The sequence below is a fragment of the Nilaparvata lugens genome, chromosome 11 (assembly GCF_014356525.2).
Source record: "Nilaparvata lugens isolate BPH chromosome 11, ASM1435652v1, whole genome shotgun sequence".
Taxonomy (NCBI): Eukaryota; Metazoa; Arthropoda; class Insecta; order Hemiptera; family Delphacidae; genus Nilaparvata; species Nilaparvata lugens.
In genome coordinates this window covers 21,864,653-21,936,741 of record NC_052514.1, presented here as the reverse complement: position 1 = coordinate 21,936,741, position 72,089 = coordinate 21,864,653, and the positions used below count along the sequence as shown (strand labels likewise).

The 72,089-nt window shown below is 35.2% G+C and overlaps 1 protein-coding gene across 4 annotated transcripts; it reads right to left on the bottom strand.

Moving 5' to 3' along the window:
- Positions 1–31,159: 31,159 nt before the first annotated feature.
- On the bottom strand, positions 31,160–55,802 carry LOC111057428 (luciferin sulfotransferase). Of its 4 annotated transcripts, XM_039437847.1 has the most exons (8): positions 55,526–55,791; positions 51,333–51,492; positions 44,518–44,715; positions 41,831–41,930; positions 40,985–41,123; positions 40,117–40,237; positions 39,393–39,487; positions 31,160–32,043 (listed from the first exon to the last, which is right to left on the bottom strand). In XM_039437847.1, the coding sequence occupies exons 3-8, from the start codon at positions 44,708–44,710 to the stop codon at positions 31,741–31,743; spliced, it is 951 nt and encodes a 316-aa protein (XP_039293781.1). In that variant the 5' UTR covers positions 44,711–44,715; positions 51,333–51,492; positions 55,526–55,791; the 3' UTR covers positions 31,160–31,740. The 4 variants fall into 4 exon arrangements, with proteins under 4 accessions (XP_039293781.1, XP_039293779.1, XP_039293778.1 ...); XM_039437845.1 differs by lacking the exon at positions 51,333–51,492 and having other exon boundaries at positions 55,526–55,802; XM_039437844.1 differs by lacking the exon at positions 51,333–51,492 and having other exon boundaries at positions 55,522–55,774.
- Positions 55,803–72,089: the final 16,287 nt, after the last annotated feature.

Genomic DNA, 72,089 nt, shown 5'->3' with positions numbered 1-72,089 from the left:
TTTGATAATACAGGCCTATCTAATATAGCAATCCATTTTAGACATTGTGATACATTCAACCAGTGAGACATTCCTGAATAATAACTACTCTTGGACAATGTGAGACATTGCCATGTGGGATATTACTCCCGAGACATGTCAGAGCTGATGACAGATTATATTATATGCACTTCAATGAAATAAATCTGATGGACAATTCCAGTCAATAGGGGATAAAAGTCCAAACTATCTGATTACAATAAATTATAGGTAATTTTAAAACGAAGCAATTGATCAATAATGTGGATTCCAACTAAAACCTCGCCAACCTCCCATGACGCACACCCAAAATATCCTAAATATCCCAAATTTAATTTTCAATACCAGCCCTCAAACAAATAAGGAACAGAAAAAGATCGTCAGTCATTTCAAACACTGCTGCTGAATTTGTTTTGGAACCCACTATTTTATCACATACAACTAGTATAGTTTGTTGTATTTGTGTGCTAATTATACCAATAAAACTGGGAGATGCAAGATAGATATTGTTATGGATGAGGCCTTTAGAGGGATGACAGAGGCGAGGGATTCCTGAAATCTTCTGGTGAACAACACAGAGGAGGAAGGGGGCTTCTAGATCATTCTAGTGTGTTCCGGTTCTGATGCAGGGAACCATCGACCAATGGCAAGCACGTTCTCAAACCTTCTGGAGGTTTCCATGCACTGTGATTGGTCGGACGTTTCGCCACACCTCTAGATCCTTCTAGAGAGTTCAGCTATACTCTTCATCTTTCTAGATTGTTCTGCTGAGCATATTATAAATGGCCCGTGTTGCAGTCGCGAGTGAGTTGAGAAACTACAGTAGAGTGTTCCCTGCTTCTTATCGTGATAGAGACGTGATAAGGTGATAAAAGTCTCTTGTAGTTGTTTATAGAGTTTTTATTCTTGGTGACAGTTATTCTTATACAGTTATTTATATTAGTTAACGTACACTTGTGATAATTCTGTGTAATTTATTAGGTAGTTATCAGGTTTTAGTTATTTATAGTTCACCTCCGTGTGTTATTGTGTTATAAGTAATTAATCTAATCAGTATAAATCTGATCGCGGCAAGTGTTTTATTAGTGTGGGAACCCATAACAATTGGTGTCAGAAGTACAGATGATATTCTTCAGGCGATCTTATAAACTGCTATTTTCATATGTAAACGTTTATATTATTAAAATCGCTATTGATCTGTGCATATCTGTGAACTTTGTAATGTGTTTTGGAATTTATTCTAAAATGGTTGGGAAAGGTGTTACACTTACAAGTTTGAAAGTGAGACAATTGAAAGCAGAACTCGAAGAGCGTGATTTGGATAGGTACAAATGGCCCATAATCTGTTCTAAAAAATCGTCTTCTCAAAGCATTATTGACTCATAGTACAGACCCAGATACCTTCTTATTCGACATAGATTCTGGAGCCCTGATGGTGAGTAAATTCGAATCATTAGAGAGTAGAATGGAGGAGAATAATTTGTCATTCAAAAGTAAATTAGAGAGAATATAAGAAGAAAATAAATCATCATTGGAAGGTAAATTGGAAGAAAATAAATAATCATTGTTGTTATTGGGAAGTAAATTAGAAGAAAATAAATCATCATTGGAAAGGGAATTGGAAGAGAATAGATTATCTTTGGAAAATAAATTTCAATCTCTGGAAGGCAAATTTGATGGAAAATTACAAGAAAACAATAAGTCGTCAAGAAGGAAACATTTCTCATTGGCTAGATCAGCGCACAAGGAACACCGTTTTAAATTTCTTTGCGTGAGAGGCTGTAAAATCCTAATAAGGAAGCAGGAAAAAAGCTCAGTGATCGAACTCAAATTAAGTGGACAATTAGATATGCTACTATCTCAAAGCTCATTTACGATTCATGATGTTGACAATTCTAAGGTCAGTGCAAATGTATAGTTCAAAATCTTTCACTATTCACAGGACTATATCCAATACCAAGGAAAATATTAACTTTCAATATATTATTATGAGCTTACTAAAAATAATTGATTTAAAAATCATTAGTCTATTTTATCTCTGATTAGTCTAATGCCGATAAATGATATAAGTGTTCTATCTGTCTGCTTCCTTTATCCATTGCTATTTCGACAATTTTATCCTTATCGTTCGATCACTACATTGCTACTATAATGATTTGAGGGTCACCTCTTCTTTTGCGTCTACATTTCACATTTCACAAGAGAGCATCCATTTTAATTGCATATGTTTTCAAGTTTATCAAGCTATACCCTTAATTATTTTAATCTAAATGGATGATATAATTACTAGTTTTTATTCTGATGCGTTGGCATTCAACAATGCTATGTGTCATAGTGGATCACTCTATATAATGCACCAGAATATTAGGAGTATCAGTAGGAATTTTGATTCGTTCATATCATTTGTAAGCACGTTGTATACTAAGCCCGATCTGATAGTTCTGACTGAAGCTTGGTTAAGGGAGGGCGATGATAGTCTTTATCAGTTGGATGGCTATCAATCGTTATCGGTGGCCGGCCGCACACGGGCTGGTGGCATCGTTGTCTTCTATTCTAAAGATAAGCCTCTCACTTGTAAACAAACAAATGTTCTTATCGAAGGAGCTGACTCTTTAATGTTCGACTTGCTGTTGGGAGAGTCTGTTTACTGTACTATTCTGGCTATCTACAGGTGGCATAGTCAACCTGTTGCTGACTTCCTCAATAGTTTTTCGAGCGTAATAGCTGGAATAGGTACTAATCGTACCGCAATATGCGTAGGTGATTTCAATATTGATTTGAACTTGGATAATGAGATAGTTGATAGATATAAGAGTATTTTTAGTGGCAACGGTTTTGAGAATATGATCAACTTAAATACGAGAGTGACAGACACCACTTCCAGTTGTATTGATCACTTATTATTCAGAAGTAATAAGCCACTTATGAATGAGGCCTTTGTAATTGATCCTCAAATAACTGACCATCGAAGCATTGGTTGTTTATTGGCATGCACTTATGAGCATACTACCCACAATGTCAGTGATGAGAGAGTAATAGTTGATTACAATATATTGTTAAATATCCTTACTGGGGAGTCGTGGTCGTCCGTGTACTCGGCTGATTGCTGTAATAAATCATTTGACTCTTTCATTGAAATACTGAATGATTCGATTGCTGAGAGTAAAGTAACTCTTGCTCGTCCTAGTGATCGCCGCTTGAAGAAACTGAAACCTTGGATGACGGATGGGCTACGTCTGGCAATATTGAATAGAGATAAGCTAAGGAAAAAAGTATCAAGGTCGCCTGACGATGCTCGACTTCGGCTTCAATATAATAATTTCAAGCGCAAAATTGATTTTTGGATTAAGGAAACAAAGAAAAGATACTACAGTAGGCTGTTTGAGAAGGTCAAGGATAATTCCAGAGCTCAGTGGAGGGTCATTAACTCTTTAGCTGGCAATAATAAGGCGAAAAATTGTGTAAAGAGTCTCCAGATTAATGGTAAAACTGTTGACGACCCAAAAGTTATTGCTGAACAATTCAATGAGTATTTTGTTAATGTGCCTAATTCATTGTCGACTTCCCTTATTGCTCCCAGTACAGACCAAAAGGAAGCATATGATAGAGTTTTTAATGCAAATCACGTTTCAAATTCTTTCTTTTGGTCTCCAGTATCTTGTGAAGAAGTAGAATTATTCATCTCAAGACTGAAAGGAGGTACAGCGACAGGTGATGATGGTATTTCTACAGCTCTGGTCAAGACAATTTCACATGTTATTTCTCCTGTGCTGGCTTACATTTTCAACAAATCATTCGCAGAGGGCATTTTTCCACAAAATATGAAAATCGCTAGAGTTATTCCCATCTTCAAGAAGGGACAAGCTGCTTCGATTGGCAATTACCGACCAATATCTTTGTTGTCAGTTTTTTCAAAGGTGTTTGAAGAAATTGTAAAATTTAGATTGATTAATTTCATGGATAAGCTGAATGTGATTTCTGATGTCCAATTTGGTTTTAGGGAAGGTCTGAGCACTGAGATGGCACTTTGGAGGTTCATGATGCGTTTATAATAGTTTGAACTCTAATGATAAAAACCGAGTCACAGGTGTCTTCCTTGATATAAGAAAGGCATTTGACACGGTTAATCATGATATTCTCCTCAGGAAGATGGAAAGGGTTGGAATAAGAGGACTGGTACATAAGTGGTTTGCATCGTATCTGGAAGAAAGGCATCAATATGTTTTCCTCAATGGTCAAAAAAGTTCACTGAGGAAAATTGATAGTGGAGTACCACAAGGTTCGGTCCTTGGGCCAATATTGTTTCTTATCTTCATTAATGATCTGTACTCTTCATCATTCAGAGGAGAGTTTACAGCTTTTGCGGATGATATGGCCCTAACCTACGGTGAAAAAACAACTCAATTGCTGATGGAGAGTGTTACTTATGATGTTAAAATGCTGTCATTGTGGTTCACGTGTAATAGGCTAAGTCTGAATATTGAAAAGTCTGTAATTGCTAATTTTTCACTGTCTCAAGGTTTTCAAATGCTCACTCCCATTAAATATCATTCAATTGATTGTCAGGGCCGGCTAAATGATTGTCCTTGTAGCAGTTTTCCACAAACGGATGTTGTAAGATATTTAGGTTTAATGGTCGATGAAAAGCTCAGTTTTAAGCAGCACATCCTATCTCTCAAAAACTATTTATACATGTTCAATTTTTCAATTCAATTCAATTTATTAATGTCAACAAAAAATTAATATACAATTCATACTTACAAACATAAAATACAAATTCTTTATAAAATAATGAATATAAAATATCATATTCTAAATAATATTGTTGCATCCCTCTTTAAGCAAAGCTTGTGATGAGGGATGGTGTATCTCTAGAATGTTGGATAGCATAACATACTAATATACATCGTAATATTAATAACATAATTAGATTTTATAATTTTACATTACAATATCAAGAAAAAAAGAAAATTCCATTCTCTTATGCTATTTTCATACAAATGTTGCTCTTGTAATCAGTATAGGCCTAATTGAGATTCAACTATATGTTCTACATCAAAGATAAAGATCACCAATATTTAAAAATAAAACAACAAATTCTCTTCTGCTCTGTTATACTAAGTAAGATATGTATTTTAAGAATAATATTGGACCCAGAACTGTTCCCTGTGGCACACCCATCGTAATTTCTAATTCTGAGCTCATTATACCATCAACACTAACCACCTGTGATCTACAACTGAGATAGCTTTTGAAGAAACCCAATGCAACACCTCTAATTCCAATACCTTCTAACTTTCTAAATAAAATATTGTGGTCCACTGTATCAAAAGCCTTCTGGAGATCTAAAAACACAGCTATACATTTTTCTTCCCTGTCCAGTGTTTCAATAATTCTCTTAGTAACATTATATACTGCATCAGAAGTACTTACACCCTTACGAAAACCAAATTGGCAATTAGATAAAATTTCATATTTTTCCAAGAATTCGACCAAACGAGTCTTAACACATTTCTCAATCACCTTTGACAAACATGAAAGCAGAGAAATTGGGCGATAGTTCCCTGGATCACTTTTGTTACCATTCTTATGCAAAGGAATAACAGTGGCCTTTTTCAACTCGTCGGGGAAAACACCATTCAAAAAGCATAAATTTATTACATGAGCCAGAGGAACTGAAATTATGCGAGAATTTGAACTCAGACATTTAGAAAAAATTCCATCAAATCCTGGTGCTACCCCTTTCTTCAAGTTTTTAATACACATATCAATTTCCTCTGCTATGACAGGAAAAAAGAAAAACGAATTACAAAACAATCTATTAGTTTTTTCCCTAAAAATCTTGTCCTTTACCTTAGTAATTTTTTCAGAAATTCTTCTACCAACACTCACAAAATGTTCATTAAGCTCCTCTGCTATTTCATTTACTTGATAAGATCTCAAAATGCGATTATCCTTGGTAACCAACTCTTTAATAGAACAATTAGTTTTACAAGGGGTATCTGTTGCTTCATTCACAACCTTCCATACAGCCCTTAGATTATTTCCACATTCAACTAATTTATTCTTGAAATACTGTTCCTTTAGAGTTCGCAATGCCGACTTCAGTGTTCGATTATATGATTTAAAACAATCCATCAGCTGTACATTAAATGGTTGTTTACGAACCTTAAGAGACATTTTGTCTCTTCGCCTCATACATCGAAGAATACCATTAGTCACCCAAGGTTTGATTTTCTTTGTATTATTACTAATCCTTCTCCTAACAGTTTTTGCAGAGTCAAATAATGAACGAAGTCTATCATAAAACAAAGAGAAAGCTAGTCTGGGATCGTTCTCCTGAAGAACATCGTTCCATGTTTCTGTTTTAATTTTTGATTGAAAAACATCTTCATTAAATAATAAAGCCTGAACATCCTGGGAATCAGATTCAACATCTCTGCCATATGACAACCGGCTCTTACGTTCTACACAACACATCACTGCATTGTGATCTGTGATTGCACAATTATATATAGCTGATTTGAATAGACAATGCTTACTTTTCAAAAAGATCTGATCGATACACGATTCACTTGAAACAGTACATCTAGTACTGCCATAGAGATAATTTATAAAGCCATATTCAAGAAGATTATCCAAAAATCTATTACCCACAAGAGACAAATTTTTATCAAGAATATCAATATTAGAGTCACCAACAATTAACCTATTTTCGAAATGTGCTGTCTCATTCAGAAAAATCTCTAGAGCATCCACAAAACACGCTACATCAGTTTCTGGTGACCTATATAAAGCTGTGCAATAAAACTCCAATTCATCATACACTAATTTGAAATTCAAAACATTGGCATAATCTATATCTACTTCCAAAATATTATAATTAAGTTCATTCTTTATGTATACTACAATGCCATCACATTTATTAAATTTTGTTGGCTTTATGATTTTGTTATAGCCAGAGATATCAAATCCAGTTATATCGTGTGTGAGCCAAGACTCAGTTAATACTATAATATCAAACGCGACATCAAGACCAGACAACAAAATACACAATTCATCAAAATTTTTCCTTATACTCCTAATATTTAAATGAAAAAGTTTTAAATTCGAATCATTGCAAAAAAAAGCTTTCACTTCGTTCAAATCACATAGATTAATTGATTCATTACTATTCATATTTTCTAAGTCATCAAGTAAATCACAAATATCCATTACAAACTTATAGAAATAAAAGGTTGAGTTACCAGTGATTTATGATTACCTTACAGCTTTGAAATATCGCTTTCATTTTTTATCACCACCACACTCTTGCTCGCTTCATCCTTTTTCACTAGAACGTTGCTGTCCCGAATCCATACAAAATCATATTTCTTTTCCATTGCGCATTTTTTAACTTCTCGGAAAAGTTGCATGACCGATGGCGAATGATGTTGGAAAGCGAGCACCCTGCTCTCAGGAAGAGCCTGCGAAATGCATTTCGATGATATTCCCGGGCCTCTATTATCTTTAATAGCAGATGATCTGAAACTGGAATGCCAAGCTTCCTTGTCTTGTCGACGCAGAAAACGAAACACAATAGGCCTAATACTGCCCTTGACTCTCGACGGCAGTCTATGTGCAGTACTCAGGCTTTGGGCCGTTATATCACTATTGATTACCGAAGAAATGCTATTGAAAATCTGGAAGACAGACTCATTAGGCGTCTCGGTGATCCCTGTTACGACCAAATTATCTCTACGAGAATACTCTTGCATATTACAAACTTCAGTTTTCAATGTTTCATTTTCAGCCTTCAATACACTAATTTCACTCTTAAGATTTTGTATTTCCTTTTTATACAAAATGATTTCTTTTTTAAAGTTGTCAAATTCGTTTGATATAAATTCCATAGAGTCTTTTATTGAATTGAAGTCTTCTTTGAAAGAGGGAGAAATCTCTGAGTGTATCATTTGTTTCACAATAAGTGCGATAGCTTGAAGGTCGGCAGGAGAGAGAGCGCCTGACGCTGTAGTAGAATGAGAGGCACTATGAATAGTTGAATGACCGGCCTTATCTTCTGACCTATTTACGGCAGTTCCCGACTTGCATGAAATGCACTTCCATTTACATTTACTTTCATTAGACATTTTACGAAAGTTTTGTTCCTTTATAAGTTGACACAAGAAATGAAACTCATTTTTACAAGATGAACACAATAACAGGTCCTGTTCAGGAATTTCACTTTCACATTTATCACAATACATTCTGAAAGAATCAATAAAAACAATCAAAGAAACACGGAGCAAACAACGATAGATGCTACTCGTTCAACAGTCAGAGACACACTGAATGTGTCTCTTTATTGTGAACATTTACACATGTTCATGCGCAAATTCTATTTTTTGAGATCTCTGTGTCCATTGAGTGTCATGAGGCAGATTTATTTTGCATTTGTGCACTCCAGACTAAACTATGCTATTACTTGTTGGGGTAGTACTTATCATACTCATGTGAAGCCGCTATCTGGATTACAGAAGTCTTTTGCGAGAATAACGATGAAGAAAACAAGATTACATGAGTCCTTTCCTCTCTTTTTAAATTTAAATATTCTGCCACTTAGATATATGTACGTTTTTAGAGTTTTGCAGATGTTCTTTAATAGGAGTGGCAATGCTGGCGCAGTTGTGGATACTATTCGATCTTCATCGCGACATGGTAATAGAGCTCAATTGCCAAGACCAAGATCCACCATGTTCCAAAAATCTCTCTTGTTCTTAGGTCCAAAATTCTTCAATAATTTGCCTGACAATGTAAGATCTTGCCAATCGTACCCCTTGTACAGTAGATTGATCAGAGAGTGGCTATTCGGTCTTCTTCCGGAGGCGGTCGAAGCTATATTTTTTGTTGTTCAGTGAGAGATCACATTTCTCAAATTCTAAAAGTTATTTTAATTACTATTTTCTCTGTTGTTAGCTTTCATCTTATTCTTTATTTGTTGTATAACTTTTATTTTTGTTTCTCAATGCCTTTTTTTCATTTCCTAGTTATAATTACTGGATACATTATGTAAGGAATTCAATAAACAAAATGATTTTTTTTACTATAAGAGAGTTTCTAGGGTCTGCAGCAACTCCTCCATGCGTACAGGGAAGCTTCCCTTGCATGAGAGTATTTATTGTCAAGAGAATTAAATGTATATAATATTCATAATTGTATTATTTTTATTATTACTAGTTTATGCTCTAGATGATTAAGTATTATTTTGTATGCATTGTTTTTGGCAAGAAAATTTATTATCATTATTATTATTATTATTATTATTATTATTATTATTATTATTATTATTATTATTATTATTATTATTATTATTATTATTATTATTATTATTATTATTATTATTATTATTATTATAAGAAAACAATAACATTTTGGAAGATAAATTTGAAAGTAAATATTGGAAACTTCAGTAAAAGAATCAGATTTTGGAAACTAAACTTAGAAACATGGAAGATAAATTTGATAAGAGGATTAAAGAACTGAAAATTAATGACAATGGTGGGGCAAGAACAACCTTGAAAGTGGATGATACTTCTGCTATCCACCTTAAGAAGGATACCCCAGTCAATAACTACAATGGGCCTATTGTTATGAGTGGCCATGTATGTGTTCGAGCAGTGATGAGTCCATGGAGGAATTAGTTAAGAAGGTCTTGGAGAGGCTCAGGTCTGAGAAGAAGGGGATAAAGTGTGGGGGTTGCAGAGAGAGATGTCATCTTCGAAGAAAGTGCCCAAAGAAGTCAATGTTTGACAAGAAACAGGAGATTGTGGATTGTGATATGGACTGGAAGCACTGCTCACACCATGAGGGAAAGGGAGCAATTGTGAACAGAATAACTGTAGACACAGACTACTGGGGAGGAGATGAAATGCTGAAGGACCAGGAGGGAGATTCTGATCTAAAGCACCTGTGGTCTTTAAAACGTTCTAAAAAGGAAGAACCAGCTGGCAAGAAGTAACTTTATATTGTCACCACATATTAAGACCCTTTGGGCACAATGGAATTCGATTTTGGAAGATGGAGCAATCTTAAAGAGGGTGATGGAAAATGCTGCAGGTGATAAGAGACGACTAAAAATCATCATCCCAAGGAGGAGAATTCCAGAAGTATTGAGACAGTTACCTGGTGGAGTCTACGGTGGGCATTTTGAAGTGCACATGCCCCTGGTGAAGGTTCAAGAGAGGCTCTGCTAGCCAAACTCAAAAGAGGATGTCAAGAGCTGGTGCCAAAATTGTGCAGTATGTGTATCTGCTAATGGCCTTATGCCTAGGAAGAGAGCCCCTATGCAGAAATACAATGTGGACCTGGGAAGGGAAGACTACATCACCAAACTGTGGGAAAATATGGACGAAATCCATGAGACCATCTGTACAAACACCCAGGATGCCAGGACTTGATGAAGCAATGCTATGACATCAAAGCAGACCATGGAGGATACCAGGCTGGTGACAAAGTTTGATTGTACAACAATCAAAGACATCATGGATACTCTTCCAAATTACAGACTTCCTGGGATGGACTTCATGAAGTGGTCACAAGGATCGACGATGCAGTCTACAGGATCAAGAAACCAAGAGGTACTCCTTGAATTGTCCACTTCAACCGACTAGCACCCTATCATGGAGACAATACTGCAAGGGTAGCTCAAGGGGTTCAGGTTCTTCAACCAGCCAGCCCTGATTTTGGAGAGTTCATGGCCTGATTTTGAAGATGTTACAGTAAGAAGAAAATGTCACCGACAGTCACCAGGACCTGTTCACCCTGCCAAAGAGCTATGCATTGGCCCATTGCATAGCTGGGAATGTGGGAGCATTGCGAGGAATTGCTATGGTCTTCAGGAGGAAATTTGAAAGATTGGATGTGCTGAACCTCTAGAATCCAACAGTGGTAAAAGCACATCATCTTCAGGATCAGAACCAACATCTATTCTATTTGGTGACAAAGTATTTACCGCAGGAAGAATCCACTTATCAGGCTTTGTGGCAAAGTCTAATGCACCTGCAGACTTATCTCCAATTCCTGGGTGTAGAGCAGCTTGGGATCCCTAGACTCGGCTGTGGTTATGATGGATTGGACTGGAAGATTGTGAGACCAATGATAGGAAGAATCTTCAAGGACAATGGAATTAGCATTACCTGTTGTGTTAACAATCCATGAACAGCCACACCAGCAGATCAATCGAAACCAGCTTCCACACCTTCAGGATGGATCTTGACTGTTCTTGGACAGAACAGTTCTAAGGGGGGAGCAGTGTTATGGATGAGGCCTTTAGAGGGATGACAGATGTGAGGGATTCCTGAAATCTTCTGGTAAACAAAACAGAGGAGGTTGGGGACCTCTAGATCATTCCAGTGTGTTCCAGTTTTGGTGCAAGGAACCATCAACCAAAGGCAAGTGTGTGTCGAATCTTTTGGAGGTCTCCATGCACAACGATTAGTGGAACGTTTTGCCACACCTCTTCTGGAGAGTTCTGCTGTAGTCTCCACCTCTCTAGATTGTTCTGCTGAGCATATATAAATGGCACGTGTTGCAGTCGGCGAGTGAGTTGAGAAACTACAGTGGAGTATTTGCTGCTTCTTATCGTGACAGAGACGTGATAAGTGATAATAGACTTTTGTTGACTTTTATAGCTGTTTATACAGTTATTATTCTTGGTGATTATTCTCAGTTATTATTCTTTTACAGTTATTTATATTAGTTAACATACGCTTGTGATAATTCTGTGTAATTTATTAGGTAGTTATCAGTTCATAGTTCACCCCTGTGTGTTATCATGTTATAAGTAATAAATCTAATCAGTATAAATCGCGGCAAGTGCTTTATTAGCGTAGAAACCCGTAACAATTTATTGGTGTCAGAAGTGCAGATATCATTCTTCAGGCGATCTTATAAACTGTTATCTTAGTTTTATTAGTGTAGAAATCCGCAAATATATAAATATCACACCTCAACAGTATTTTCTTATATTATTGGTAGTAGAGATAAGATACAAAAAGTTGAAGTTGAGAAAGAAAATGTCAATTTCAATGAATAAGGAGGAAATATTAGTGGATGAAAAACGCGGGTAAGAAGCCGAGTTTAATGGTGGCAAGCAAGGGATGATAAGGCGTATGGCGAATAAGAGCCGAGCGGCAATGTTAAGTGCAAGGGAGTTGAAGCGCGGACCCTCAGGGCCAGTCTTACCCGCTATACCAAGTCTTCAAACTAATTTAGAAAGTTGTTGCGTGGCCATGCATGTGCGAGTGCGTATGGGAGCAATGGAATGCAAATGGGCCGATATTAACGTTATTTTGGAGGGGGCAGACGGCGTGAGCCACTGGACCCAGAACTCAATCAAGAATGACACTACCTCCTGTCATAGAAATACGTTTTTAAGAAAAATTCTGGATTAAGTTAGGTTAGCTTGCACTACAGTCCTGCAGTAAAATTAACGTTGATCAAAAATTTTCCACTTAATCCGATTCACTATTTCTAATTTTACATTTAATGTAGAATCAAGAATGAAGAATTTATTTGTAACAATACTTAAAAATACATGGACATCATCAGGCTTCACAAAAATAATTATTTTCTTTAGTACCTACATAAAATTACATGTAGTAGGCTACATAGTAGGATACGATATAAAACTATGTATAAACTAAATCCAATCTCCTAAGTTTATACATACAGGTTATACAGAGTATGTACATTCTATATAGGTACATAGGCTAGTATGCGATAATATACAAACAGTGTATTAGGGTAATACAGGAACAATAGGGTATATAAAATAAAATAATTATCTATCGAATGAATAAATTAAATGACCTTTACTGAAATACCTAATGTTCACGATCATTACCCACATTGTGAAACAAATTAGTTTCAAATATAAATTCCATGGTTTTTTATCCATGGAAAAGTTCCGTCTGAAGGTTACAGACCAATAACTGGGATGAAATCATTATTTGAACCGGCCGTGTTCAAATAGGAAACATTTAACAGAAGATAAACTTGTACGGTAGTGATTTGAAGCTTTAAATTCAGTTCATCGTTATTATTATCTTCTGTATTGTAGAGATTTTGTAGGCTATAAAACTATTATTACAAAAAGACCGACCAATTTGTTATTGAGTTCTATATTACCATGGACATTTGAATAATTCTAAACTTTTATCACCCACGCAAAATCAGGAAGAAGCATCTCTCATGTCATAAGGGTGTTTCACTCACAGAAAAATCTGGTGTGGCGCACTCACACAACTTTCCTTGCCGTTATGAAAATTGATCACCTGACGCTAGTGTTCCCGCGCATCCCAAGTCTACTATTCAAAGATTTGAGCCAGCTGGTGACAGGACAATAACGCTGGAGACACGAGGTCGGATATCTCTTCATAGTGAATCATTCAATAGAATCAACAGTTGCCAAAAGTTTGCAATTGTATAATCACATTTTCTCGAATTTCGAGCTTATTTTTGATTTTAGGTGAAAATGTTACTGAACATTAATTGTATAGATTCTCATGCTCAATCTATTCCACTCAATTTTTTTTGTTTAAATTGTATCTGAAACCTGATAATTGAGAATCTAAAATCAAACTTTGCATAGATGGTGCAGTGCTCCTAAAATTTTTACAAATATGACACTTCTGTGGCAGTTGATAGAGCTTATCAATGACTTTTCTAGGTATGAATTCGATCAAAATCGTTGGAGCCGTTTTCGAGAAAATCGCGAAAAACCCTGTTTTTGACAACATTTTCGCCATTTTAGCCGCCATCTTGAATTGCATTTGATCGAAAATGTTCGTTTCGGATCCTTATAGTGTAAGGACCTTAAGTTCCAAATTTCAAGTCATTCTGTTAATTGGGAGATGAGATATAGTGTACACAGACGCACATACACTCTCTCACACACACACACACACACACACACACACACACACACACACACACACACACACACACACACACACACACACACACACACACACACACACACACATACACATACAGACCAATACCCAAAAACCACTTTTTTTGGACTCAGGGGACCTTGAAACGTATAGAAATGTAGAAATTGGGGTACCTTAATTTTTTTTGGAAAGCAATACTTTCCTTACCTATGGTAATAGGGCAAGGAAAGTAAAAATATGTTGATAAGAAATACAAGTATTTCTGTGAGATAGAGTTCAGCTGTTTATCCAACTCACAAATCATTTGTTTATTGTGATTGCAAAGTAGGCCTAAGCTCAATATAATATTATTTAGGAGAATAATAATTTATTGTAGAGGTAGTATTACTATAATGATTTCTAGTCTACTCTCAGTGTGAGATTAATATCATTTACATTAATATAATTTGAATATACAATATATTTTAATGTTCAAGTATGACTGGATTTGGATAGAATTTCAAAATATTGAATGATGAAGAATGAATTGATTAAATATAGAAGATAAGGAAATTGTTTTGAGTCCTACGGTATTCGAGTAAGTTAGAGTGATTGATTTAAATCTCCATAATTCCTATCTCTTTGTAGAAAAAAAGTAAATTGTGATTTAAAAGCAAGCATTGTTTGAATATTGTTGATTTAGATGGGAAAGTCGTGGGTAACTTTCTTCAAGTTGACCCTAATAACAACATTTTACGCTTCAATAATTTTGAGAAACGCAGATTCCAAATATTTCCACTTGAGTATCAAACCCTTGAAGCTTTCCGATTCTCTCTTTTGAAATACTTTGTTTCATTACCATCTCTCCACTCCTGTTCAATCTTATTCCGTTTCAGCAACAAATCCACCCCTTGACAGAGCTCTATACAATATCACATCCAACAGAACTCTTGTTAACTTCCTACTTGAAAATGGAAAAATGCAAGTGTTGAAACGTTATTAAAAAGCAAGCGGCTCCGTTGAGAACAACTTCTCTCGGTGAAATCTCTCTGGGAACACATACACTGACAAACATTTCTGAGAAATTGCTTAGTCAAGGTGAAACGTCAAAAATGAAACTGCGAATTAACTTGAGTAGAGTTTTACTGTAATGGAATCTATGTAAGAATGCTGGAAAGAGCCTGTACCCTGCAGCGTTGTCGGAAATAATAAAACGAGTACAAACTCATTTTCCATTTGAATCCTTTTGGAATGAGATGCTTTTTTCAACCGTCTGCTCCAGTTTATACAAAAGACTCAAAAGTTTCTCAATGGTTCATGAACAAGTTGAAACATTTCGAACTCAATATAAGCTGCGCAGAGCTGGGGTTGAGTGAATCTTGGATTATTGTAAAAAATAGAAACAATCAGAACAGAGAACTGAAATAGATTGAGTTGAACGTCAGTGATTCATTTCATATTGACAGAGTTAAATCATTCAATAAAAATAATCTATTCAATTAGTGTTTAGCAATGTTCAAGAGTATTCTAAAATTGAAGAGGCATTGAAATCGAAAAATGTAAATTTCAGTGCCAACATGATGAACAACAACCAGCTAAAATTGAATATTGAAACTGAACAACAATACAGAGATTTAACTAAGATGTTGAATGAAGCTAAATATGAATGTCACACGTACGATAACAAACAAACTCGTCCAATTCGTGTCATGGCTAAAGAGCTCCATCCATCATGCGATCCAGAATATATAAAGAACGATCTTTTAGGCAGAGGCTTTCAAATAATCAGTGCTGTCAACAAAATGAAAAAGTGAAGAAGGATGGAAAAGAACACATTATCAGACTTCCAATGTTCATGTTAACATTCAATAATACTGAAGATACAAAAAATATATGAAATTAAACATATTTTCTATATGAAAGTGAGAATTGAATCAATTTGAAGCAATAAAATGATTCCGCAGTGTAAACGTTGTCAGCGGTTTGGTCATACTCAGGCATACTGTCAACATGAACCTGTGTGTGTGTGAAGTGTGCTGGAAAACACTGGACTATTTCATGTACCGAGGCTAAAGAAACCCCAGTCAAATGTTTCAATTGTGCTGTGGCTCATCGAGCTAACTACAGAGGCTGTCTCATCGCTAAAGAACTTCAGAGAAGAAGAACTGAAAAAGACAACATAGTTAAAAGAAGTAGCGGAGTACCACATACAACCCAACAGAGAAACTTCACTTCAAGAAAGTACACTGGAGAAATATCCTATTCTCAAGTAACAAAACCCACTCCAAGCCTACAACAGGAGAGTCAACCAAAGCAGCAGCAACAACAACAACAAGTTGATGTTAATAAGGTTTTGCAGGGAATTTTGAACAGTTTAAACATTCTTTCTGGACGACTTGACAGCTTGGAAGGGAAGAGTAAGAGTATCGAGAAGAAAACTAAAAAAATGAATATTGCAAGCCAAGAAAATATTAGGATTGCTACCTGGAATGCCAATGGAATAAATAATATCAATAATAATAGAAAACAAGAAATAGAAATATTTCTAAAGACCCGAAATATAGATGTGTGCCTTATCTCTGAAACCCATTAAACTGAGCAGACTCACTTCAAAATCAATGGATATAATGTTATAATGAACTATTCATCCTCAGAATCAAGCAAGAGGTGGAAGTGCTGTAATAGTAAATGAGAGTATTAAACACTATGAAGACTTCAGTATTCAAAGTAATGAAATACAGTTCTGTAGTTGGAATAGAGTCCATCAACCAGAAAATACTTGTTGGAGCTGCATATTTTCCACCACGTTACAATTTAAAGAAAAATGATTATACAAATATTCTTCATCAGCTTGGAGATAGATTCATAGTGGGTGGAGATTTTAATGCCAAGCATAAGGATTGGGGTTCAAGACTTACCACTACCAGAGGAAAAGAACTCAGAGAGGCTATCCAGGAGCTGGGTTGCGAATTCCATTCAACAGGGACACCTACTTATTGGCCAACAGATTTGAATAAAACTCCAGATTTTCTAGATTTCTTCATAACAAGAGAAATATCCAGTAATGTTATTGACATTGGAGAGAGCTTTGACCTGGACTCTGATCATTCAGCTGTAATTCTCACACTCAGTGAACGAATAATAAAGAAAGAAGACAGACCAATGTTAGTCAACAGAACAACAGACTGGGAAGCTTTTAAAGTGGATTTGGGGAATGAAATCAACTTGAATATTCCACTTAGAACAGCTAAGCAGTTAGATGAAGCCGCAGAAAATTTCAGCCTGCAAATCCAGAAAGCAGCCTGGAAAAAAACACTAGACAATACACCAGGAAAACAAAAGGATGCAATTACCCACTGGAGATTCGACAACTTGTTTTAGAAAAATGAAGGGCAAGAAGAAGATGGCAACAAACTCGTGATCCTGCTGACAAAAATATCTTGAATAACAAAACACAACAATTGAGAAGAGAGATAAGGAAACTAACTGAGGAATCCATTAATAACTACCTTCAAAATTTGACAGCTGATGCCAGTACAGATTATTCATTATGGAAAGCAACAAAAAGAATTAAGTGACCAATATTACAACCCCCTCCAATCAGAAAACCAAATGGTACTTGGGCAAGAAATAACAAAGGAAAGGCAGATATATTTGCTAATCATCTAGAAGAAATCTTTCAGCCAAACAACATTCAATCTGAAATTGATCCTGCAGAAGATATAATAGATGATTAAGATACAGAGATTGATCTAGTTTCTATAAATGAGGTTAAAGAAGAAATAAAGAATATTCTGAATACCAAAAAAGCACCTGGGTTTGATCTGATTACTGGTGAAATCTTGAAGAAACTTCCAAGGAAAGGTATTGTCATGCTAACATATTTATTCAATGCATCACTCCGAATACAGCATTATCCTCCAATTTGGAAGGTGGCAGAAGTCATTATGTTGCAAAAGCCTGGGAAATGTCGTCAAGAAGCAAAATCATAAGGCCCAATATCTCTTCTACCTGTAATTTCAAAGCTTTTTGAGAAATTGCTAATGAAGAGATTGGCTCTCATCATAAGTAGCAGGAATCTGATACCAGCCCATCAATTTGGTTTCAGGCAGAAGCACTCAACCCTGGACCAAGTACATAGAGTCACTGATGTAATAGAGAATTCATTAGAGAAAAAATGTATATGCTCAGCTATCTTCCTTGATGTGGCACAGGCATTTGACAAAGTGTGGCATGAAGGACTGATCAATAAACTTCATAAAATTCTTCCCACTCAACTTGTAAAACTTTTAAAATCATACATCACCAACAGATTGTTCAGAGTAAAACAAGGTGACAACGTCTCTGAATTAAAGGAAATAAGGGCTGGAGTTCCACAAGGTAGTGTTCTTGAACCAGTCCTTTATGTGCTGTACACAAGTGATCTTCCTGAATTGGATGCAGTGACAATTGCTACTTTTGCTGATGATACTGCAATACTGGCAGAAGGGGAAACAGTACAAGAAGCAGCCACAAAACTACAGAATGCTAGCAACAAATTCAGTGACTGGACCAAAAAATGGAGAATTTGATTAAATGAGATGAAGTCCATTCATATCAACTTCACAAACAAAAATATCAATGATCCGATTCGTTTAAGTTTAAATGGGAATGTAGTACCACACAGCAACACATCAAAATACCTTGAATGATTCTTGACGCCAAGTTGAAATGGAAAGAGCATATTAAGATGAAAATCTTATTAAATACAGTAAAATTTATTGGCTGTTGGGCAGAAAATCACAACTCTCATTGGACAACAAAATATTGATTTATAAACAAATTCTAAAACCTGTCTGGTCGTATGGAATTCAGTTTTGGGGCTTTCTAGAACATCTAACATCAATCAGATTCAAACATTCCAAAACAAAGTACTGCGGAACATGGTGAATGTGCCCTGGTACATAAGGAACAGCGATTTGCACCGAGATCTGCACATCCCCACTATGTGACCAGTGAAATAAGACGATTGGCAGCCTATCATGAGTCACGTCTTCATCAACACGACAACACCGAATTCATCTAACCACTAGACAGCACTGAACTCACATGGAGGTTGAAGAGAACAAAGCCTTTCGAGTTGGTGTAGTACTAGTGAAGTGAAAAGAGTATATTAAATATAAGTGTAGCGAAAGAATTTTAAGTATAGAAATTATAGATTAGAACTGTAGGCTTCACTGGAAGACTTTAGCAATAAAAATTAATATTTTAGGATAAGAAATAAGAGAACAAAATTAATGGTTAGTCCTAGTGACTAGTTTTAATAGAAGTAATAAAAAAAATTTAGTGTTTCATGAATGAATAGATGAATAAAAGAAACCGGTATATTTTGAGAATAGTCACACTTGGATAATTTTCATAAGTTATTGTGTTGTAGATCTTTATCCTATCTGTAAATAACAAGAAGATGTCAATCAAAAGTGATTTTTGTCTAACACATAATTAAGTGATTTAATCAACACAAATTTTGACTGTTATATGTATATTATTGAACTGAAATAGATAACTGGAAAGACTATCGTAATGAAAAGATGAAAGATCACATCATTTCTAAGAGTTCCATTACGCAATCAAAAGAATATTTATAAAAATCTTTGGTGAAAATATCAAATTTTGAATGATGTGATAGGTCACCTTTAAGACATATTTGCACGTCCAATGGCGAATCGAATCTTTGCCAAAGATCTTTTATAGATAGGCCCTTTATACTAGGAGCTAATACTTCCATTAGGACGATAACTGATCTATTATTATTTACTCATCCAAATCTTACTATCTACTTTTCATGTTATTCAGGCTTTCTCTCATTCAAATGTTAATTTGATTTTTTATGTTTTTTTTGAACAATTGATTAGAGTAGATGAAACAATTTGCATATTTGGAGATTTATACTTTTATTAGCCTACTATTATTTCTATTATCATATTATGACATATGTTATTATCACGATCATCAGTAATCAACAGCAATCCAATGATTTACAGTGGTATTCTCTACAACTGTAGGTTTGAGAGGCCACAACAACAAGTGTGAGAGAGCATCTGTGAGAGTGGTCCAAGGGAGAATGGATTGTTGAGGTTATAGCCGATAATGGCTCTGAAAACGGTAACAGTCGCCCCCAATAAGCAATTGCTTATGACCCACTCAGCGACTGTTGGTTGCAACTTTGGCGAAGCTCGTTCACATCGTTGGCGAATAGTTGGTGCCAGTATTATTATTATTATTGTCGTGATATTCAAATGTAAAGGCAATGCGGTGGCGTTATGGGGTTCCATAGTGAAATTCACTTTAAACTTTCAGCATTCCTCACGGATAACACCAAAACGCTTTCCATTCAACCAATGCTAACATTTTAAAGTTGAATCTGAGTATAGAACTGGAACTGGCGCACTCTTGCCACTGCTCATTTGCGGTGACGTTTCCGGCAAAATACAACCTTAACTCTCCAACGAGATAACTTTGAATATGAGTGACGAGGAGGCGATTTGGAAGAAAGGATGTTATAATTATATCACTGGCCTCGACGAAGAATGTCCCATACCGAGATTCTAGTAATGGGAAATTTTTGTCAAAAAGAATGTTCATCGAAATATTGAATTGAATTGATTGAGACGACGACCAAAGCGAAAAACACCCAGTGTGTCCGTGGTCGAAGTGATTTACTGAACTTCCTATTAGATACTTCGCAGGACATGTAGAGAATAGATTACCATCTTCCCAGGCTACGCCTCTGCCTGTGATAATAACTCAAAATAAAAATCGTCTGATTGGGAGATAATTGAGTTCAAAATCATAAATATGATGGTATCAATGAATATTTACCAGGAAAGTTGACCTTTTTTTGATTAGGAAACTCTCACACGTCCGTCCACAAATCTCAGAAACTTATTCCTATTGTCACAATACAATAAAAATTGATAGTGTTCGCAACAAAATATAACATCATAGATCCCGAAACACCGATCCAAAGTACACGAGAAAATTCAAGATTCAATTATTTTATAAAACTGCTAGATGAATAATATAGGATGGGGAAGTACATAAAGAATGATAAGTAATTTGTCCCTCTGAAACACTATTTCTATGTCCTGATTCACAACAAGTAATTGATAGTGATGAGTAACGTCAACTATTATTTATATCATCATTTTAAGAATATTGGGGTCCATCCGCTTTTCAAAATCCTCATGAAATAGGTATGAACAATACAATAGAGAACATGGTTAGTTGGTTTTCGTAAATCGTACTATTGTTCTTTATTGCTGCTTGTACTGAACTTGGAAATCAGCTCTTTTGCATTGCATGGCTGGTTTCAGTAGTGCATGTCAATTGGCGGTAAATTGAGATCGTTGTGAGTAATAGCTTATGAGTAGAGTCACTAGTCTCTCCAAGTGAGTGAGATGGGAGAGTAGAACAGAGCGAAGGGTAGCAATAAAGGCTGAAATACTCCATTAGAGTGGATGTTGTTGAAAATTAGGGAAATTCAGAAGGATAGAAACTCTCGGTCATTACGGAGCCACGAAATTTCGCTTAATAATCACATTTCATGAGGTCTTCTCATTAAATCTCCCCATGGTATTCTTGGGGTTTTGGGACCTCTCACTTATTGTCTAAACCTACAATTGTGAGGCACTGTATTGGAGAGTACATTATGTGCCCAATTCAAGGTTTCATAATATTTTCTACTATGGATAGTTTTAATATTTTGAACGATTAATTTGAGAATCTTTTGCACCCTTGTCATTTTTAATCTTATAAGAATGACAAATAATTGCGCGAAACAAATAAACTCTTGAAGGAATATAGTAATTTAAGATGTAATTATCATCTGAAATTGAATAAAAACAAAGATCTAGTGGCTAGCTACTAGTCATTGGTTCTATCCAATGTACCTAAATGCATTCTAGGTACCTTGGTTCTATCTATACGAATAAGATTATACAACTGGCTCAAATCCCAGCATTTGCTTGAATTTGACTTGGAATTAGCAATTGAAAGCTTCTATTCAATCGACCTGAATAACATGAAGTTACAATCTGCAGTTAGTAAAATAGTGACCCCCTGGGTTGAAGAAATCGCTCCGAGTTCTATGAGATCCGCAACTTGTAATTATCCCTCCAGAAATACAATTATACAGAGTTGGTGAGAATTATTATGGAAACAACTCAATATATCTTTTACAAGTATGATATTACAGTAATAGGTTCCATTGGGAATTGGGATCCCATTCCAATTGAAAAAAAACTTTCTGTCGCTTCAAAACTTTTGGCGCCATCTTGGATCCGTCATATTGATCGAACTTCATTTCGAATCCAGATTCATTTTGAACCCAACTTCATTTTTTCAAACGGAAAGGTGGTCATGAGATGAGATAAGCTGATTGATTCAACAGCTGAACATAATTCTGTCTCTCTCCCGAGAGTACAGAAATTGCTCGCTTAATATATTAGGATTTCGAAAAACTAGAAAATTGAACACAAAATAGAATAAAGAGGAAAGGTATGAAGTTCCAGCTATTATAAATTATTTAGGAATGTTTCATTCCGTCATGGAAGGAGGTTTCCAATTATAGAAATGAGAAAATAGAGATTATCATGAAAACTGCAACCACACTCCGTTTCGGAAAGCCAATTTCCTGACTCCAGCTATTTTAAGTCTAGAACTTAGCTAAATCCCGAGCTCGGAAACCGGTCCTGAATGAATGAAAAAATTACAGAAATAGCATGAAAATAATTCCAGCTGACTGATTAATAATATGAATCAAAACAAATTTTTATTTTATGCTCTTTCAATGTTATTTTTATATCCTGAAAAATAACGAAGGAAAAAGTCAATACTGTTGTCCAACGAACTTGACCTGTAAAAAGGTTCGAAAAATTCGTTTTCAAAATTTGAAGCTGATTGATCAATTCTTTCTATAGTTCTTGTCAAACATACTTAAAACGACTTTGGGCTCTAGTAAGTCAAAAGTAAGAACTTTGCTAACGCTCGTTCAAATAGAAAATAGAGAGAGAATTCATTAGCAAGACCTCAATATTCTCAAGTAGAAGGATTCTCATAGATATTTTCAATTTATCAAATACGAGGGAATATCTCATCAAACTTCTGATTATCCAAGTATTATTGGATCTACTGGTGAATTCCACTTGGATTATTTAGTGAGCAACACATAACTTAGGAGGATGCTGATGACAAAAGTCATGTTTGTGAGGCTGTGTAAAAACGTTGTAAAAATGGCAATAAATAATGTAGATGTCACCTTCATAAATTATAAACCAGTATTTGAGGATGGCTATTGAAAGTGCAGCAAGCATCTATTTATTGTCGACATCAACGTAGGAGCCATCCATATTTCACACATTTTCCCTCTCATCCTTTTTCCTACCCATCCTGCTTCCTACTCTTTATACTCTCCCGTCTTCCTCTACCACTTCTTCCCAGTTTCCAGCTCCTTTTCCTCATCTTCGTCGGGGTTCCCTCATTCATACTCAATAATTCAATCCAATTTATCCACACAAATATACATTGAGAAAAAACATTGTACTATAAAACAATTACAATAACATTGAAAATAAATATAACACAAAAACTAAGGCAAAATTTCTGAAATGATGTGGTTTGCTGGAAAAAAGGGGTAAAATACTTTGCCAACTATGGTTTTTCATACGACAGGTGAAGTAAAACAGAAAGGAAAAGGTGTGATAGGGGAGTGAGAGAAGGTAGGCATGATAGGCAGGGCTGAGGGAGGTTATGACAGGATGTTGAATACGATCCGGCTAGTAGTAACGGTAGTATCGATCCATTAATCTATTGTGATTTCCTTCATTTGTCTTCTCCTTTTTTTATTTATTCCTCCTCATATCTTACCACCTTCAGAACATTCTTCAACTTCTTCCTATATGGATGAATTCTCGTTAAATAATTATTATAATTCTCTTCCTCTTCAACTCCTCTCTTTTATTATCTCAAGTCATCTTAATCTCCTTTGCTTTCACTCCTTCTCCAACTTTCTCCTCTGGATCATTTTCTTCCCCATAATCAGATCTACTCATTTCATTACATTATTCCGTTTCTCTTTTTTCCTTCTTGTTTCCTCAATATTCTCCTCTTCCCATCCATTTTCCGAATCTCTACTTCACCAACACCTTCTCCTAATTTTCTTCAAGTTCTCTTTTACCGCTAATTATCCTATTCTTTTAATCTGAATCTCTTTGTATTCAATTTATCCTCCTTTCCTCCTTCACTTTACTTCGTTTTCTTCACCTTTTCATTGTCATCTCCCATTTTCCATTTTCCTCATTCAACTCATTCTCTTTTAATGTTCTTTCATTCTGGCAACGTTCTCTCACTTCCTCCTCATGCACTATAGAATATGGACTAGAAGAATCGAGTAGCATAAGTGAAAGGGCCTTATTTGACGACCGTGTTTGTTAGCGAATGGGGAGTTATTGGGAGCAGGGAGGGGGTGGGGTTACAAAAGCCTCTTACATCGTCTCTTCATTGAAGGCTGAGTTTTCCACTATGAAAGAACATCATTTTCCAGAGAGTAGAAATATGTAATAACAACGTTGCTATTTTCCAGCTTGCTGCAAGCGAGAGAGCTTGGGCTGCAGTGAAGGCTTACACTAACACACTCACATTATACACTCACACACAGGCGAGGTTCAGGCTTGAAGTGGTTCAAGCATGAAACGGTACATCTATTGCCGTAATTATGTTCTCGGGGGCGATTATTTAATTCTCATGGACTTTCTAACAGCTGCATGAAAGCCTGACGTCTCAATAACACCCGTTATTATAATAACTGCTTCAACAGTCGCTGATTTGTTTGGTCATCGTCATCAGTGGAATGAGGAAACTGATCTAAAAAGTGATTAAAACTGAACGATTCAGAAACTCTTATTGGAACTGAATTCATACAGAGTCGAAATTCGTTTTGAATGGTTGCAAAGGATACATGATATTTCCGACAATTGAAATGTGATATGAACAGTATCAATATTAATAGAAAGAAAAATAAAAATCTCAGTACCCTTTTTGAAATATTCAATCACAACATGGCATCAATGTCCGAAACATGTTGTGATTAAGTATTTCAAAAAGGGTACTAAGATTTTTCTTCCTCTTTCTATTTCTATAAAAGTAGCCCTATACAGAAAAGAGATAAGTATCAATATGCTCCATTGAAATTCAGACTTCCAAACATAACTCCAGGGGTACTCATGGGGGGCGTGCTTGGATGCAGACTGCGTCCTTGGCATTCTAGGGTTGAAGGCTAAAAATAAAATTTTGGGGGGTCCCAAAAAAGATCAGCAGTGCTGACTGTCGACATTTTTGGATTGATGATTCACGTGGGTGGGAGTGGAAGCTGAATCTTCCCTAAATTTGGGGTGTGAGCGCCCATGTGATTGGTGGGGGGGGGTGCTATGTAATATCAGCTTTGTCACTGAAAAAATTCAGAGGCATAACTACACGGGAGTGTCAAGTTGTGAACTATTCCCATGATATTTGTATGGTAGTTGAGCATGACTATCACGTTAATTGATGACATCCTGTGAAGAAAATATGTCAATTTTCCAGAATCAGAATGAACATCCAATAATTCTTTAAAACTGAGGAGTCAAACTGATCCATTTTCCAGCACACTTACATAAAATATTCTCTTCTCAATGATGTTAATGTGTAAGAGCTTCTTCACACGCTTGACGTTTCAGTTCAATTTCATAAAATTTAATCCGAACAATAATCCTATTGATTAGGGATGGCTGAGGAGTGAGAAAACCAATTCATCTTTTTTCCTCTTGTTCTGTTGAGCAAGTCAACACGATTGTGAACCCCCCCCCATACCTAAATCTATGGCCGAGCTGCAAGTTATCATTGTACGTTAAGCAGTTTACTCTGTCTCTAATTCCTGAACGTCAAGTTGCAAGTTGTTGTGTTTATTTTGCCGAGTTTCCTTTGAGAGAGGATGTCACCATTGCTGAGCAGAGTACAGCCTGCTGATTTCCGTCTCTCATAGGGATTAAACCAAAAAGCGGCAAATGAGATAATTTAACGCAAGTTTCACGTTTGAAGCAACCGGCACAAAGAAAGGCTGAAAAGTTGACAGCTGTACGAGTAGTATTTGCTCAAATAAAGTGTCATCGAAGTCAAGACTTGCTTCCAGGCTCAGAAAGCGACTAAATATTAATTTCCAAACGACTGATTATAACTGCGTTGCTGTGTCAGTGTGTAGTTGCGGACCCAACTCTCGCAAATAATAATTCCATACTTTGACGGAGAGCTTTAGTTCCTTAATGAGCGAATCGGAAACAGTGAATAAAGCTTTGAAGTCCCTATTCAAACTTGTCCTACGAATTTGAAGCTTTAAGCTGGTTGAAGTGGATACCTCATTCCAATTGAGTTATGCTTCTCAACTTCCTAAACAGAACAAATTATTTGACTGAACAGACTTCACATCATGATGTATCAGCCAGTTTTTTATTCATGCCATTCAATGGTGATAAGTTCTTGAGCCACAAATGGCGACCACGTGCTCTCCTAAAATTTAAAAATTGTAGATTTCTGTTATGTGTTGTAACACGTGCTCTGAACATATTGTATTTAGGAATATGAACGCTCGAAGAGCTAGAATAATAAGAAGAACCGTTTCTCAAAACTATTGAGAATGCATTTGAATAGCCTACCTAGACAGACGCTGGGGCATTATTCTTTTCAAAATAGTTTGAAACAAAATCATTCTGTCATAGAAAATTGCTAACAATATATGATAACAGTAACGTCAGTCACAGACACGTTTACAATAGAAACCACATGGCCCACTGTGCTTTGTGTCAACCCTTGTATATATCTATAGCATAAGTTAATGGCAGGTAAGTGAAGATTGTGAATAGCGATATAGATATATAGTTAGGAGAGAAGTAAATATAGATATGTAGTTTTCAATGTAACCACGTGGTCAGCATATGCTACAATTTTACCACGTGGTCAGCATATGAATATTATTGAAGCAATTATTTGATGATCAGTTATTTGAATGGTGATCACATAAAACGATAAACATGATATATGAGTAAATGTATTTATAAACTAGGGCATGAAATAGATTAGGCTATATGTATAAAGTATTCAACAAATATAATGTTGTACAATTAATTATAATTTAATAATTATTATAAGCTAATTAAGTTAGTTGAATCCGAATTCATAGGCTAAGGACAAATTTATAAATAGAATAAATTAGGTATATTTGATTGAAACATGTTGACAATGAGTATAAGAAACCTGCTTAATTAATTAAGTAGTAATTGATTGGTATCTTATTAATTTGATTTATTCAACTCGATTGTAATGATGTACTGTATGACATTGTATTTTGTTCATTTCATGTATTTATTATTGAAGTATTTGCCATATTAGATTTATAAGATTGATTACTGTATTAATCAAATCAATGTATTCAAAATGTCAGTATCCAAACTTCAGAGTTTAAATATTGGTAAAATGTAAGATATCATTTGTTTTAATAATGAAGGGGAGCCATAGTTTAAAATTATATAACATAATAAACATTATAGTGAATTTAAATTGATATTTGAATCCAGTTAGTTAGCAGAATATTAGCTGAAGAGTTTGAGTGTAGGCGGAGCTAGAGGGCGAAGGGTGATGAGGGGTGGAAAATCGTGGTTCTAGTATATAAACAGGCAGACCCTGTCTTGCAAGTTAGTGGCAGTTAGTTGCTGTGAGTTGCTGTGAGTCTCTCTTAGTCTCTTGGATTTTGGACAGTGTAGGAGTGAGTTTTTTGGTTTCAGACTTCAATTATCCTATAGGGAATTGACTGAGCCAGGTAAAGATTGTATTTAGAATTTTCAATTTTTCTCATTTCAAATCCACACCACCCCACCCTAAAAAGCCCAAATAAGTATATCAAATTTTATAGCATTATAGTAAAGAGCAAACTTAATTATTACTTCTTTTTAAATTCATATCTAAAGACACAATTTTAATTAACGTCTTGAAGCTTACAGTTGAAATTTTCTTCTAAGCACAAATAATAATTTTTTAAAGCAAGGCTCCCCTAATTATATTTATTCTTTAAAATTTATCAATTCTCTTATTTTTGACTATAATCATATTTTTAACTAGAGTTGTTCAATATTTTGATTTAATTACTTATTTTCCAAGTAACCTGTTAAAATAGGAACTGTTTGTTAAATTTTGTTGTATAAAATTAAACTTGAACTGTAATATTTTCGAAAACTCAATAATCTTGTATATTTTGAATCACTACTATACTTAAATCAATTTTATAAATTCTCTTAAATTTAAAGTTTATTAATAAATTCATAATTAACCTTTGTTTTGCCTTTCACTTTATACATTCCCTTACACACGACCCCGATCTATCTATCTTTATCTTTTTCTTCAATACTATTATTAGTTCAGTGAGTGAAGTATAAGTATCCACGCAGTGAGTGAAATTATAGTAAAGTAATTATTTTATCAATTCATAGTAATTGATTGGCGCCGGGCAAAATACCGTATAGAGTGAGGGAGTTCGAAACCCACTATAAACAAAGACCGACAGTGGAAAGAATTCATTCTCTTCATCAACGATAATTTTTTCAAATCAAGTTAAACACATGTCGATTTTTGGACGTTCGATTTCTTGCAGTCCTTATAAATTCAGATTAAACGGAGCCTGACCAACCGGCTGTGCTACATCATCTTTTAAATCTGATAGAATTTGAAAAGACGGTAAAAAATCGTTCGTCCAAAAACCAATATATGTGCTGTAAGTACACTGATAATATTCTGACTACAGCTTGGAAAAATGATAAACAAATTATAGTATTCTGAACACCTCGGGGTCAATATGCAGTTTGTATAAGAGGTAAGCTCCCCTTATGAAAGTAATATGGTCACTCTCACATTGGAAGCGAAATTATTGGTCTGTAGGCCTACCGGACTGGTGAAAAAATACTGGTGCCAAAGTATCTTCTATCTTTGAAATGATTTTTTTTGTCCAAAAGAGCTGGATAACTATAACTTGTCTTTGATTTTTCCGGACTAGAAACGGAAAGGTCAGAAACACCTGTTCATTAGAAGGATTCTTCTTTATCTCTTTAAATCAAACTTACAGTAGACAGTTTACTCATTTCCGTAAACTTCATTTCAACCAATTCTCAAAAATACAGAGTGTCCCACCAAGGTTGTAACAGCCGTCAACTATAGATTCTTCTCAACACTTCTGACAAAAAATGTTCTGTAAACTTTTTTCCTATCGACCTTAGTTTTCGAGATATATAGATTTTTCGATATTTTTAGAATATGCCTACTTCCGATCATTCAATACTCAATAACTCGAAAAATACTGGTCGAATTTCAATTTCAAGGGTATTGTTGGAAAGTGTTCAAAACTGCTATTACCTGGAATGAACACCTTTAAAATGAGGAAATTCATAAACAGCATGCATCAATTGATGATCCTAAGGGTGAAATCAATCTATGGTTGATAGGTAAGGTGAGAAGAATCTATGGTTGACGGCTGTTACAACCTTGGTGGGACACCCTTTATATGATGAACATAATTCGCATTATCGGGTTGAACGAGTTCATCATTCATAAATTGATTCAATATACATAATCTTGTATAATATAATAAAGGAATGAATTGGCTTATAAACGTACGGGATAGGATATACACGAATGACGCATCTTCACGTCTGAACTACTAGTCTGATTAACATGGAATTTTGCATATAGATTCTCAATTTACCGATTATAGTTAAAGGCCTATTTAAATTCTTCAATATTTCAGTAGGTTAAGTTTTCAATTAGACCCTTGCGGAACCCGGGTTACCCACTATTTATATTTTATTGAAATAAGAGACGATTGTTATTATAGCTTAAAATTTATTCAAGCACTAGATGAAGTTGGCATACTCCAGTTTATAGCTTTGTTGCTATGAGGCACTAATTCATTCTGCTGGACTGACAATAATTCAATCAAGAACTTCCTACTGCAGGATTATAACTCAATTAAATGTTTTTAAAACTGAAATATAGAATATAGGTACTTCAAAGCATTCCTGATTCATTGTTACATGCTTCAAGGAGAATGTGTGTCAAACATGTTCCATGTATGGGGTGGTTGGAGAATAGTATGATATAATAAACATATATGGAGAAATGTTGGATGCCAATGCTCGTGTCTGAAGTTCGTCTTTGATGTGTATTCAAGTTAATTATAGCAGAGGTAATTCGCATGCAGAGAAAGCTCGAAATAGATTGAATATGAAGGCATGCAACTTTCAAGGATAAGTTTTAAATAAAATTACAACTATCACAATCTTTTCTCAAATGGATGGTGACGATCCCCTACTTTTCAATTTAGAACTTTGAACTTGATAATTTGATTAGTATTTTCTTGATAGATTCAATGATTTTTTTTAGTTATCTTTAGCATCGAAAATGTTCAACACATACGAGCACTGACTCTTACAATGGTAAATAAAATTTCGAAATGAATTGAAACTCAATTACTTTGATCATTAGTATTTTGCAAGTCTTGTAGTTGTTTCAAACATGCTGATTCATTATGAAAGACTGTGAGCTCTGCAGTAAACTCGACAGAGAAGTTCATGATCACCTTTGCTTCATAGATTGATGTATTGAATTCAACAAGCAGCAACAATGTCATGACTGCAGTTCATGAGTGGATGCTACACTCAATATTACAATATGCAGGCATCCTATAACAGTAATGCATTCATGCTATGTAGCCCACTCCCATTCGCAAACGCCTGCAAGGAGACTTGAGCTGGGTTGAGATGAGCTTTCAAAGGTAATATGGTTGACATGAGCTTCTGTTATTAGTATTGTCAACCCATAGAGACGCTGCAGTCGAGTACACTGATTGCAACTCTCAAACTAGGAATGGGCGTGGCAAACTGATAGAACATGAATGGCTTCTGTTATTAGTATTGTCAACCCATAGAGACGCTGCAGTCGAGTACACTGATTGCAACTCTCAAACTAGGAATGTGGCAAACTGATAGAACATGAATGAAAATATAGTAATATTATAGGCTACTGTATCACAGCTTTCATTGAAACACACCAAATACTTTTAAAAGAAATCAGTGTTATTGCTTATTGTAGTGGAGAAAATTTGATTGCAACAGGTGTAAAACATTAGAATTTATTGATAAGTTGTGTTGTATAAATGATCACAAAATACTGTAGGCTACCAATGAAACAGCACGGGATCTCCAAGATAGTGATGAGATTATGTAGTGCTCAAAATATTATATTTATTTGTGCCATGAAAAATTAATCTTATAATGAATAATCATTCTTAATTTAATATCTATCAAGTAGTCGTTTCTGCATGAGATTTGAAAACTAAAGACTTCTTCATATAAATAATGGAATGAGCTATCAAATTAGTCTTTATAATACGCTAAAAACAACATATAAAATCTTGTGGGAAAGAATACTTTTTAAGCACGTATATTTTTGACTGTGGAATCCATGGCAGCATCCCAAGGTTCTGAAAATTGATGTACAGAAATAAAAATAATTTTTAGAACGTTGTGGAGAAATCGAGAGGAATATTGGAAGGGTCAATCTCAATGTTAATTGTCTCATCGCACGTGACGACTGCAAAAAAATTGGCTTGATGAACAGTTACTGCATAATATCTGGAACAGTTAAGTTGTAGGAGTTGAACTCAACGATGAGTGAAGTTATCATTTTAAATAAAGGTTTAATTATTATTATTATTTCTGTAGAAAGGAAACTCTGTGTTTTGGAGATTCTCTTCCGTCCAATCCTCAAACATATTCCTAATTTCTTCAGGCATTTCTTTCTTCCAGGTCCCCACTTCTCCTTTTCTTATGAACTGACATTCCTTATCTCTTCCGGCTTCCTTGTACTCGCTCTCGAAGTTGGTCATCGGGTTGATCCTCATGCACTCGAAGCTCAGGTGTTTCAGGAGAGCCGCTTCCTGCTCAGGCGTGTAGGTCACCTCCAGAAAATCAGCTGTTCTCTTCAGAACTCCTTTCAGATCCTGGAATAATTGAAAAAATTAATTTTAAAACTTTGGGAAAGATAACAATACAAACATAATATACTTGAAATACTTTAAATTCCAACCATTTATATAAGTGACCATCCTAGTATGAAGCATACCTAGAATTTATTCGAACAGTATTCACAATCATCGATTTGCACGATGGAAATTAAAAAAATTAAATTAATTATGGAATTTCGACTTCTACTGTATATAACAAACTATTGCATTCAGTTTACTTCGTATAATATTGTGACAAAGATAAAACGCCGTTTTAGAGGTGATAATATTTTTCCCATTATTCACATAATATGTCAATGATGGTTCATGATTCATGATTAATGGTGATATGATGTGATAATTCAATAATTTCTATCATGATTGATTGATACTTCTCTGAATGGATTCTTTTACACTAAATTATGCAAATCTTTATACATAGATTGAAAATGTATAGTAACGACATACAATGGATAGTGTATGAGTTATTCGAATTATGAGAGAAAGAGTCTATTAGAAGATTAGATGAAGTGAGGGAGAATTTGTGGATGCTGAAGAACCAAGAGATTATGAGAAGGGAGTAGCTAGGCATAAGAAAGAGTGTGACGGAGAATAATGTAGTAAAGAAAAAGAGAGTAAGTGGGGATCGTACTGAGAAAACTGATGAGAAAGGGTGAATTAATGGAAAAGAGGAAGGGAAAGAGAATAAGAGAGAGTGATTGAAGTGTTTACTGTAAGCGATGGGTTTGAACTGATGGTAACCACAGGCAGTTAGATTGGAATTCGAATTCAGAAGTTTGCTGAATTCAAGAGAGAGGAATGCTATGGCTAACTTTTCTTCGACAAGAGTTGGCAAAGAGGCGATAGACTTGTTATTCGCTTGTGTTCATTAACTAATTAACATCGACTCCACGTGGGCTGACTGTTCAAAGTGATCGCCCTCCTATCGGCTTTCATTCTCCTCAGACTCGTAAAAAGCAATCACACAAAATGTAGAAAATTAAAAGCCTTCGTAACTTTGCTCCTAACAAGAAAGGCTCTTGTAAGCAATGAAAGCAGTCTGCGATATCTATCGAAGATGATACTTCCATTTTTTAAATATTTAGAATAATATGATAATCTACCAACTATGGCACTTTTTATTGTCGTGTGATAATGATACTGTAATTATATTAATTATTACATTCAAGGTTGGATTGTTTTCATATGTAAAATTAGACCTACATCGTATTTGATAATTTGAGTTATGATTTCGTTCAAATTCAATGCAATACTTTTCAACAATCTACCTTATCTTTATAGATAAAAATAGATAAAGCACTTTATTTCTGTTCAACATTCTATTCTAATAGTATTCTCTATTTTTCTTGTGACAAAACAACTGACGTGACACTCATTCATTCGATTGTACAAGGTGCGGCAGAAAGGATGAACGGTTTTCAAAAAAAGTAATATGTCGTTACCTGTGCGTAAAAAAAACATTTATTTACAGAACAATATTCACAGTATATTACAATTTTAGGAAATTAATGTTTGAAAACAATATCTGACAGGTGATGGCCGTTTTCAGCGATGCACTTTACAAGCCGCTGTCGGAAGTTGGTTTGTACTCTTTCTAACATTGCCCTGCCAATTTGCTCGACTTCCTCACGAATTGCTTCCTTAAGTTCTTGAAGTGTACGTGGTTTATGCTGGTGAACATGTGACTTCAAGAAACCCCACAAGAAGTAGTTGCACATGGACAGGTCTAGAGAAAGAGGAGACCAATCAATGTCACCAAATCGAGAAATGATGCGACCACGAAAAACAGCCCGAATTGCTTCCATTGAATTTCTTGCTGTGTGAGCTGTCGCCCCGTCCTGCTGAAACCATACTTGCCGGATATGAATACGTTTCCTTCTTAAGGCTGTGCAAAGGCTAAAAATAAACTTTCTACTCGTGATATTTATCAAAGTTTTTCGATTTGTATATTATCATCAAGCTATCAAAATGAAAAAGTTTTCTCAGGAAATTTTTTTTTATCATTACTTTTTGAGATATGAGCGCTTGAAGATTAAATTTTTGGGACAGAACATTTCAAATTCGGTAAGAGATAAATCCATGAGATTCAAAAGATAGATTCTTCATGGTATTGTTGATCTAGTAAAACAAAATTTTTTTGAAAAGATCCATTTTTGAAATAGTTATTCAATTTACTAAAAATAACTTTTAGTCGAGTTATTTTTGGTAAATTGAATAACTTTTTCAAAAATTGATATTTTCAGAAATTTTTTGTTGTACTAGATAAAAAGTATCATGTAGAATCGATCCTCTAAGTCTCATGGATTTATATCTTATCGAATTTGAAATGGTCTGTCCCAAAAATTCAAACTTCAGGGGATCATATCTCAAAAAGTAATGATCGGAAAAAAATTGTTTCCTGACAAAACTTTTTCATTTAGATAGCTTGATGATATACAAATCGAAAAACTTTGAAAAATATCACCAGTAGAAAGTTCATTTTTAGCCTTTGCACAGCCTTAAGAAGGAAACGTATTCATATCCGGCAAGTATGGTTTCAGCAGGACGGGGCGACAGCTCACACAGCAAGAAATTCAATGGAAGCAATAAATTCAGGCTGTTTTTCGTGGTCGCATCATTTCTCGGTTTGGTGGCATTGATTGGTCTCCTCGTTCTCCAGACCTGTCCAGCCTTAATTCAGGTAGGAAGAATTCAGTGAACATCTGTCTATAACGTTCTGAGGTTACAGTTACAGTGGTCCCGTTGTTGTCTTCAAAAAAGTATGGACCAATAACAACTGTACTGCTCACAGCACACCAAACTGTCACCTTGGGACTGTGTAATGGTCTCTCATGCATTAATTTTGGATTTTCATCTGACCAATAACGATAGTTCTGCTGATTAACGGTATCATTCAAATGAAAATGTGCTTCATCTGTCGTAAACAAAATAATGTTTTCATTTTGGTCAAGTATGGCCTCCATTTCTCGAGCAAAATTCAGCCGCTTTACATAATCGCCAGGATTCACTTGTTGAACCATGGCCATTTTTTTAGGGATAAAATCCTAGATCTTTATGTAAAATACGCCTTACTGTCCGATCACTGTTGAGTTCAGAAGAATGTCTCCTAGCAGATCGATTAGGACTACGGAGTATGGCTTGCCGAACTCTTTCCACATTTTGTGAATTGCGTACAGTGCCATGAGCCCCTGATGGTCGTTTATTCATTACTGTTCCTACTGAACGAAATGATTTTACCCAACGTGGAATTGTGTTACGAGTGGGTACATTGTCATTTCAAGCAAGATTGTCATTTCAAGCGTTTACACCGGAGTTAATAACACGAGTTATTAACAAAAAGTTATTAACTTGAATTGATCGTCAAAAATTTCTCTTGACAAAAGTTAATTGACCGAGCGAAGTGAGGTCTAAGATTCAAGTCGACGGTTTTGCATTTCTCTTAATGTTTAAATGTTTGAATGTTTGAATGTTTGAATGTTTGAATGTTTGAATGTTTATATGTTTACATGTTGCGCATTTATGGCGAAACGCGGTAATAGATTTCCATGAAATTTGACAGGTATGTTCCTTTTTTAATTGCGCGTCGACGAATTTACAAGGTTTTTGGAAATTCTGCATTTCAAGGATGATAATATTAAGGAAAAAGGAGCCTCCTTCATACGCCAATATCAGAGTAAAAATCAGACTATAGAATTATTATTCATCATAAATCAGCTGACAAGTGATTACACAGATGTGTTGAGAAGCCAGTCTATTGCTTTATTTCCATAAGGTCTATAGTTTCAATCAGGGTTTTTGTGGATGAGAATACTGCGTGAGGTCTACTGTTCACAGAACTACTAGTAACTCATGTTTTTAACAGAAAATTCCTTGTTATTAACAATATCTTGTTATCAATATAAATGACTCCCATATGATTTCATTTAACGAGAGTATTCATATGATATAACAGTCGGAATAAAAAGCAAAAAATTGTCTTCAAAATACTTTAAATTAAAGCATGTGTGTGATCATTAACATAATGATCTCCATCTGATCTAATGTAAATAAATTATATTGCGTTTACACAAGAGTTTAAAACAAAAGTTTTCAACATAAGTTAATACTATTTTCTTTTGGCTGCTAGTTTTGTTATCAACAAAAGTTAATAACTTTGTCACGTGTTTTGTCTGCAGCTCTGTAGTTATTAAGGAACAGCTGTAGTTGTAGGGTAGGGATGCTGGGCGAGGGGGTTGCGGATAAGATAATTAACCTGTTATTAACAAAAGTTGATGTGATAAAAGAGGCTTTTGTTATTAACATAACGCATTTCTTTTTATCTTTACGGACTCGATGGATAACATGAATTAAAAACAAGGAATTTTCTGTTGAAAACACGAGTTATTAACTTTTTTCAAGAGAATTCTTTGTCGATTCAGTCAACTTGACAACTTTTTATTAATAACTCATGTTATCAACTCCGGTGTAAACACAACTCAACATGATGTTATTGACTTTTATTAACATCAGTTGATAACAAAAATGCTAAAAACTTGTGTTATCAACTCCGGTGTAAACGCAGCTTAATGATACTCTCATTATTACGCACAAAACTGTCTTAAGTAAACACACGATGTTGCACATTCCACGAATCCATGATGCCGACTGAACAATGACTAGAAAAAATGGTATGATCTACCGAACACATGCTCACTTCAGCTGTCCCAATCCGACTACCCAGATCAGAATACTAAGTTATCTGTTCTAAAAACATCCATCCTTCCTGCCGCACCCAGTACTTAGATCAAAACAAGATTATAAATATAACGGAAATAGATTATAACTAGGATTGTAACTGGTAACTGTGATTGCAATCCTTATTGTGGTAAGAAGATCTCTAGATCTATATTTATAAAAGGCAAGTCCCGACAGACTGAAATCACACCACAGCCCAAACTACTGAGACTAGAAACTTGAAATTTTGCACACTTGTTCATGTTAGCCCCAAGACATCCACTAAGAAAGGATTTTCAAAAATTTGACCCCCTGAGGGAACTGGGACCCCCCAAAATTTTGTACTTTCTAACCGTTCATTGCACAGCAAAGTCATGAGGAACGTTTTTGTCCAGCTACGAAAAATACTCGAATCTAGGCAGAAAAAATCCGACCAGGAGAACAGGAGGGTCCAGGAGAGGGCATTTTTCGAAATTTTTCATGTAAAATCACACTACAGCCCAAACTACTTGGCCTACAGACTTAAAATTTTGCACAAATATTCTTCAAACATGCTAGACGCGCACTAAGAACGGATTTGGAGATAATTTCCTCTAAGGATGAAAAAGGATCCCATTAAGTAAGCTTATGAACATGGTAAGGTGAACGCCATATGAAACTGAGATAATTGACACGTGATATTCTAACATAAAATGCTGTGATCATTGGTAAACTTCAGATGGAGTCTCATACATTCCGATTAGAACAGAGTACAAAGATTTTCTTTGGTTAGGAGTTTGTTGAAAATTATTTTATTCTTACTTACATTTATTTGTAGCAAGGCCAGAAAAAGACAAACTTGAGTACTTGCAGTGAGTTCATTTAATATAACTTATATCTATTTTTTATTAATATTTTGTGAATAAAAAAACGAGATGATAAGAGATGTGAGTAATTCCTCATATTTGATCCAAATGGTTATCCATATTTTAGTAGTTTTTATTCTGAAGTTATTTAATTTCATATGTATTGATTTTCAACATAATGGAAGTGATTGAACTACTCAAAATTAATGGCTTACTAGCCCCTCATAGAATTTATAGTATTCCGGGTGATGAAGCCTGTCTTTTTCCAGCATTGACTATATAATAATAAAGCTTTATTTTCATTTTACATTCGGCTCAAACAAAAGTCTCTTTAAATGGAGGTTAATGATAAGGTTGACAAGTTTCAGCTCTGTTGTTTTAACATTTTTTTTCAAATCACTCTCAAAATGTTCATGTACCTACTATTGTGTTCGAGACACCTCTGGCGCTATCATAGTTTCACCACTATTCTGTTCCACAGCTTCCTATCTCTTGCAGTCATTAACTGTATCATTCTATAATAGAGTGAAGGCTTAGTAAAGGCTAAAGTAAAGGCTAAAGAAGTGGCTTATACACGTACGGGATAGGAAAATTATGTTTGACGTATCCATCACGTCTGAACTACTGGACTTATTAACTTGAAATTTTGCATATGGATTCTTAATTAACCAAGGAAGATTATAGGCCTATTTTGGCCTATTTTAAATTGAAATTTGAAATTTTGAAACTTGAAATTTTGCATATGGATTCTTGATTAACCAAAGATGATTTATAGGTCTATTTTCAAGTTTTAAAATAGACCCTTGTAGAGCACGGGTTCCTGCTAGTACGAGTATATCTTGAATGTACTTTTCACAAATGAAATATCATTTCAAAATCCTATTTCATGATCTCGAGGATAAAAGCATCCCTTCTCTTTAAAGCGGTGAAGCAGTAAGCTCATCAAGGCAAAAGTTGACAATCCTAGTTGGGGATTCTGGATGAAACTTCATTGTTCAGAAAGGTACGACGTGTTTGTGGTATTATAAACCAAAATCTCGCTTGACCCAACTGTGATAATAATTATTATCGTTGTTTCTGAAATTCCTGAGTCTCGAAAATGAGTTGTTTGCGATTACACGGCAACAAGAGAATGTAATATAGTCGTTTTGGCTTGGTTGCCATGGTGATGGCTTCTTGCTCCCGGCGACAGGAAATTCTAGGATTTCGCCGTAATAACTGTTGAGGGATTTAGGTTGCTATGGCAATACCTTTCCACTTAAGCAACAGGAGACTCTAGGATTTTTCGTTACTTGGGAGACGACAATGATTAAAGGAGAATCTTCTGATAGTGTAGCTAATTAAGTTCAGGCATGCTAAAGATTTCAAGCTAAATTGAACATTAACGTCTAAACTTAGTCTCATTTCCATAAATGGAACAAAACGTATGAGTGTTCCATAAATTTTTGATCTCGCAAGGAACAAAGCTATTAATTTCAGCTGAATCAATGATCTTGATCATTCTTGTTCATAATCTCCGTTATTGTGTTCGATAATGAAAACCAATATTATATTTTTCAATCCAATTCCAGTACTGAATTATATAAGGAAGCATTCTTAAAAATGAAATCAACGCTAAAGTTAGAGATGATTCTTCTATTCTGTATGGAAATGATACCGATCATTATCAGTATAAGAGGACATAACGAAGGCCATGGTCCTGTGTATCTCCATAGAACGTTACTCAACATGAGTAGGATGAATGGAAATACAGTAGTTGGATCTCACCTTCTTCATTTCTTCGAAACTATTGACTAGTACATTCGAATCCTCCCTTTTGTTCCAAAAACCCAGGACGTGATCCCAGAACGGACTGTAGATTACTGAAAAATAGAAAACCAGAAGATGAATATTCAGATCAACCTTAATCGCATTGAAGAATCAAAATATATCTAGATAGTTCAATGGAGAACTAATTATAGAACTGAACCTTATTTCAATATTCCATCATTGGTGTAGTAGGATTTTTTAACAAGTTGTCGATAATTCCCAGGGTCGGCTTTAGTCAATTCCTGGGATGAATGGGGGGGTCAAGCTGGATCTTCGCTCCCAGGGCATGTACTATATATACTAACCTCCTGCAAAAATCCAACTTTCCCTAATTTGTTGGACAATGTCTTTATTCCTTGTGCTGAATTCTGTTTCGATGATGATCACAGATAAATTGAATAATGTGTGTAATTCCATAGAAACAGCATTGGCTGCACTCTAAATTTGACGGCCCTATGAATTTGGCACCCCCAAGCGACCGCCTTAATCGGCTGCCTATGAAACTGGCTTTGAATGATTCGTACGCAGTGAAAAAAAATGAAATTCTTGTCTTCAGTACTTGTTGATCCATTGGAGATAAGATAAGATCTTACAACTCTGAATTTAGAAACAGTTTCTGTAAGATCCAATTATAGCTTAAAACTCTTCAATGCAATGATAGGATTATAAATGATGAACTCACACTTATCCTTTGCAAATGCCGTCAAAAAATCCTCTCTTGATCCTACATAGTTGTTCCAAAACACAAAATGATGATAGTAAGAGATTGCTGCATCCTTGGGATTCCTATGTACATAGATAATCTGAAAAAAATTGTTTTCAATTTACCAAGATATAAAATATAAATAGTAAAATATATAACCACTCATAAATCTTTCTACTCGATCGCAAAGTGGATTCTTGAATGTGATTATTACTAATCACAAAGAATGTTCCATTAACATCATTGTGAGGTAAAATCCAAATCTTGTCAGAATAATATATCATGTAATCACACATACATACATACTATTACTATTCACTATTCCGTTGATTTGGAACTCACCTAATAAGGACACAAGGGTCTTACATGGATATACTAGACGTTTACGATATGAGATTCACAATGATTCTCCAGTAGTAGATTCCTTAATAATTCCTCAACTGAATGCTGTCTTATTACAATCATTATTAAGAGACATTCGATTCCAAAGCACTGACTTTTTACTCATAAAAAGTTGTTGGAAACTTGAACTTTATCCATTTAATCCGAAAAAGGAAGCATTATTCAACCAATCTATAATCGCATAAAGGAAAGAATTGGCATATACACTAAACTTACAGGATAGGAAATTCACGAATACATCATCACGTTTGAGCTACTGGACTGATTTACTTGAAGTTTTGCATATAGATTCTAAAAATTACCGAGGATAGTTATAATTTACCGAGGATGGTTATATGCCTATTTGAAGTTTTCAGTTTGTCAAGTTCTCAATTAGACCCTTGCGGAGCACGGGTTACCTGCTAGTAAAAAATAAATTAGAAGAGTCTTATCTAATACTACTTACTTTTGGCTTGACAGTAAAAATTTCTTCTGGTAGTTCACTGACAGGTAAATGCGTTTTGATAATTCTAGGAGATGGCAAATTTTCTGCTATTTCGATTGTGTTTGGTATTTCATCATTCTCAGGATGCAACGTCTTGTAACTGTAGAATAAGGAAACACATCATTACAATAGATCTATGATATTTGTTACTCGAAGTGTTTGAACGGAGATGCTGGAGTAACAAGTTTAGTGATATTATAGTAATCTACTATCCATTTTATTCACTATTTTCATCAGACTATATTGAGACATCTCCACTAGATCAACTTTAAAGCCGATCTCTATTATTAATTTAAATTTGATATTGAAGTGGTACTGATTTTTCAATGTCGCAAATAGCCTATTAGAAATAAGAGAATTTTTAGAATTAAAATATTTTTAATTAATTTATTTATTCAAGCCATCTAAATTCAAAATGTATAGTTTTAATGTTTATTTTGTACTAAAATTTTATAAAAATTGTACACGTGAAATTCTAACCTTATCTTGGACTTTGTCACTTATAAATTTGGAAGAAAAATAGCGCAAGGACTACCTTATTATTTCATCTTTCAATGTTATTACATTAGTGTCATTTGCATTGTAAATAAATAAATAAGTAAATAAATTGATTGTACTGGTCCCTTCTACCAGCCATACTTCCACATACTATGATGAATAAATACAGTACCGTATTCTAATTCTTTGATGTACAGATATTTCTGTTTACTTCTGTGGTAATAGCCTATCTTATTATATGAGCAATTGAAGAAAATCACAGATATAAGTCATGATTCATAAATTAAATAACAGAGGCTGACTACTTACTCCAGGAAAATAGTTCTCATATGCAATGGTTCTGTGTTGGCTTGTTCAAAGTTTATATTATTTATTAGTAACCAAATCATTTCTTGTGACCATGTTGTTCCTGAAAAACATATTTCATATAACTATTATTCATTCATTTGATTCGACTGATCGATATTATATTCATCAAGGGAGATTCTCAACCAGATAATAAAAAAATTAGTAGATAAAAGCAAATGAGCATAATCACAGCCATCACTTAATACTAAAATCATTATCTCCTATTGGAGATGGCTGTGATTTAAGTCAAACGATTCCAAGAATTTTCTTACTCAAATACAATGTGGTTAAAGTATAACTGAACTAGAATCGAATCGATCTGCTTGTAGTGATATTAGAATAATTATTTGCTTATAGCCTAATACTGTATTTCTTATTCATTTCCGAAATAGAATCAAAATATTGATTAAAGAGCTTTATTCTATTTATCAGGAATCAAAGCATGTGGATTAACCATTCATAATTAAAATTAAATACATTACAATGCACACATTCAATTTATTCAATTCAATTTATTCATTCTTTGCACATTTTACATAGTTTAAATACACAAAAATACAAAATAAATAAAGAGTACAAAAGAATGTGTAGCTCGCAAGACTTTCGTCTGTTCGCGAGCATGAGTAAGAGAATATAAAGATTGAGAAACGTAGAAAAGAAAAAATATTTATAAAATAGAATATAATAAATGACTAAGAATAGCCTAATGGTAAAATAAATTTGAAATACAGAGTGAAATGAAGAACAGTTTTTTTTTACAATATAAGAGGGAAAACCTGAAAAGAGAAGAAGCACAGTGAATGCACAAGTCAACTGGTGATGAGAAGAGGTGAGTGGAGAAACGTAAATTTAGAATTTGTTATAAGCTACTGCCTTTGATTACTGAAAACGCCAGGTGATGTTTTGATCCATGATAAGATTCTTTTCTCTTATAGCAATTTTGATTGTCTGATATAAAGTCTTGTGGTATAATATTTACTAGTTTGTCACATCTATACGGAAATTGCATTCTACATACTGTTAGATTAGTTTCAGGTAAGTCAGATCTCCTGTAAGTTTGGCGCGTGTTATATGGAGTAATTCGGGTATTGAAAAGATTTTTGTTTTTTAATAAATATGAAATTAAATTTTTCAAGTAGAGTTGTTTGATTGTAAGTATGTTAGATTCCTGGAAGAGAATTCTAGTAGGATACAGCCTTGGTTTGCTTAGTGCCACTTTTATTATATGTTTTTGAACATTGAAGATCTTGTTTATATGACATTCAGCAGTACCCCCCCATACCCTAATTCCATATTGCAACACAGATTGTGCGTAAGCAAAGTAGGCCATTCTAGTAATTTGTTGCATTTTCAACTGGCTCATTTTGTAAAATTTATTTGTTAGATACTTGACCTTGTGACATAGAGATTGGATCTGGGAATCCCATCTCAGATGACGGTCAACAATTATTCCCAGGTATTTAACGGTTTTAGAGTCCTCTAGTTTAGGGCAGTCACAATCATTCAAACCTATTTTATTACATTTGATATTATGAATTTTCAAGTTTATTCATAATATCAACTTGAATAAATAAACTTGAAAATTCATAATATCAAATGTAATAAAATAGGTTTGAATGATTGTGACTGTCCTAAACTAGAGGACTCTAAAACCGTTAAATACCTGGGAATAATTGTTGACCGTCATCTGAGATGGGATTCCCAGATCCAATCTCCATGTCACAAGGTCAAGTATCTAACAAATAAATTTTACAAAATGAGCCAGTTGAAAATGCAACATTCAGTTCAACTAAACTTGTTCATCGATTTCAATTTCTGTAACAGCAGTGCTCCAATGAAATGAATGAATTTGTAATTCTATAATTTTCGATACCATTCAAAACCGTAGTCGGATATCGAATACAATTTGTTCATTAAACAACAGATAAGCTATGATCTGTGTGTGATAAGATTGAAGCTCCAATCTATTCATCTGATATTTCAATGATAGAGTAACTGTTAAAAGCAAAACCCTTGAAAAGAAATGTTTCACTTGGTCCCTTGCTCGACTTTACATGATGGTTCAAGTTCAGGCTAAACTTTAAAGAACTTGCAGACTATATAAATGTGAGAAAAATGGGATATTTATACTCTGACTGAATTTATAGTACCGTAAAATTCTTATAATTTATGTAATTAGCTATACAGTTGTATACATGTATTCTTTTGTTCCTCTTTCTCATTTTTGTTCATGCAAATCAAACTACATGTATTTATTGGGTAAATGATTTGAGAAGACTTGCTGAGGATAATATGCTGCGCTGAGGTGTGATAATGAATTTTTCTTTTCTAACTGTGATAGCTTTCATTCAGAGCAATTGAATGCATAGAGATAGAGTTTCAATAAGATGTCGTCCGAAATAGTTTTAGAACTGATTCGACAAACAAAATCCGTTTGACATCATCTGTTCAATTCAATAGAATCTATGATTCGAAAAATCGTACGTCCAAAAAGCAATGTGTGTGTAACTAGCCTGAGTGATTGAATATTTCATATTCTACACTATGAAATATAGTCTAAAAGTCGTTATTATAGTTTTGAAACCTTATATCGCAGTTCTATTAATGTGAATAGTAATCAAGACCATGCTTTTAGAAAGTGAACTCACCACATTTCGGGAAAGTGCAGATCCATATATCATCTGGCCTCACTTTGAATTTGCGGATTTGTTGTCGATATTTTGTGAATTGGAGTGTGATTATGCATCCTGTATCGAGCTGAACCTCTGGAGGGGACATGAAACCAACGCTGGCATCCTGAATGCTCTTCACAAGCGGATCATTCAATATTTCGTAGCTCATGTTCACTATGCAAAACAGGCAAAGAAAAACCAAATCAGAAAAATAATAGATTGATCAATAATATGATAGTATTTAATATGATACAGTTCACATAACATTCAGTGAGTTTTAAATATTCAATTTATTTAACCTATTTTCTGAAAACGTATATATTCAGGGCTACTCACTTTATTATTTGTAAAATAACACCATAATATCCTAAATTTTAAAACTTGAAAATTATGTCAGCATCGAAACTAGTTGTTTTTATTTATTTTATATTAAAAAACTCCTCAAAAAGAGTACAATGGTGTTATTTAGAATACAATGGAGTATCTAAGTTTAATCTTCTCAACATTCAAAGGAAACTTGATTAAGACTAACTGAAAATAGTAGATTATTTGTATTCAAAGTTCAAGAACCAATTTATTTGTCTGCATTATCGAGAACTGGAGCTTTGAAATTACCATAAAACTGTTCAACGTATTATGTCTAATAAAAGAAAAGAAAACTTTAATAAAATAAAATAAATCTTTCTTAAGAAATTTCACTCAATATTAGTATCATGTTCATTGCGATTAGTTCCTATTTATTGTAGAATGTTTGAACAGTAATTAGTCACAGCAAAAGAATGACGATATAATTTCCGCCTTCCACAAATTGTCTTATAATAATCACCTATCGCCTATATGATAGAGAATGGCATGCTTTATAGCAGTATTTTCACAAGAAATGTCAACCTTATCTTCGTAGAGTGAAGGTGGAGAATATCGCATTATCATTTCGCAATTAAATAATAATGACAATTCAATTGATTGTGTAACCTTATTGATAATACCATTTCTCTTTCAACCAACATAAAATATAAATACATATTACAGTAGTTTTAAAGCTCTTCTATGGTTACCGTACCAGATAAGAATAATCGTAAACGAAATCTTCTGATGAACTCTAAATAGAAGATCAACTCCTTTGTCAAGACAAAAAAGTTCCCTGTTATACTTACAAAACTTAATCCATCAATTTTTTACCCACACCATCATCAATAATTATTAATGTAACGGTATTCCAAGGTGCTGAAATTTCTCATTCGTCGTCAAATCTTTAATTCTTTAGCCCATTGCATAGCAAAGTCATGAGGAACTTTTTTGTTCAGCTACGAAAAAAAATTAGATCTATGCAGAAAAATTTCGATCAGGAGCACAGGGGGGTCCAGGAGAGGGCATTTTTCGAAAATTTTGATGTAAAATCACACTACAGCTCAAACTAATTGTCCTACAGACTTGAAACTTTGCACATATATTCTTCAAACATGCTAGACGCGCACTAAGGATGGATTTTGAGATATTTTGCCTCTAAGGGTTTCAAAGGATGAAAAAGGATCCTATTAAGTAAGGTTATGAACATAGTAAGGTGACTGCCATATGGAAATGAGATAATTTATTTATTGACATGTGATATTCTAACATAATTATGTTGTAATCATTGGAAATAACAAAATAATATGATAGAAATTCAAAAAAGAACATCTGTTCTGTTATTGCTTTCTACCTGATTCCACTCAACCTCAATAATATTGTTCTGATAATATTGATAAATATGTTTAATAATATTATTATTAATATAATAAAAGTATTGTTTTGATAATTAATTATTATCATTAATATAATAATAGTATTGTTTTGGTAATCAATAAATATTTTTATTTTCACAAACTCTGTATAATCTATAATGGTGAATGTGAAACAGCTGCATCAAAGAAATTATCTCAAAAACATATGTTTAGGAAAACCATAGTTTTGAACTTCGTTTTCCTGATGCAATGTATAAGCCTACACGTGGCATGTATTATTAATTTTTCAGCTAGAACAGTTTTTTGAGACTGCTAAATAAACGTCTACAGTTTTATCAATGCTGTATCGGCAATATGAAAACGCATGCAGTTAATATGTCTTTAAATAAAGGTGTTGATATCTACATGATAATTATTCTCTACCATTTTCATTTAATTAAAATTTCAAAATTATTCAAGCCTTGATAGAATGATTAACTCACTGTACAGTCAGTCGAAAATTTTAATATTGAAATGAGGGGTATTTTGGCAAGCTGAACAAAAAAGTAAGGTCCTATGCACATTTTTGATATTATTTCTTCAAATGAAAAATGAGTTTTGTTGGTTGTCAAAAATCCCCCTGAAAGAGAACTATTCATTTTATCCTATCTTTGAGTAAAATAACAATGATTTCTGCATTGAATAACATCTATCTTGCCAACAAGAATCGAACTCTTTGTGAATTTAGATATGACCTACACTTTTTAAAATTATATAATTCTATTAATAAATTCAGGGAAATTGAAGTACTATTTTCAGTTAGTTGATGAAATTGATTATCAATAGAGAAAATGATTATAATTTTATCAATACAGAAGTAGTTGAATGAATTGTCGATGTACTGAGTTCTTGGTCAACAATAATTCAATATTGGTATTTATCCAATCATTATTTTTTTTTCAGAAGTTATTTCATTTGAATTAGAGAATATTTATAAGCTCCTATCAATTTATCATTCGTAACAATGAATTCTTCAAAACATGAATTTAATCAAATAAAAAATTGCCCATGTATTCATGTTCGCATGTTTTCCACTTGTGATGGATAGGAAATATTGAGGAGCGAGCTGCACGGCGAATTGTAATCGAGGGCTCTGATTGGCTGAAAAGTTCAGCGTTCGGAGTGAGGTGAGGCGAGCAGTTATAACAGTGGCAAGCGGCAAGGCGAGTGGTTCGGAGTACGGTACGGCGAATGATTAACAGCTGATTTTCAACATTATGAAACACATGCTCATGTTCGTTGAAAGGCAAGATGTTCGGAGGAATGCACAGTTTGCTGCGCGGTTCGAGGTTCGGTTCGGCATGTGTGGACGCACCTTTAGTTGTTACAGGACATTTATACAGATCACAGGCCAAAGCAACATAATAATCTATCGTCTTCTTCTTTTTCTTCTTCTTCTTCTTCAGCCCAAACTACTGAGCCTAAAAACTTGAAATTTCGCACAATTGTTTATTGTAGCCTCAAAACATCCACTACAAAAGGATTTTCAGAAATCCGCCCCCCTGAGGGAGCTGGGCCCCCCAAAATTTTCACTTTTCAACCGTTCATTGCACAGCAAAGTCATGAGGAACTTTTTCGTTCACGTACGAAAAAAATCAGATCTATGCAGAAAAATTCCAATCAGGAGCACAGGGGGGTTCAGGAGAGGGCACTTATCAAAAAATTTGATGTAAAATCACACTACAGCTCAAACTCATTGGCCTACAGTCTTGAGACTTTGCACAAATATTCTTCAAACATGCTAGATGCGCACTAAGAACGGATTTTGAGATATTTTGGCTCTAAGGATTTCAAAGGATGAAAAAGGATCCTATTAAGTAAGCTTATGGTAAGGTGAACTCCATATGGAACTGAGATAATTGACACATAATATTCTAACATATGTTGTAATCATCGGAAAGCTTAAAACAATTTCATCAATTAGCTGATCGAATTGATTTTGCGTTGATTGAGAGCGCAAGCTTGCCACGTGTTTGTTCCATTGTTGTATGCTTGGCCAGTTTGGTTTGCGCCTTCTATCAGCTGTATATGGAGTCTCATACACTACAATTAGAACAGAGCACAAAGGTTTTCTTTGGTTTGGAGTTTGTTGATAATCCTTTTTTCAAATTCAAATTTTATTGCCATCAAAAACCACATTGAAAACTTTTTTAATAGACAACAAGATTACAGAAACAAAATGTCAAACATATACCTACATTTATTTGTAGCACGGCCAGAAAAAGACAAACTTGAGTACTAGCCGTGAGTTTATTAAATATAACTTAATATTTATATATTTTTGTTAATATTTTGTGAATAAAAATTACGAGTTGATGAGAGATGCGAGTAATTCCTTATATTTGATCCGAATGGTTATTCATAATACAGTAGTCGGGGTCACTGCAACCAAATTTTTTTATTCTGTATGGTAGCTGATAAATTTCATACGTATTGATTGTCCATGATGTATCCAGTGTCCATAATGGAAGTAATTGAACTACTCAAAATTAATGGCTTACTGGTCCCTCATAGATTTATAGTATTCCTGGTGATTGAGCCTGTCTTTTTCAGCGTTCTCTATTAATAATAAAGCTTAATTTACAACTAGCTTATCCAGCGAACTTCGTACCGCCAATGTATCTCATGTTATACTTGACTTTATTTGGTGAATCATGAAATTTATCTGACAATCAACATGTTCATTTACATCTCAATACGGACTTCCTATGTGCTTAGTCATGCAGAATTCATTATTCCGAAAACATATTATTCTTCTCAATCAATTGGTAGTAATATCTATCAGTGAAGTTTTCAATTAAAAAAAAAGGTTATATCAGTGTTTCAAAGAAAAATATTCAATGTTTTCATAGCTGTAGATTGTCGATATATGGTCCAGGAAATATGCGATGTACGATGAATCACACAGAATTCCATATTCTTTCCATTTTAGGATGAATATAAGCTAAGCTAAATTCAAAAAATTGTGAATTATTCTTTCATTCTTCAGTAATTAATGAATGCAATATGAATACTATACATATATACTATACATATATACTATACATATATACTATACAATATATATATACTCTCTTTCATTACGTGAATAATTTTTTTCAACATTTTCCAGTTTCTCAATGATAGGGGAGTGATAATTATTTGTATAGGTCTTCTAAGGAACCATTATCAACAGCTGGTACCAATCAACTACACTTCAACTCCAAACTACCGTTTTAATACCAGTACACAATAATTTATCACAGGGTGATGTGTTTATTACAACTGGTAACTTTAGATGCTAAATCATATTATCACAATATGATCTTGAATCATGGTCATCTTTTCGTTCTTCAGTACGGTAGCCGCTCGGCCGAAAATTTCGAAGACATATGTCTGTAAAATGGATTAATAAATAATTATTATTAGCCACCCTATTAAAATTTCTGTTCAGAAACTATCCCCAATATTCACACAACATATTCCCTAAGTTCCATGCCGTTATATCAAGTAGTTTTCAAGTCTACAGGGAACAAACAAACACACAAACAGACATTCATTTTTTTAAATAAATTTCCATTCGACTCAAACAAAAGCCTCTCTAAATGAAGGTAGAATGATAAGGATTCAGTTCTGTTGTTTTAACATTTTTTCAAATCACTTTCAAAAAGTTAATGTAGTAGCCTACCTACTATTGTGTTTGAGACACTTCTGGCGCTATCATAGTTTCACCACTATTCTGTTCAACAGTCCTATCTCTTGCAGTCGTTAACTATATTTATAATAATTATATAAAGTAAAGCTGGCTTAAGCACGTACGGGATAGGAAAATTATGTTTGACGCATCATCACGTCTGAACTACTGGACTAATTAACTTGAAATTTTGCTTATAGATTCTTAATTAACCAAGGATGGTTATAGGCCTATTCTAAATTCTTCAAAATTTCATTACGTCAAGTTTTCATTTTGTCAAGTTTTGAAATAGATCCTTGCGAAGCACGGGTTCTTGCTAGTTATTTGTAAAATAACACCATAATATCCTAAGTTTTAAATCTTGAAAATTATGTCAGCATCGAAACTAGTTGTTTTTATTTATTTTATATTAAAAAACTCCTCAAAAAGAGTACAATGGTGTTATTTAGAATACAATGGAGTATCTAAGTTTAATCTTCTCAACATTTAAAGGAAACTTGATTAAGACTAACTGAAAATAGTAGAATATTTGTATTCAAAGTTCCAGAACCAATTTCTTTGTCTGCATTATCGAGAACTGGAGTTTTGAAATTACCATAAAACTGTTCAACGTATTATGTCTAATAAAAGAAAAGAAAACTTTAATAAAATAAAATAAAACTGTCTTAAGAAATTTCACTCAATATTAGTATCATGTTCATTGCGATTAGTTCCTATTTATTGTAGAATGTTTGAACAGTAATTAGTCACAGCAAAAGAATGACGATATCATTTCCGCCTTCCACAAATTGTTTTATAATAATCACCTATCGCCTATATGATAGAGAATGGCATGCTTTATAGCAGTATTTTCACAAGAAATGTCAACCTTATCTTCGTAGAGTGAAGGTGGAGAATATCGCATTATCATTTCGCAATTAAAATAATAATGACAATTCAATTGATTGTGTAACCTTATTGATAATACCATTTCTCTTTCAACCAACATGAAATATAAATACATATTACAGTAGTTTTAAAGCTCTTCTATGGTTACCGTACCAGATAAGAATAATCGTAAACGAAATCTTCTGATGAACTCTAAATAGAAGATCAACTCCTTTGTCAAGACAAAAAAGTTCCCTGTTATACTCACAAAACTTAATCCATCAAAAAGTTGACCCACATCATCATCAATAATTATTAATGTAACGGTATTCCAAGCCGCTGAAATTTCTCATTCGTCGTCAAATCTTCAATTCTTTAGCCCATTGCATATTGTAGTTTATCTTCTAATTGAAATTTATTCTTGTACCGTCTACATAGAGAAACATACGACGGGAACAATTGCAATATTCAAATTCATATGGAGAGCTTACCTCATATTAATTATTCGATCAGACAAACCCCTGTCAGTGTGTCAGTTAATAATATCACGAGAGAATATTTCATGAAATGACTTCCATCAATGTTCATCACGCTGAGTAAATTCAATTTGCGTTCAGGCTTTTAAATTGATATGAGACAAGGTATCCATTCCTGAATATTGAGATTAAACCAAAATTAATTGGGAATTCCGAGAGAACGTTGCGGATCAATACGTCCTGAAATTTGAGCTGCCTCTTGTCCACAGTGCCATGATATTTTCAAGTCATACTGATCCGAAATAATAATTGTGGATTAGCGGTATCATGCACGATGACTTCGTGAAAATAATTGATGACTAACAGCATTTGATATCAAATTTCTTTTGTCAAGTTCCGTAAATGACAAAACTAAAACTGAATTATCTAGTTTCTCTGTCTTATACAAGACAACATTAATAATTACTACAGATTATGACAATGATTTCAAACTGCTTCCCTGCGAATGAATTCAATTTGATAGTTGTTCTCTCTGATGTTCAGTATAGAATTATTGAGAAAGTAAAAATTCGATATTTTCGTCTAGAGTATATATGTTTACTATACTTCAATGGTAACTTTTGAACAACTAAATTACGACATAGCAGTTGGATATTTATAAATAAAAGCTATTAGCTTCCACTCACATTACCTAGTAGAAGGTAATGGCTTTTTTATTCTAATCACATTTTTGAAGCGTTTTCGGACACTAGGCCCTTCCTCAACACTTCCACAACGGAAGTGTCAACCAGTGTTGAGGAAGGGCCTAGTGTCCGAAAACTGTTCACAAATAATGTGAGAAGAAGCAAATAGCTTTTGTTCATAAATATATGACTGCTATGTCGTAATTTAATCGTTGAAGAGTGATTATTATCAAGCAGTTCGTAATAGAAACAAACATTGAAGACTCTAATAGTGAGTCGAAATTCGGTAAATTTCATATTTTATACGTTTTACACTGTATATATTACACTGTACATGATGTTTGTTACAAACTTCTATTAAGGTGGTTTCGTTTTATGCATTCCATTCCTTAAGGATCCACATCAGCGTGCAAAGCTCATGCTTCACCTACTTTTCAATCCGAGCAATCTTGGAGATAACAATATTAAAGGAATGAGATTCTCTATTTTGCTGGAGAAAAATCCAGCTATATGACATCTTCAAGTAGTTGAATGGTTCAAAAATACTCTTTGGAGTGAATCCGCAATCGTAAACAGCATTTTTATTGAACATCCACATTGAATTTACTGCTCAGCACTCTGGTCATTTCTGCGCGTGTATTACATCACTTGACGCTTGACCAAATATACCTTGGTTTATTATTCTCAGCTTGAATGGGAAAAGCTGATAATTTTAAAGCTATATCTATTATGAATATAATCATTTCTCTGTTAATTTTAGCCAGAAATGTATTTTTAAACATTTTCCATCCATTCTGCTCCGTTACCAAGTGATGATACATCATATTTCACAATTTTCTTTTAATGAGTCTGTGGTTGGGGAATCTCATTACTATTAATTATGATAATAATTCTACGAAGAAAAGCCAATCTAAGATTCAATTCTAGATTACTAAACGCATTTCAATATAAATATGATAATTTACTCAATCTCACGTTCAACCGAATCGTTATAGATAAAGTTTTCCAAGTTTTGGTTGAGTCATTATGATTTTTCTCCAAAGAAGTGTAGTAGTGATGGTGATTGCTGAACTCAGTTTCCAAATTTCATGATTATTACATCTATAATATAATAAAGGAAACAATTGGCTTATACACGCACATGATAGGAGATTCACGAATGAAGCAGCACAATGTCTGAGCTACGGGACTGATTAATTTGAAATTTTTCATATAGCTTCTTAATTTACCGAGGATGATTATAGGCCTATTCTAAATTCTTCAAGATTTCAGGTAGTTTGAGTTATTAGTTTATTAATTTTTGAATTGGTCCCTTGCGGAGGACGGGTTACCTGCTAAGATATTACAATAGTTCTCTCTACATTTTCACATAGATGCAGAACTCCCAAAACTCTATGTACTCGTAATATTGCTGCTAATATTCTTCGAACTCCATGAAATCACCTCCTAACAAATCACAAGAATTCAGGCACTTTCATATGTCAAAGCGACAACGGAACAGCATTGGAAGCCAGACAACAAGGAAAATGTATTTCGTATAATGTGTAGGTATTCGTATCAAATCTTAGGAGGCTTCTCAGAATATAAGCACAGATATCGTGAAAAAAGAGAGAGAGTGAGGGTCAAGAAGCAAGAGAGCCGATTACTTCCGGACTTCCGCGCCTCAAATCCATGCAAGGTGAACTTCTCAGCAGACCACAGAGAGTGGCTACTCTTATATAACTATATTTTATTCACATTTTGTTATATCTAGTACAGTGAGATTCACGTTCTTCTGGCAGAATTCCTAATGAATAACATCAAAGTTTCTCAGGCAACCAATGCTGACAGTTCTAAGTGATTCTCACTGTAGCTCCATCCGTTAACGGAAGGTACACGGAAATCATGACCTGTCTCATTATTCATTCATTTCAATTCGAATCGATTTAGAATTATGGTTTTTAGGAAAATAAAACAGTAATAACAGCTAGGTTATGATACGTGACTAATTAGCCTTTGAGTCATAACTTATCATTAGGTTTCTAAACATCACGTTGCGGTTTGTAAGTCATGAGTCGATTTCTCCACTAACAGCTCAAAAAATTCAAGTCTGATTCAAAGTACAGTATAGTGTTTAGCAAACATGGGCTAGTAACTTTTCACAAAAGGAAGTTTTCCAAGAAATACTTATTCATGAAATTATGATGTCGACTTTTCACAGTTTTGATTCTTTGATTCAATTTTGTTCACTTTTCACTTGTTAAAAATTCTATATTATTCGCTATGGGATGCGGATGCAGTGTAAGAAATTGGTTTAGGTTATTGGCTACTTTTTTCTGTTGCAGTAATATTATAACGAATTGAAACTATTCTAATCTGTTTCAATTTGGAATATATTCACAGATTCATATCACATTCATGTGAATCTATCCGGATATTATTAAAATGTGGGCTATTTCTATTGAACGACAATTTTATCATAAAAATGAGAGGTCGTTGACTTGATCAGTTAGTTCCCTGTTTACTGTTTTATGAGTTTGCTCATTCAAAATAATTATTATGAGTTTGTCTTTTTCTCTCATTATTAGTTTGTTCAACAAGTTTCGTTAATTTAGTTTTAGAATTCAATACCCTCCACTCTAGGACTGCTGATGTGTCGTCAAACATCAGTTTAGTATTCAAAATATTCTTTATAGGAGCACATTCAAAGTTTAAAGAGAACTTCATAGTTATCCATCAATTGGATAAACAACTGGGTAGATATCCAACCGATAATATTCTCAGGCTCTACATAATCTTTCATTAATCTCGATAAATTGAATAATATTCAAAAAGTTTCTCTGTATTCATGAATCTTTCTCTCCATAACAGATCATGGATTTAAGAATAAGACTTTTAAATTGTAGATAATGTCAAAGAGTTAGTTATAAAGTCACATTATCTGTTATTCTATCAATATCGTCAAATCTTACTTGATTGAGATATTCTCTAAACAACTAGATACATAAACCTACTTTGCATAATTCGATCCCGTAAGCAAGATTGATTTTATATTGAATTGTATTTTCATTTCAAAATCAATATTCCATTAGGATTCATCTCATTTTTAGGTTAGCCAGTTCAGATCATCATGTATAAGTCAATAATACTCCATCTAGTATTTTGTGAAACTATTCATATATCATCACTCTATCAACTACAGTTACCTCAATGAGTTCTAAGTACTTTTATTGAACATAGATGAATATACTCCAAAACATGTGATAGTTCAAGCATACTCATTTACTGTGAGATGAAGATAAAACAAAATGATAATAATACTGTGCTTATACCTTTCTATCTCAAGCTAAAAAACAATTTGCTATAAATTATTCAAGCGTTGAAAAATAGAACAAGAGAATAATGGAAATTATACTGTACTCACACTATCCACAAAGCTGTATACAAAAAACCAGTAGCTGTAAAAATAATCTCAAAAATGAATGAATATAGTATCCGCACTCTACTAAACACTCGAAATTAGAAATCTTATTTAAACTTACTTACAATAAATTTATTCCGAACGTCACTTGATATCCGGCTTACACAATGCACAGTTGATCAACTGCACTCCACTGATTAACTATTGTTTTCGGCCAGAGAATTTCAGCTGCGAAATCATAATAGGTGTCCTACTTTAGTCGGTGTTCTATTATAGCAGTGCTATACTGATAACAAATGTCAGTATACTGATACTGAGACAGAGTGACAGTCGCCTCTATGCAGTACCAAGTTCGGATACGATATAACTAGCTGAAGTGGCAACATGGTGTGGAGTAGCATTGAAACATAGCAATTGCTAGTCAAGGTCTAGAGCGGGCCATTCGAATGACCTACTACGTCACTTTATACCTATACATTTTTGTCGGTTCAATCTACACAACTCACTTCCTACCGTCTCCTATATCTATACTGTTCGAGATGCAGGGAAAAGACGAACGAAATGAATTATTAGCGGAATTGAATTTCAACGTTCATTAAAATGCGCTCGTTTCTTGTCTAGTCGACGTTGAAATAATGAGCAGCCGTGACTTTATGATAATCATGATAATATAGAGTGGAATGAAACTTACAGCTTACTACGAGAGTTTTGAGTAAGGTGGAATAAGGCCTGATTATCATGATCTTTGTATTGAACGGAAATAAAAGTGATTTTTTTTAGGAATTTGATTTAGAAAACGTGAGTTGTGCAAACAGCTCAATAGGTTAGTACTCCCATTCAGTATTATAATTGATCATTTCAAATATGTATGTTATTGTTACAGATAGGTGTTATCAGTATTTCATCTCAACCTTATTGGATGCCATAATATTATCAATCCCAACTATGATTATAGCTCATTCAAAGCCATTCCATTCAATCGATATGAATGATATATATCTTATGTTTGAATTGTTCATGGAATAAATTGAAAATATTTTCTAAAATAATGATTCCTAGTCACGCTTAAATTGATATTTATTCGGCAACAAAAAGATTGGCATTATACTATATAATTATTATTATATTGAGATTTGAATTTTTTCAATAAAAAATCCTGAATGAGTTAAGTATGACATTTATGAGTATTAATCATGAACAAATCCAGGAATCTTGCCATTTTTCATTATCAATGTCTTCCTATCTCTATTCATCCATGTTGAAATATTGTATCGTATTGTGTTTGTACTGTATTGAGGTACTGTGTACTGTGTTTGATGTATCAGTTTCCTGTCCAACAAAAAAAGCCATTGTTTGGTATCCAGTATTCAGAATATGAATATCATGAATAAATAAAAAGAACAAGGCCATAATATATGAGGATGCGGAAAGAATCATGTCTGGAGCTGACTGGAACTTGTTTGCAAGAATTGTCACTTGACGTATAGAAAGCAAACAAGATACTTTTGCAGGAAAATTCCTTTGCCAAGCAGAGAGGCACGCTTCGAATGCTTCGGCTAGCGCGTGGCATGAGAAATGAGGATGCTCTCACAATAAACTCACAAATACATTCACTGACAGTTCTCTCGGTATGCTGAAAAATCGCAAGAACGCGTGGACTCGTATCAGTCAAATACACAAGTATTTCTGCATAATGATGGATGGGAATTCTGCATGACAGAATACGTAGAGATTGGACAATAATGATTCAAATTTGTACTGTATTCGTTTGTGGAAGAATAGCACAATAGTTTGATGAAAACAACAAGCTTTATTACACAAATTGTATCCTTTAAAACGGCATCCTGCGGTTTCAGGCATATTGTTCATTCTTGATTGATTAAAAAATAAATCAAATAACAGCAAGGGCAGCAATATTAATAGATATTAATTACTTCTAATTGATGAGTAATTATTTTGGGAAAAATCACGAAGAAAGTTCAATTCCTTTGTACGACTGTCGTTGTCAGTCTTTGGCGTCTTGAGTTGTCAGTCTACTTTTTTGCGTTCGGTTTGTCTACTTCGCGCCGTTTTGTTGAGGTTATTCAGCTAGGTTAGCATCTTTTTCAAATTGTTATTCAGACAATTATTAATATGTAATTTGTGCTCAATTGTCCTTTTTTATTTTTAGTGAGTGTTTGGTACTCTTATTTCATTTATAATCTACAAATTTCTGGGTTTTCGTCATCTCCCGCCCGAAATGCTAGCTTCTCATTGGTCCAGATCAGTCGTTTTGGGGAGGAGTAGAATATTTTTTGGGGCGTAGTGAACGCTCTGGCTTCATTCACGGCGTCTTTTTCGATCGAATCGTCCAGAATGTGAAACGCGTCTACTTCAACCAATTCTCTTTTGGCATATTTTTCTCTAATTATGTGAGAATCTACTCAAATTTTTATCACCAATGGGTGCTTAATTGTTCGTAATGTAACTGTACATATTTTTCGGCATCAATTAATTTTTTTCCAAGTAGTTTGTCCAAAGTTATGTGAACTCGTTTCGTCATGCTGCCAGCATTCAACCGGATAATGCTCCCAATATTCAACTTTAAATTCATCTACATCTTCATTCATCTCTAACTCCATCTTCAATGAACTCTTGAAAGTTTCTGATTCAGTGAGTGTACATTTCATTTCAATCTCGTGACTTGTTTGCCTCCTTGGACTCAAGCTCCTCATCGGACCTTCGACTGTCTCGTCAAGGTTAGTTTAGCTTCCCCAGTGAACTAAACTCATTCATCTTATGCCTCTGATCACCCGCCCTAGGGCCAGAGCATTCTCACCTTCGATTGTCTACATATAGAAATCAAGGTCATTAATTTGTGTTGCCTCCATGGAACCAAATTTGTAACAGTAGCTTCCCCTGTGAACTCTGTGCTTTGCTTGCGCCTCACTGAATCATTACATTTAAAGTTTCATTCGCCTCAGCGCAATATCGAACTACTTCAAGTCTCCGCCTCCCTGAGGTCATCATTTTCGCAGTCATCGCCCTGCCGTCGTCCTGTTTCCTCCTTCGAGGTCCTGTTCTTCGCAGCCACCGCCTGCTTCGCCTCCTCGAGGTCCTGGTCTTCGCAGCCACCGCCTGCTCTACCTTCCTTGAGGTCTTCATCGTTGCAGTTGTCATTCTGTCCCGCAGAATCTCTGGAGAGTGCCTCCGCTAGCCTGTCGTTCTTAGCCCGCCACTAGACCATGGGGTCTTGTTCCTGAGTAGTTGTTCCTGCTCTTCAAATCTTTAAGCTAAGTACTTTGTCTCTTTTACATTTATTTTTGTCTTTGTCATTCTTTTATTGAGGTCATTCCATATTGTTTAAATTCGTGTTTAAATACATAATCTAAACACATTCTAAATCAACCTAAATCAATTTGCTTCCTTGTAGGTTAGGTTCCCTAAACTCCTAAACTAAACTTACATCTAAACATATTTTTTAATCTTGTCTTTCATTTGTTATTATTTTGTTACAATTGCCACACAAGGTGGATTCACATTTAATCTTGGCTAAGGCCTATTGGTACACTGAACCTTTCACATTCGTTAATGTAGATTTGAAACATTATCTCAGCGTTGAGACATTCTTGATAGGTCAGCTTGTTCTGTGACTTGCCGCTTATCTAAATTTGTATTAATGTTCGGTTAATCAATTAATAGGCCTAATTCTTGTTTTGAATATTTACTTACCCCTTTTGCTTCTGAGCGTCAATTTGCTCCTTGTAAATCTTGTATCTTGTGCGTTAATGCTCCTTAGCATCGTTCTTTTTAGATTAATAAATTTCCCTACATATTTTTGTGTTTTTGAATCTACTCAATCTAACGTTAATTAATTACAAATTAGGCTAATTGATTGACAGTTCATTATTTTTTGTTCGATTGCTCCAGCAATCTCTTGTATGAAATTACATCACCCTGTCGGAAGGACAGACGTCGAAAAACAACACAAACTACCAAATCAAAACTTTTTCTGTCAACTGAATTTACCGTTAATAAATTTAGCTACTTGGAATTTTACCTCGTTCTTTTTTACCATTTGTTTTCATTGTAATTTAAGTACATGGTCCGCACTCAACCAGTCGGTCCATTCTTATTTCTAATATTAGCTGCAACATTGCCTGAATCGCACCTAACAAGTCGATCAGCTCTGTCTTGGAAAATTCCAACATTAAGCCGTCGGTCACACTTGTCAGTTGACCATCGATCTTCAAGAATCAGTAATACTGATCTTCAAATTATTATGTAAGTTTCTTTTGGTGATATCTATAAATGATTAACACAATTTTTCTCAGATTCAATTTCTTTATTATTCAAATACAATTTAATACAGTCCACTCTTTTAAGCTAACTTTACAGCTCAACTTCTCTCACCAAAAACTAGCATAATTTGGTCCTCCGGGCCGGATCTAAATCTGCGATCTATGGTTTTGTTTTGTGGGTGCCCCACTAGAAATCGTCTTTTTCTGAATGACCTCAGATAGGTTAGGTTAATATACCCACACTGTAAGCGTTGCTTAGCGTCCTTTGTTTTATCATTGCAAGCGGTACACACTGTTTAGTACCATAATAACAATAGTTTTCAATTTTCAGTTTTTTCGAGGGGATACGTACTGGAACGTGAAACGGGTGTTGTATCATCCAGTTCCAGCTTCTTGCCGACACTGTAAGCCTGCGTTCGAGTCCCAGTTCTCTTGCGGCATTTAGAAAACCGCACACAGTCTCTGCGTCCTGCTGCTTGCGACGCGCACTCAATCAAGTGCTTTCCACTGGACTCCGTTCCTGGCATCGGCAAAGCGCAAGTCACATATTTTTATTATTGTTTTTCTGTTAAGACCATAAAAAATGTCTCAAAGCGATTCAGTAGAGTATCAGGAGATAGCTCCTGTGGGTTCTGTTGACGGACAATCTGTCCCGTGGACCACTGTTCAAACTCTCAACAGACACTTAAATCTGTTGAAGAAACAATTTCCTATTTGCGACATCACTTCTGATGAAGCTTATCATGAAATGACAATTCTCAAATCTGAAATTCTCCATCTTAAATCTAAATTTGATGATGTAATTGACTCTCAAGAGGCAAACCAGCCTACCTTTGACTTTGAATTTTACCATGAAGTTAGAAGTAATTTCATGACTGTAATGTCTCAAATCAATTCTAAGATCTCTGCTTATGATCATCTATTATCAAAGCAGGATGCTGCAGCTCAAGCTGCCTCTATTCAAAATCAACCTAGTAGCACACATCGAGCATTCCATGCTCACCTACCCGATATTCCATTACCCACTTTTAATGGTAATTTCAGCCAATGGCTGCATTTCAAAACTTCTTTTACTAGCTTAGTAATTAAGAATGAGACTCTCGACAATAGTCTTAAATATCATTACTTGCGGCAAATGCTGACAGGGGAGGCACTCAACCAAATTGCAAATTCGCCGTCAGGAGATTTCGATCTCGCTTGGAAGCTTCTTACTCAGCGGTACGACAACTCATTGTTGATTGCTGAAACTCATTTAGCAGCGATTCTCAACCCTCCCAAGTTGGACACAAAGTCTGCTCAATCATGGCGGTCATTCATTGATCACCAGAAAACTAATATATTTGCACTCGAATCATTGACTTTACCAATTTCAGTGAAAGATTTAATTTTTTTGTTCCTGACTGTGTCGAAATTCGACAACTTCACTCTTCGTGACTGGGAGAGATTCAATTCTTCGAAAGAGAAGATATCTCTTGATTCTGTGTGGGAATTCCTAGAAATTCAACACAAAATTTCGCAAACAATTGCCTTCAATAACAGTAATAATGGTAATACCAACAATCAGCGGAGTACTTCCTCCAATCAAATTACGCAGAGCAAACCATCTTCTCAATCTAAACCGACTAATGGTCAGTCTGCTCCTGCTACATTCTTTAATAAACCCTTGATGTGTCTTTTTTGCGGACAAAACTCTCATAATGTGTTTAACTGCAACACTTTCAGCAACATTCCTGTCGCCGAGCGCGGAAAGGCAGTTCAACGGAAGCAGCTGTGTTACAATTGCTTAAGACCATTCTCCAAGGACAGACCGCATCAATGTATCGGTCAGTGCCGTACGTGTCATAAAGCACACCATACGCTACTGCATGGCAGTCCATTACCGTTTGGAAACAGCAATGTTAACCACGCACAGTCGAAGTCTGCAAATCGAGACTCACGCTCGCACTACGCTCATACGGATAATCACAGTGAGTCCACAAATTCTCATCTATCTTTATCATCATTCGATCAACCGTCAACCAGACCACATTCAGCCGACGAGTTCAACGCGCATCATGCTGCTGCTCCTTCCAGCGCGCGCAATGCGCCCACATCCAGCTCGACGCCTAGTCCGACTCCTCGGTCTCAGGCTATCAGCAATTCAGCAGTCAACTGTGTTGGTACTGACACCGACAAGACTCTAGTTAGCATCATGCCCACTGTTCAGTTACTAGTCATGGATAGTGTAGGCCATCTAGTTCCTTGTCGAGCGCTGTTAGACAGTGGCTCAGACACTTGCTTCATTTCCAAGAATTTAGCTGACCGTCTTCACTTGCATCAGGTGTCTACTGGTAACACAATTCATACTGTTTCAGGCAGTAAATCTGCGCTCATGAACATTGTGTCACTTAATGTCCATTCTCCTGACCACACTTGGCAGAAGAATCTCAATTGTATCATCACCGACAAAATTACTCCCAGCGAGCCGCCAGCCGGTCTTGAGCTGAGTTGTCTCAACATCCCTGACAACATGAAATTGGCTGATCCACTTTTCTATAAATTGAAAAGTGTGGATATTTTGTTGAATGTTCCTGTTTATGTGTCACTTATGTCTGTAGGTCAATATCGACTTAGTGATAACTGTATGTTGCAGAATACCAAACTCGGTTGGGTTGTTATGGGTTCAGTGCCCTGTAATGCTATCATTAGCGATCAAAATCAATCTTCAATTATTTCAAATTTTGTGTCATCTACTGAAATTTCCCGACAGTTAGAAAAATTTTGGAAGTTAGAAGACATTTCTCCCGAAATCAGTACACCTGCTGATCAGATTAAACTCGAACAGCATTACCTCAACACGGTTGAACGTAATGAACATGGCCGCTTCTCGGTATCTCTGCCTAAAAAAGAGTCATTCTCTAAATTAGGCCAGTCTCGCTTTCAAGCGCTTACTCGTTTCTTCTCTCTTGAAAAAAGACTTGCTTCAAATTCAGAATTGAAAGAGCAGTACACTGCCTTCATGAATGAATATCAAGAGCTTGGGCACATGTCACTTGCTCCACCCTCAACTTCCAATGAAACATGTTATCACATTCCGCACCACCCTGTGTTTAAGCCGGATTCCACAACCACCAAACTGCGTGTTGTATTTGACGCCTCGGCTAAATCAACTTCAGGTTTGTCACTTAACGATGTCCTCCATGTAGGTCCTACTGTTCAACCTGAACTTTTTGAAACGGTGTTGCGCTTTCGCACCCATCGAGTAGCTTTCATCGCCGATATCACTAAAATGTATCGACAAATACTTGTACACCCAGAAGATCGTACATTTCAAAGAATTTTTTGGCGATCTGATTTCAATGAACCTGTTCAGGAATACTTTTTAAACACAGTGTCTTACGGTACGTCCTCTGCGCCCTACTTGGCGACTCGTACTTTAAATCATTTAGCTGATGTTCAGTGTTCCCCTGGATCTGCTGTCGCTACAGCGATTAAATCGGGCTTCTATGTTGATGATCTAATTAGTGGTTGTTCAACCGTCTCAGAGGCCATTGACCTTTCTCAACAATTACTGCACACACTTGCCAGCGGTGGATTTGAATTACGCAAGTGGCTATCCAATTCCACGGAAGTATTAGATGCTTTACCATCACATCTTGTTGAAACTGTTTCATCAAAACCCTTGTCAGACTCTGATGATAGTGTTGTGAAGGCATTGGGTCTAATATGGAATTCGACTTCAGATCAGCTTGTAATTTCATCCAGTGTCTCATCAGTTATTCAAAAAACCTCATTTACAAAAAGAGAACTTCTTGCTTGCATTTCCAGCATTTTTGACCCTTTAGGGCTCATTTCGCCAGTAGTCATTCTACCGAAAATCTTATTTCAAAAATTGTGGTTGCTTAAAATCGATTGGGACGACAAGTTGCCCTCCGATTTACTTGCTGAATGGTTGAGTATATTACAGGACTTACCCAATATCTCTAACATTACAATTCCAAGATGTGTTCTTCCTATTGATATGGACGTCACCCTGGAACTGCATGCTTTCTGTGATGCTAGCGCACATGCTTATGGCTCTTGTCTTTACATCCGTAGTGTATCTCCTCATGGAATACACGTTCAATTATTAACTTCTAAATCTAGAGTTGCATCCATCAAACCTTTACTTACAATACCTCGTCTAGAGCTCCAAGCAGCTTTTCTCGCTTCACAGCTTGTCACTAGAGTACTTGCTGTCTCCAAATTGAAATTTGAAAGTGTCCACTTTTGGACTGACTCCAAAATCGTCTGTGATTGGTTGAAAGTTCTTCCTAACCGCTCCGATGTGTTTGTTTCGGTACGAATTTCTGCCATACAAAATGCAATGTCAGAATTCTCTTGGCACCATGTCAAATCAAGTTAAAATCCAGCAGACCTTGTCTCTAGAGGCTGCTCGCCTAGTGCACTGAATTCTAATAGTCTGTGGTGGAATGGCCCCTCATGGCTAAAAGAACAACCATCGACTTGGAAAGAAATTTCTACAAATGTAGTCGTAACACGACCAGTTACAGCGTTCGTTACACATGTACAACCCTGTATAATTTCAAACATCATTAATCGTTTTTCTAATTTTCATAAAATATTGCGCATTGTTGCTTACGTACTTCGTTTCATCAAAAATTTTCCACATCTAGCAGATAATTCGAAACAAATTCGAGGTGATTTGTCCATTGCTGAAATTCAGGAAGCTGAAATCAAGGTACTTCAAACTGTACAACGTGAATCCTTCCCTGATGAATTCAAACAATTGAACCAGCATTTGGAGGTGTCTAATCACAGTTCACTCAAATGCCTTTCACCGTTTATCCACACTGATAAACTTCTAAGAGTTGGCGGTCGTCTCCAAAATGCCAATCTCCCATTTGATTACAAGCATCAAATTCTCTTGCCCGCTAAACACAAGTTTACGCGCGCACTCATCATTTCGTATCACAATCGTATGAAACATGCTGGCGTTCAATCAACTATGACAGCTATTCGACAGCGTTATTGGATACCTTCCACACGTCGTACGATCAAAAATGTAATCAAATCGTGTAAATTTTGTTTCCGGTTCACTGTTCATCGTTCTGAACAATTGATGGGTCAACTCCCCTTTGCGCGCATTCATGCCGATTTCCCATTTTACAAGTCAGGTGTAGATTATGCGGGTCCGTTATCCATTCGTGTTGGCGGCCCCAAATCTCGCTCTTTTTCAAAAGCTTATCTCGCGATTTTTGTTTGTCTTGTCACGCGTGCTGTCCATGTAGAAGTAGTTTCTGAATTATCTTCTAAGCACTTCATTGCCGCGCTCAGCCGCTTCTCGTCGCGTCGAGGGATACCCTTCTCTATCCACTCTGACAATGCTACAACATTTGTTGGAGCCAATAACGAACTTCAAGAGCTTCATACATTCTTAATGTCTGCTGCACTTCAGCGTGAAATTCAAGATTTCTCAACAGTCTTCAATATTGAATGGAAATTCATCCCACCGCGCGCTCCGCACTTTGGCGGTATCTGGGAGAACGCCGTAAAGAATTTCAAACGCATTCTACGTGTCAATACATTCAATGTCATCATGAATTATGAAGAGCTCAACACCTTCGCAACTCAAATTGAGGCCATCCTTAATTCGAGACCCTTGATTCCGCTCACGGAAGATCCAGATGATTTGAGTTATCTCTTGCCAGCTCACTTTCTTATTGGTAGGCCCCTCACGGCTCTTCCTTTTCACGCACCTGCGACCACCCACGTCGATAATCGTTCACGTTGGCGTCAACTACAGGAAGCAGTGAAAGAACTGTGGAAACGATGGTCACAAGAGTATCTGGTAACGCTCCAGAAAAAGAGTAAGTGGATTTCTAATTGTGAAAATCTCAAAGTTGGTGCTATTGTCATCTTAAAGGATCCTGGTGCGCCCCAATCCGCCTGGAAACTGGCTAGGATTATCGAGACCTTTCCCGGACAAGACAACAAAGTTAGAGTAGTCAAGGTGAAAACCTCAACTGGCGAATTCACTCGCTCTATTGCGAGCCTAGCACCTCTCCCTATGGACGAGGATGTTTCTGATTCAGAATAATCTGTTCTGATCTGTGCTCTTTAGCACTCTTGTACATTTTCTTTTTGTATCCAGTTTGTATTTTTAATCAATTCGTTTTCATTGCTCAATTGTTGTTTTACTTAGTGCATTGTAGCTAGTTTGCTCAATTCAACATATTATTTTTGTCGTTTTCTCGTGTTCTTATTGAGCCTCACTCCGTGCGCCTCAACGCGGGGAGCTTATGTTGAATTTCGCCTATTATTTTTTGTCCCATTTCATTGTTTTTAAATGTTTTGTCGTTGGTTCCTTTGTACGACTGTCGTTGTCAGTCTTTGGCATCTTGAGTTGTCAGTCTACTTTTCTTGCATTCGGTTTGTCTACTTCGCGCCGTTTTGTTGAGGTTATTCATCTAGGATAGCATCTTTTTCAAATTGTTATTCAGACAATTATTAATATGTAATTTGTGCTCAATTGTCCTTTTTTATTTTTAGTGAGTGTTTGGTACTCTTATTTCATTTATAATCTACAAATTTCTGGGTTTTCGTCATCTCCCGCCCGAAATGCTAGCTTCTCATTGGTCCAGATCAGTCGGTTTTGGGGAGGAGTAGAATATTTTTTGGGGCGTAGTGAACGCTCTGGCTTCATTCACGGCGTCTTTTCGATCGAATCGTCCAGAATATGAAACGCATCTACTTCAACCAATTCTCTTTTGGCATATTTTTCTCTAATTATGTGAGAATCTACTTAAATTTTTATCACCAATGGGTGCTTAATTGTTCGTAATGTAACTGTACATATTTTTCGGCATCAATTAATTTTTTTCCAAGTAGTTTGTCCAAAGTTTGTGAACTCGTTTCGTCATGCTGCCAGCATTCAACCGGATAATGCTCCCAATATTCAACTTTAAATTCATCTACATCTTCATTCATCTCTAACTCCATCTTCAATGAACTCTTGAAAGTTTCTGATTCAGTGAGTGTACATTTCATTTCAATCTCGTGACTTGTTTGCCTCCTTGGACTCAAGCTCCTCATCGGACCTTCGACTGTCTCGTCAAGGTTAGTTTAGCTTCCCCAGTGAACTAAACTCATTCATCTTATGCCTCTGATCACCCGCCCTAGGGCCAGAGCATTCTCACCTTCGATTGTCTACATATAGAAATCAAGGTCATTAATTTGTGTTGCCTCCATGGAACCAAATTTGTAACAGTAGCTTCCCCTGTGAACTCTGTGCTTTGCTTGCGCCTCACTGAATCATTACATTTAAAGTTTCATTCGCCTCAGCGCAATATCGAACTACTTCAAGTCTCCGCCTCCCTGAGGTCATCATTTTCGCAGTCATCGCCCTGCCGTCGTCCTGTTTCCTCCTTCGAGGTCCTGTTCTTCGCAGCCACCGCCTGCTTCGCCTCCTCGAGGTCCTGGTCTTCGCAGCCACCGCCTGCTCTACCTTCCTTGAGGTCTTCATCGTTGCAGTTGTCATTCTGTCCCGCAGAATCTCTGGAGAGTGCCTCCGCTAGCCTGTCGTTCTTAGCCCGCCACTAGACCATGGGGTCTTGTTCCTGAGTAGTTGTTCCTGCTCTTCAAATCTTTAAGCTAAGTACTTTGTCTCTTTTACATTTATTTTTGTCTTTGTCATTCTTTTATTGAGGTCATTCCATATTGTTTAAATTCGTGTTTAAATACATAATCTAAACACATTCTAAATCAACCTAAATCAATTTGCTTCCTTGTAGGTTAGGTTCCCTAAACTCCTAAACTAAACTTACATCTAAACATATTTTTTAATCTTGTCTTTCATTTGTTATTATTTTGTTACAATTGCCACACAAGGTGGATTCACATTTAATCTTGGCTAAGGCCTATTGGTACACTGAACCTTTCACATTTGTTAATGTAGATTTGAAACATTATCTCAGCGTTGAGACATTCTTGATAGGTCAGCTTGTTCTGTGACTTGCCGCTTATCTAAATTTGTACTAATGTTCGGTTAATCAATTAATAGGCCTAATTCTTGTTTTGAATATTTACTTACCCCTTTTGCTTCTGAGCGTCAATTTGCTCCTTGTAAATCTTGTATCTTGTGCGTTAATGCTCCTTAGCATCATTCTTTTTAGATTAATAAATTTCCCTACATATTTTTTTGTTTTTGAATCTACTCAATCTAACGTTAATTAATTACAAATTAATTGATTGACAGTTCATTATTTTTTGTTTGATTGCTCCAGCAATCTCTTGTATGAAATTACATCACCCTGTCGGAAGGACAGACGTCGAAAAACAACACAAACTGCTAAATCAAAACTTTTTCTGTCAACTGAATTTACCGTTAATAAATTTAGCTACTTGGAATTTTACCTCGTTCTTTTTTACCATTTGTTTTCATTGTAATTTAAGTACATGGTCCGCACTCAACCAGTCGGTCCATTCTTATTTCTAATATTAGCTGCAACATTGCCTGAATCGCACCTAACAAGTCGATCAGCTCTGTCTTGGAAAATTCCAACATTAAGCCGTCGGTCACACTTGTCAGTTGACCATCGATCTTCAAGAATCAGTAATACTGATCTTCAAATTATTATGTAAGTTTCTTTTGGTGATATCTATAAATGATTAACACAATTTTTCTCAGATTCAATTTCTTTGTTATTCAAATACAATTTAATACAGTCCACTCTTTTAAGCTAACTTTACAGCTCAACTTCTCTCACCAAAAACTAGCAGTAACGTATATTAATTGTAATTAAGTATAATTATACATTTTCAATAGTTGAACTATTCTCTCCCTCACACGATAATTTGGGAAGAACTGATTATTCAACGTTTCGACATGGAATTAATTTGTATGGTGATTGGAAACTATTACCTATAATTTGGTGTTCATTGGTTGACGAGCAGTCAAATTCCCATTCCATCAGTTTAATTTGTTACAATTGAGAGGAAATAGATATGCGATATTGACTGATGTAATTGTGAACTAAATTGAATAAGTACAATAATTTAGGATGATGAGTACTGTTCCAACTTCCGTTGAAACTTTTTATTAAACTCAGAAGGAGGAGAAGCTATACACTTATTTTGTACACTGTAGAATTCATTGTTCCCTATTGAGAAGTTCAATGTACTGGTACTAAACTCGATGAATAAACGTTTTCTCTGTAGATTAAAGTATAACGGAAATCTCTGCATATTTCCGTAAAAATCAATATTTTTTTTTATCAAAAATGGAAGCTGATGTGAGTAGGAACAATTGTCAATAATTGATATAGAGGTTTGATACATAGTGTGGCACACTATAGTCAGTCTAGTAACTCACACGCATTGATTTTTGCCGTCTTATAAATTATATTAGATTTAACACATGATGCTTGTCAAGGTCCCTTCTATCTGATAGAATTCATAAGGACGGCAAAAATCGATGTAAGTGTAACTGGCTTTACTCTTGTTCATAGGGCAACGGTAGGGTACACTACAGCAACTACATAACAACTATATAACTATGGTTATATAGTTACTGTAGGGTACACCAAACATATTATTACACAAGATAATGTGAGCAGTTTTTTGGTTCAAATCTATATTAATAGACTGTACACCAAACATATTATTTCACAAGATAATGTGCGCAGTTTTTTGGCTCAAATCTATATTAATAGACTGTACAAATACTCATTGGTTTCTGCTGTTTTTATGTGTAGATTCATCCAGATTTGACCATACATTTTGATATATCAATATCAGAGTTGAATTTCATAATTACTCTGATGAGATCGAAACATGTAATGTAATAATGAAATATATAAACATTTTTATTTCCATTTCAGTAGAAGAGAATCATTGGTAGTCATCGAAGGATTATTTTTATCTTCAAGAATTAGCTATCCTACTTAGATAGATCAATAAATAATAATTGGTAGTCAAATAATATATATCAAATAATCACTTCTATGTAACAGATTGAATATTCACAATATCAATGAATATTTATAATAAATAAAGCTCACATAAATAAGCGAGCAGTACAGTTGGAAAAATTTGAGCTGAATCAATCTATTGTGGAATGAATAGATGCCGTCAATTCATTGTATGTGCATTGAACCGTTATCGTAATCACGGTGATAAACTTTGAATTTGTGCCGTGAATCTAACTGTTTGACTGTTTTATTCATGACAGCGGTCGGCCGCCTGCTTTCGGGAAATTGAGTGAGTAGTGAATAGTTGTGTGGCGGCTGGGCCAGGAAATGTAGTCTATAAATTCGAATGAATAATTCAGAAGGGTATTCTCCAACAGCGGAGATGGGTAGAGCGTCATTGAAAAGAGAAGTGGCTTCTTCTAGTGAGAAGGTAAGAAGGGTAGTCGGATAGAAGGGTAGGGAGGTCGCAAGAGGAGGTGGAGAATTATGAAGAGGAGGTGGATGAGTATGAAGAGAAGGAAGGAGGAGGAGAAGGCGTAGGAGCAGGAGAAGGAGGAGGTGGAGTAGGAAGAACAGGCAACAGAGAATTTCGGGTTGAAGACGGATTGAATGGGAGCGGATGGTTACTTGACGTTGGGGTGTGGAAGAAAGTTGTTGTTCACTTTTCATTCATTTTGCAAATGAAAATGTCTCCCTATCACTTTGTTTCAGTTGAGATAGTTACAAATCAATGTATAGCTTATCAACTTTGAATACAGAATTTTCTCCATTCCAAGTGAGCCCTTATTAGTCACAGAAGTTCTATTGATGAAAGCAAGATCGATTATTCATCAATTGTTATTTTAATGTAAATATTAAGTACGGATATCATTCTTCATAATTATTGCGAGTTAATAGCTCGTGGTAGACGATTCCTGATGATCCCAAGAACTCTTTAGTTTGAATCAAAAATGGAAACCAATTTCTCAAATAAGCGTAAACGTTGCTTGTTGGAAAAGTAATAAGAGCGTTCTATTGAAGTAAGTCCAGAGTATGGATTGGATGGTAAGTACCGGTATACAATGGATGGATGTGATAAACTATGAATAAACGAATGAGGACAATGAGCATCACAGTGCAATCTATTTAGAACTATCCTATAATGGAAGTAGATATTCGAAAAGAGATTAATTTGTTGCCATACACATCACAGCTTTCATACATCACACAAGAATAATTGTCATTGTTTTTTTTGGAATGTACATTATGCTCTCCCATTTAAAGTGAACATTCCTATCATTATCCCGTGGGAGTTGTTGGTCTTCTCCTATCGGGCGCCTCCCCAGGTGGCGGATTGGGGAATGCCTCCTAGATATAGGGGGTACCGGGGAAATCAAATACCCGGGGTGGACCAAAACCAGCAAATAAAACTGCTGCCTTGCAGACGGAGCTCAGTGGACCTTCAAAGGCTAAGGGAAGGAAACCCCAACAGAAAATTGACTGCTGCCTTGTAGTTTGGTATTGGCTTACCAAAGGCTAGGAAAGAAAACCCGAAAGAATAACCTGGTCCTCCAGGTTGGGGGTCGGGCGAGGGGCTAATAACTCCTCCCTGTCGAAAAAAAGCGTATTATGAATCCTCAAAATGAGCCTCGGAATAGGACTGTCTATAACGGAAACAGAATTGGAAATAAGAAAAAAAATTGATTAAGGAAACGGAAACACATATTAAAAGTAGCCACTTGGAATGTTAGAACTATGTTACAACCAGGAAAAATGATGGAAGTAGCAAATAAGATTATCAATTATAATATTGATCTAGTCGCATTGCAAGAGATTAGATGGATGGGAAGTGGTAGGATTGACAAAGATGAATTCACCTTACTATACAGTGGGCCAGAAGTAAGAACAGGACAAGCTGGAAAAGCATTTCTCATTAGATCAAAATTAAGAGTTAGTCTACTCTCATTTGAGCCAGTTAGTGATGGGATATGCAAGTTACAGTTAAAAAGACGTTTTAGAAACATGTATTTTATATCGGCCTACGCCCCGACTGAAGAAGCACCTGAAGAGGTTAAATCTGACTTCTATGATAAGCTGGGCCAAGCTTGGAGATTTTAATGCTCGAATTGGGAAGGGAGATCAACTTCGAGGAATTGCAGGACAGCATACTTTGCATGAAAGTTCGAATGAGAATGGTTTACTACTGGCTCAACTTGCAGCAGAGCAAAACCTCTCAATAGTCAGCACCAGATTTCCTCACAAAAACATTCATAAGGGAACTTAGAAGATGCCTGGCTCGGACACTACCACTCAAATTGATCATGTTCTGGCATCACGAAGACATGCCACCTCAATAATTGATGTCATATCTGCAAGAGGACCTAAGTGTGAGTCAGACAATTTCATGGTAGTAACAAAGGCGTTATCTATGATTGAAAACGTTAAAGGAGAAAATAAACAAAAGTGGAATGTGGAGGCTT

Coding starts and splice junctions, on each gene's coding strand:
- LOC111057428 (XM_039437844.1), bottom strand. Junction 41,124..41,830: donor ATGAGAACTATTTTCCTGGA/GTAAGTAGTCAG, acceptor CTTATTCTACAG/TTACAAGACGTTGCATCCTG. Junction 40,238..40,984: donor TTTTTACTGTCAAGCCAAAA/GTAAGTAGTATT, acceptor AATTTTTTTCAG/ATTATCTATGTACATAGGAA.